The sequence below is a fragment of the Lithobates pipiens genome, unplaced genomic scaffold, assembly GCF_037356315.1.
Source record: "Lithobates pipiens isolate NorthernLeopardFrog02 unplaced genomic scaffold, aLitPip1_a1.2 Scaffold_23, whole genome shotgun sequence".
Lineage (NCBI taxonomy): Eukaryota > Metazoa > Chordata > Amphibia > Anura > Ranidae > Lithobates > Lithobates pipiens.
This window is the reverse complement of record NW_027507785.1, coordinates 76150717-76222805: the sequence shown is the minus strand read 5'-3', so window position 1 is coordinate 76222805 and position 72089 is coordinate 76150717.

Below are 72089 nucleotides of genomic sequence, written 5' to 3'. Positions count from 1 at the left end.
GTATAAGTGTAGAAGTTTTAGGTAGGATAAAAAAAAAAGCCAAATTGACACTATTGTTTTTGTGCTATACTACAGGTACAAGCAACAACTAATGTACACATATGTGGTATCTTGCGATCATGAAGAGCAGCAGAATTTATTTCGGACTGTTCTTTGGTGGTAGGTCATAGTAGTACCAAGAAATATACAGCTAAATAAAAAAAATAAAAAAAGCATTTTTTTTTACTGTTTTGGGCCAGTTTTCCTTTGATAATAAAAAAAGCAGAAGAAATCCATCATCATTTACCATCAATTGAAAGCCTGATTTTTTCCTGAAAAAAACAAAAAAAAAAACAGGTATAATCCACCTGGATACGTAAAGTAGCTGAGATGATATTTACGGTTTTACTAACACATGTCAATGTCACAAAATTGGGCTTAGGCATTTAGATTTGTTTTACCTCTAAGCGCAAAGGGGTTAATTAATAGGCACATTGCTGAAACATATACATTTTGATCCACAAGGGTTACAATCTTTTTGGACTGTCAAAAATTGAAGGCTTTACACAATTCTCTTTGGAAAAGAATTTCCCCTAATAACCCCCCATAAAACAATTTGCTTCCCCCTTAAAATGTTGTCACGCCAGGTGCACCTTTGGGCTTACTTGACATCGTAAGTCATATGTTCATCTTGATGAATTTGCGCTGGTGTTGAAATGGGCGCACAGCATGATAAAAGAAGGGAAAGTTATATTCAAGCTGCAGCTGTGGATTTTGGAAGCACAATAAATTACCTTTACAATGTGTTATCTCATCTTTCCTTGTAGGAGAGATTAAACAAGTTCATTTCATCCCTGCTATTTCTGTTCATGCCGGAGCCTCTCTGCCTCATCCAAGGTTTTGATTTTCTTCCAGCCATTTATGTCTAGTGCCTCTGAACACCTTGAGTTTCTGATAAGAGGATTGAGTATAGCAATGTGTTCATTTACTCCTTACACAGTTACAGGTCGACAATAAATAAATGTTTGTTCACGAGGAAGAGAAATATATATACAGTAGAAGCCATTATTCACATGGATAGGATTTGGCAACCTCAGTTGTAGGCACAATCCAGAAAAACAGTCACCATTGTAAAAGAAATACGATTTCTGGGTGGAGCTTTACGATTAAGGTAAAGTCCATTTGATGTGTGAATTATCGCAGTCAACATGCTCCTTGGGTCTTGATTTAAATTAGAGATGCACCAATACCATTTTTTTTCTACAAGTACGAGTACCGATGCTTTTTTTTTAGTACTCGACTATACCAATTACCGATACCTACCGCAACTGTTTTGTTTTCACTTCAGCTGTCAGCAATGGTACAAAAGCATTGAAAAGTTATTTGCAAATTAAATAAATAGTTTTTTTCTTAAATTTTGCACTTTTTCAATGTGAAAAGTGTAATTTTATGTTAATATAGATGTGTAAAATATATTCACTAAGAAAGCAAACAAGAAAAAGTTTTAGTTGTTTATTGTTTATAAAACAGACGTGAACAGAAAAGCAGGAAAATAATTAAAGTGGAAGTAAACCTATCGATTAAAACAGTTAAAAAAAAAGGCATGCCGGGAATGCTAACTGCACATTGGCTGTGCTCTCAGCCAAAATATCAAACCATCCAATGGCTGGTGTCATAATGAATCACATGTGCAGCACCATAGCAGTTGAAGATTAAACAGAGGCAAAGATGGCAGCTTCCTTGGCTGAAAACAATAGGGGAGTTTACTTCCACTTTAAATGGAGGAGAATAGGGAGTTAATTAAGGCTGATTAGAGTAAATGCAGGGTTAATAAGGGGTTAAACAGAGGAACATTTGTTCATCCCTTTGATCTGCAGATGAAGAAGCAGAAAGATACAAAATGAAACAATGTTTCTTTTTATTTTAGTGTTTCAGTGGCTGAGCTGGGCAATGTTGTTAATAAAAATTGCCGGTGCTTTTTTTTTTTGACAGCTCCAATTGCCGGACAACAGGGGAGACCCACTGACAGCTCAAAGAACCGAGCCTGAAAGTATCGGTTTCAGGTATTGGTGCATTTGCACGAGTACCGATATAAATACTTGGTATTGGCACCGATACCGATACTAGTATCGGTGCAACCCTAATTTAAATATCTATGATCTCCAAAGTTTGGTGATTTATTTATACCCTTTTCTTTAGGTGTATGGTAGATTAATGTTTATTTAAAGGTGCTTTATAGAAAACAACCCACATTTTTTTTTTTTTTCAGTTTTAATTAGAATGGGGAAAACTTAGAACCCCTTGTAGGTCTTAGCGCCATCTGGGGCTGCGTTAGAGAGATGTTTCCCTCACTTTCTGTCCAGGGAATAATTTCTTATACTACCAAGATTATATAAAAAAATAGGGATTTTCAATGTGCAGCCAAAAAATATACCGCAAAACTACCCCAAATAAAATACTGTAATTTTTATTGTACAATTGTGAAAAAAAAAAAAAATCTCATACCAAATGTTGTTGTTTTCTTAATAGATAGATTAACTACTTCATTACCACACTATAGCCAAAAGACAGTAAAGCTCTCTCATTCTGGGTCCATGGACATCCTCCCTGAATTACCCCCATCCCCGTGCGTACCCTGAGCCCCAAACTGTGCCCCTTCAGACACAGCTAGTCACAGATTGCACAGTGGCCCTTTACCATGTGATCAGCTGTGTCCCATTACAGCTGATCACAAAATCACAAATAAACAAACTTGCCAGTTATTGTATTCCTTTCCTCATGCACTGTCACAGTGTGAGGAGAGGAGAGTTGGTAACCAACTAGTGTGACAGGGGACATTTACATAGATAATCAGGTTACTGATCATCAGTGTCCTGATGATCCGTGCAGCCCCATCAGTGCTACATATTAGTGTCCATCAGTGCTGCCAACAGTACTCATCAGTGCTGCCTATCAGTGTTCATCAGTGCTGCCCTATCTGTGTCATCAGTGCTGCCTATCAGTATCCATCAGTGCTGCCTATCAGTGGCCATCAGTGCTGCCTATCAGTGTTCATCAGTGCTGCCTATCAGTGTCCATTAGTGATGCCTATCAGTGTTCATCAGTGCTGCCTATCAGTATCCATCAGTGCTGCCTATCAGTGGCCATCAGTGCTACCTATCAGTGTCCATCAGTGCTGCCTATCAGTGTTCATCAGTGCTGCCTATCAGTGTTCATCAGTGCCCATCAGTTCTGCCTATTAGTGCCATCTATCAGTGCCCATCAGTGCCACCTCATCAGTGCCCATCTGTGGCACATACCATTACAGCCTCATCAGTGCAGCTTCATCAGCACACATCAGTGAAGGAGAAAAATGAATTATTTGCAAAATTGTAATAACAAAAATTAAGAAAATGGTTTTCAGTGCCCATCAGTGCAGTCCCATCAGTGCTCATTAATGCAGCCGATCAGTGCCCATCAGTGCAGCCTCATCAGCACACATCAGTAAAGGAGAATTTTTTATTAATTTTTATAACAGGAACTAAGGACAACTTGTCATATGAGTACAGTGTTATGCAATTGTCATTCAAAATGTGACAGCGCTGAAAGCTGAAAATTGGCCTGGGCAGGAAGGGGGTGAAAGTGCCCAGTATTGAAGTGGCTAAACTAGTATGGATCAATTAAATGTGCGCCCTGTCCTGATAAAGTGGTGAATCCGGGGAAGGCATTGATGTTGCGTTTGGGTGTTAAATCCATATAGGCTGTAACTGTATAAATTGTTAATATTTTTTATGTATCCATAAACTCTGTTATGAGATTTTTATTGTAATTGTACAATAAAATGTAATAAAATATTTTTTCTGAGATAGTCCTTGGTACTTACAATACGACTTATGTTTTCCTGGCGGGACATTGAAAATCATTATCCTTATCCTAATCTAAAGCAGTTTTTTATTTGCTGCTTATAAGCAACAAATTGTGACTGTATTCCAGTGACGGCCCATCCATTAGGGGAAGGTGCCGCCCCCCCATCCATGCATCTGACCCTCTAATCTATATGCAGGGTGCCGGACGCATGGATTCCAATAGGGGGGGGTGTTTTTTTGAAGCACATGATTAGCGCCAGAGGCTCTAATAGGCTTCAAAATAGGGTAGGCTCAGAGCGCAGAGCATTGCCCCCGAAGCCCATCCAGTTGTGTGAGACTAGCGAATGAATACTCACTATTCTCACACTGATCCTCCTCCCAGCCAATCAGGAAGTGGATCCTGAGACCTGGTTGCTGATTGACAGAAAGGAGAAGCAATCCCATTGGCTGAGAAGGGAGAAGGAGAGAGGAGACGCATGGCCGAGGACCGAGAGACTGACCCACCAGCCACCAAGTCCGATCCTCTGGCCCCTTCATGCAGAGTGCTGTCAGTTCCTCCTGTGGCTGCAGAAGAGAAGAGCACATGCCGATTGCTCCTGTGACACCGCAGACACCTTATCGATCCACACTAACATTGATCCCCCCCTGCCGCCAACCTCATCTGGCATCTCTGCACACGGTCGGAATTTCCGACCAAAAGCTCTCATCGGACATTTGCTGGCAGAATTTCCGATCGTGTGTACAGGGCTTTACATGTTTCGGCAAAAGCCTTCTGCATAGCATACAGATTTACAATAAAATCAAGTTTATATAGGAAAAGGTGTCCATTCCGCCAAAAAAGGGGGGCGGTACAATCCAATTTAAAATCAATTAACAATTAAAATCATGTGAGGTTGGTAGAACCAGAGAAAAGGGGGAGGGAAAGAATGGAAACACAGACTGAAAACTCTAGGGTAATCAATTATTAACCCCCTGTGGAATCAAATTATATTATTTTAAAAACAAGTTCACATCCATTCTACTGTTCATTCCACTAGGAAATCAAGTATTCAATCTGTGTATCCACCACATCTCTCACTGAAATAGGCTATGCTGTGTATCCCCCCCATGCCGTGTACATACAACCGTTTTTTCCATCAGAATAAACTCTGACGGTTTTGCCGACGGAGTTCCGACGGAGTTTCACTGAAATTAACTTGCCTACACACGATCACACAAAAGTCAGATCGTTTAGAATGCGATGATGTACAACACGTACGACGGGACTAGAAAAAGGAAGTTCAATAACCAGTAGCCAATATCTGCCCTTGTGTAGTTTTTGGTCCGTCGGAACAGCATACAGACTAACAGTTTTCCTGATAGGAATTGATTCCGTCGGAAAGATTTAAAACATGTTCTATTTCTAGGTCCGTCAGAATTTTTGAAAATAAAGGTCCGCTGAAGCCCACACACAATCGGAATATCCAGTGAAATTATTCCGTCTGACTTTTTCTGCCGGAAACTCCGACCGTGTATACACGGCATACAAATCATATAAGGTACATGCAGTGGGGACAGGAGGGGTGGATAGGATGGGCCAATTAAGATACATGAGATAACTTGCTGCATTCTCTCTGTGAAAGACTGGTTTGTAGACAGATAGTTGGTATTGTTTTAATGCAGTCACTGCATAGAAACATACACTCACCAGCCACTTTATTAGGTACATCTGTTCAATTGCTTGAAAACACAAATTGCTAATCAGCCAATAACATGGCAGCAACTCAATGCATTTAGGCATCTGGGCATGGTCAAGATGACTTGCTGAATTTCAAACAGAGCATCAGAATAAGGAAGAAAGGGGATTTCAGTGGCTTTGAAAGTGGCATGGTTGTTGGTGCCAGATGGGCTGGTCTTCATATTTTAAAAACTGCTGATCTACTGGGATTTTCATGCACAACCATCTACTAGGGTTTACAGAGAATGGTCTGAAAAAGAGAAAATATCCAGTGAGGGACAGTTGTGTACACAAAAATGCCTTGTTGATGTCAGAGGTCAGAGGAGAATTGGCAACAGAATACCATCTCTGAGTGCACAACACTGCAAACCTTGAAGCAGCAGAAGACCACACTGGGTGCCACTCCTGTTAGCTAAGAACAGGAAACTGAGGCTACAATTTGCACAGGCTCACCAAAATTGGACAATAGAAGATTAGAAAAATGTTGCCAGGTCCAATGAGTCTCGATTTCAGTTGCAACAACATTCAGATGGTAGGGTCCGAATTTGATATAAACAATATGAAAATATGGATCTATCCTGCCTTGTATCAACGGTTCAAGTTGATGGTATAATGATGTTGGGGATATTTTCTTGGCACACTTTGGGCCCCTTAGAACCAATTGAGCATCACTTAAATGCCACGGCCTACCTGAGTATTGTTGCTGACCATGTCCATCCCTTTATGACAACAGTGAATCCATCTTCAGATGGCTCCTTCCAGCAGGATAATGCACCATGTCACAAACCTCAAATCATCTCAAACTGTTATTCTGAACATGACAATGAGGTCACTGTACTCCAACGACCTCCACAGTCACCAGATCTCAGTCCAATAGAGCAGTGGCTCTCAACCTCAGTCCTCAACCTCAGTCCTCAAATACCCCCAACGGGCCATGTTTTGGGAACTTCCCTTAGATAAAATAGCTCTTATCAATACCATGTAATTTATACTGTATTAAAGCAGCTGTGCAAAATAAAAGAAAACCTGAAAACATGGACCGTTGAGGGTACTTGAGGACTGAGACTGAGAACCACTGCAATAGAGCACCTTTGGGATGTGGTGAAATGAGACATTTGCATCATGGATGTGCAGCCAACAAATCTGCAGCATCTGCGTGATGCTATCATGTCAATATGGACCAAAATCTCCAGCAAGGTGTCCCTAATAAAGTGGCTGGTGAGTATATATACCTGAGATAAACAAACTTGTAAATATTTTCTATCCTCTTTTAATTTTGGTGATAGAATGGGATGTGATGAGCCAACACAATGAGCCTGATTTTGGCTTGGCACTCAGTGTGTGTACAGGTGTGTTTGACAGATACAAATGGCAAAGACTTAATGCCACTTAACATGCAGAACACCTGGAATTTTCTCAGTAGCTCTCCTTGCTAAATGTACTCCATGTGTAGTCACGTATTACAAATAAAGCTTTAGCCATAATGTCTTCCAAAAGCTACTTTTTATTACATATAGGACTGCAGTGATTACACATACATTTTATGTTTTAAAAAAACACTGCCTTGAAATTACAATTTCATTGCATTTCCAAGCAAAAAAATTTAAGAAAACAAGCACATAAACAAGCACAGGCAATTTTTTCCCATGACCAAAAAACCTTAATGCCGCATACACACGACCGGTTTTTCCATCGGAATAAACTCTGACGTTTTTTCCGACGGAGTTCGGCTGAAATGGTCTTGCCTACACACGATCACACCAAAGTCCAACCGTCCAGAACACGGTGCCTACAACACATACAACGGGACTAGAAAAAGGAAATATAATAGCCAGTAGCCAATAACTGCCATCTCGTACTTGCTTCAGAGCATGGGTCATTTTTGGTCCATCGGAACAGCATACAGACGAATGGTTTTCCCGATAGGAATTGATTCCATCTGCAAGAATTAAAACATGTTCTATTTCTAGGTTCGTCAGAATTAAAAAAAAAAAAAAGTCAGATGAGGCCCACACACGAATGGAATATCTGATGAAAAGATTCCATCTGACTTTTTCTGCCGGAAAGTCCAACCGTGTGTACACGGCATAAGAGTCTTCTCTCCATGGCTGTATGAAGGAACCCAGGCAGGATGTTACTATTCATAAATAAATTGTATCCATTGCCATTTTTAACTCCAACCAGTTTGTTCTAAGCTTTCAGCCGAAGAGTTATGCCCCATATACACAACAAATGCTGGATGTGAGCCTGTTGGCATAAAGTCCGACCGTGTGTATGCTCTATCAAACATTTGTTGTCAGACTTTCCGCCAACAAATGTTGGCTAGCAGGTTCTCAAATTTTCCGCCAACAAATGTTTGTTGTCGGACTTTCTGATCGTGTGTACACAAGTCCGTCGGACAAAAGTCCATGCATGCTTGGAATCAAGTACGAGCTGGAAGCGCTTGATCAAGTAAAACTAGCGTTCATAATGGAGAAATCACGTACATCTTGTACGTCACTACGTTTGTAATTGCTGGCCAACATTTGTGTGGGCGTGTGTATGCAAGTTGGAGCCAACATCCTTTGGACAAAAATCCATGGTTTTGTTGTCAGAAAGTCCGATCGTGTGCACGGGGCATTAGAATTTTGTTAATTCTTGGGAAAGTGGAAAAATAGTGCTGAACCCACAAGGTTGTCCAATTAGTGTTGCTATCCAATAATATTGTAAGGATGTTGAAGTAAAGGCCCATATGCGCTATCAGACTTTTTGACAACAACAGTCCGACGGATCTGTTTTATTAGACAATCTGACTGTGTGTATGCTCCATCAGACAACTGTTTTTGGTTTTTCAATGGACACATTTTTTCGCTGTGTATGCTCTCAAACTTGCTGGTAACAAATGTCCGATGGAGGATAATCCGATCGTGCGTACACAAGTCCATAGGACTAAAGTCCAAAGTACAAGCATACCTGCTCAGAACCAATGCTAAAGATCAGACAGCAATAGCAAAAGTTGCCCAAAGGGTGGCGGTAAATAGCTGAAAAAACATGTAATTTGGTGAAAGTTGGCTGAAAATGTTCTGCCGTGTGTATGCAGAACAAGTTCATGGCCAACACCCTTCGGACCAAAATCCATAGAAAAGTCTGATGGAAGTCCGATCGTGTGTATAAGGCTTATGTTGGAGGCTGAAAACCTCTATATTGGAGCAATCTGATGGGTAAAAGAAGTGCTCCCCCTCATTATTCATCAATTCAGACATGCAGGGAAGCAGCCGCAAGCTATTACTACTACTTGTTTTATGGCTGCTCTCCATAATTATGGTCTTTAGCGGCGTACACACGGGCGGACTGTATGGCCTACTTAGTCCGTCGAAACACATTTCAGCAAACAGTCCGCTCGTGTGTGAGCTTCAGCGGACTTTTTCAGCGTGCAGTCTGGCGTACTAAGTATTTCGGAATTTTCGAAATTCTGTCCGTCGTACTTTGGTTTCAGCGGACAATCCGCTCGTCAGTAGGCTAGTTCGACGGACTAAGAATGGCGCATGCTCAGAAAGGATTTACACGGTGAAAGGGTGCATTGCTGTGTATTGGACTTCCTATTTCTAGTCCCGTCGTACGTGCTGTACACGTCATCGCGCAAGCTTTCGACGGATTGTTTGTGCATCCGTGTGTGGTCAAGTCCCTTCATTCGAAAGTAGGACGGACTGTCCGTCGGATTGTATGACGGACTAAGTAGGCCATACAGTCCGCCCATGTGTACGCGGCTTTACTCTTGCGTCTATCAAAGGCATCTGTATGTGACATTGGAGCAAGGAGGACAATAGGGAGCAGCAACAGAACAAATAAAGTAATATCTTGCATGGGTGTTTCCACTCATCTGTTATTGTTCTAGTGGCTCCTGTTGCATTTTAAGTAATATGCGGGGGGTAAAAAATCCAACAGGAAGTGTGGAAACCCCTCATAAGGGCTTCAACAGCTAAATGGATCCCGAGCTTAGTGTTAAAAATAGTCCAACTTTGTGATTATATGCAGTGACACAAACAGTTTGTTTATGCTCTTCCTCCCCACCCACATTATATATATTTTTGGGAGATATTTATTATAACAAAAAGTAAAAAAGAATGCGTTTTTTTGTCGCTTTATTTTTGTTTATAGCGCAAAAAATAAAAACCGCAGGGGTGATCAAATACCACCAAAAGAAAGCTCTATTTGTGGGAAAAAAAGGACGTCAATTTTGTTTGGGAGCCACGTCGCACGACCGCGCAATTGTCAGTTAAAGCGATGCAGTGCCGAATCGCAAAAAGTGGTCTGGTGTTTGACCAGCAAAATGGTCCGGTCTGTAAGTGGTTAAGTAGCCATGTCTACTTCAGTGATTTACAGCTTCCATGGGCATTGGCTAGGTATGGTATGAGCATAGCTGCATTAGTCCAAGCTGGACCAATGGAATGTAATTTTGTAAAATGCACCATACTTAATTCTTCTTTAGGCTCGGAAATTATACAGTAAAAGATTTTCATTTCAGTGTTTACTCCTACATATATATATATATATATATATATATATAGTGTATATACACCCAATTAGCAGAAACAGTTCCTTTTGAGAAAGGAATTCTCTGAAATGTTTATTGGAGTGTTCTCAAGAATGCATGACATGATAGAGGGAATAGGAATGGAATAGAAGGATTTTTTTTTAACACCAAGATTCGGATTCCTGACTTCTCTTTCCAACGTCTAATAGAATCTCCTGACATGCTGGGTGCGTTTTATGAAATTAAATCACAAGAAAAATTACAGAGAAAATGATCGTCATCGATGAGGGATGAGAGGGTGTAAAATGTACTTTTGCAGTTCAGCCGTGTAGCCCTGTTGCAGTCACATCCCAATTAGATAATACTGTATTATATATATTTGATGTTTCCAAGTGCTTGGACTGAACATTCAAGCTGTCTTGAGTTGTATTTTTCTCAGAATTATATGTACCGGTATATAATTAATTTGTTGTTTAAAGGGACAAATCTTAGTGAACATTGTGGTAGGTTAACAAAAAGGTCTATTTTTGCAATTTTTCACATCTTTATATGTTTGCTATTTTCAAAAACACATTACATAATTTTTTTGCAAATCCTTCAATGCTGATTTTACTGATTGATTTAACAACCACTAGAGTTGTTAATTACATTATCGAGGACATGAACGTCCCTCCTACTTGTGAAAAACTAGGCTTAATATAAATGTTCTAAACTCTAATGGCTCCCATTTCATTGGGTATGACTGCTTTTTTATATGTGTCTCCTTAACTACTTCGGCCCAGGAAGATTTGGCTGCTCAATGACCAGGCCATTTTGTTGCGATATGGCACTTTAACTGACAATTGTGTGATCGTGTGGCACTGCACCCAAACAAAATTGACGTCCTTTTTTCCCCACAAATAGAGCTTTCTTTTGGTAGTATTTGATCGTCTCTGAAAATACAAAAAATACTCAAGCGCTAGTGCAGTGAAAACCCTAATAATAATGCGAATCCAAATAACTATATGAGAAGTAATAAAAGCTGCACCAATATCGGTGATCTCTCACCTAAATAGATAGCAATAAAATTAATATAAAAATGAAATATCACACATATCCCTGCTGTTCCTCTGGGCTAGTTTGATATATATATCCGAATAAAATAAATATAAATAAATATTAATTGACCATGTGAAATAAATAAGAATAAAAATAAATTAGTTAATTGTGAATATGTAAATTCTATGTAAACAAATTCCATGTGACAAAAGATAAGATCAATTTCACATATACAACTTATAATATCTCGGCACCTGATATACGTAATAAAAATAGTAAAATGCACCTCTCTTTGACTAGACCATGATCAAAAGACTCACAAATATTGATATCCAAAGGAATCAAAATAAATTAAATTAAATTGAATTAAGTCCGGTGTTCAACACTCTGTCCCATACACATTGTCCACAAACACCAGGCTGGGACAGCTAGCAAAGACTATCCCGCTATATAATACTTATGCTCCTTTGATCTTGATCCACAATCCTTTGGCTCTCATTCACCATAAGAGAAAAGAAAAAACAGAAAAATAGTATACTACTGCGATATTTATGCTATGTATGCACATATCTATGCACTCACAAACCCATTATGATGCAGGCATACAGTAGCATAAGGCAAAACGTCAGGTTACACTCCTCCTCACAGCCTCTCCGTGTCTCCAAACACTAGCGGCTTGACGTCACTGGCTCCGCCTCCCGATGCGTTGCGTCACGGGTCATGTGACATTCTTAAGGGAGAGTACTTTTGACACATTTTTGGGACCAATTACCATTTATATCAGTGCTATAAAAATGCACTGATTACTGTACAAAAAAAGTCACTGTCAGGGAAGGGGTTAACACTAGGGGGCGATCATGGGGTTAATGGGTGTTTCTAACTGTGGGGGGGAGGGGACTGACCTAGAGGAAATGACAGATCGTGATTCCTAGCTATTAGGAACTCACGATCTGTCTCTCCTCACAGAACAGAACACAAACGTCCCTGTTCTGCCTCTCGTGCCCGTGATCGCTTGTGGCCAGCACACCCACAGTGCAGCATGCTATGCTATGTGTGCACGCCTGCTATTTCACTTAAAGGAGCTGACGTTAAGCTATGACTGCTCGCAGGATCTTGCCAACCTGTTGCGGTATAATGACGTGGGCTGGTCGGCAAGCTGTTAAATTTGTGTCAGGTTACCTTGATAAAAGGGACTCTGTGAGGACCTAAAACTTTGGATAGTCTTGTGACTGGACCCGAGTTTATGACAAATCCTAGCTTTATGCGAGATTTTGGTGTGGCTGGTGAAAATGACTTTGTACCATTTTGGGATGACCCCAACCATCTTGTCAATGCAGCCCCTGCTATAATCATGGCTTCTGACTAAACATTCTACAGGTCTATGATTCCTAAAGAAATTAGATTTGTCAGTTATGTAGCACTGGCATTTTCTTGTTAAATAGCTTAGACCTAAGTCTATGTCTAATGTCTAATTCAAAAGGTAAGTTCACCTTTGTACACTTTTTTATTTTTCCTAATTTCCAGCTCCCCTATGTAGAGTTGCCACCTCGTCCCTTTAAACCCGAACACATATGAAGTACACAGGTTCTGAGGCTAATTAAATGCAGATAAGGCACCAAGTGAGTTCAATTACCGCCTTAATCAGCCACAGAACCTGTGTAATTAATATGTGTTCGGGTTTAAAGGGATGAGGTGGCAACCATACCCCTATGCACCAATATAGCCTTCATGTACTTTTTTCTAAATCTACAGTCACTTACTGTTCTTGTCTAAATCCATGTTTCCAGATGTTTCCATTAGTAATGTCTTCTTCCTGATCAGACTTTAGGTCATGACACAGGAAGGCGTTGACCAGCTGACCTCATTAGCGCACATCCTGCATCATCCACCCTCCCATTCCCAGGTGCATATTTTTTTTAAATGAAATGCAATCAATCAGTGATCACCCTCCCCACCAAATATACAATATACAATCAGATTGCATAGTGTATGGCCACACATTCCGGCAACCAAATCCGTTGGATTTTGTCAGACGGATTTTGTCCGAAACTGTTGCATACACACGGTCAGACAAAGTTGTCGGAAAATCCGATTGTACATAATGTGATGACATTATTTCGTTAGGATGGGACTACATTCAGGCTAGTAGCCAATAGCTTTGGTCTAGGAATTTGATCTGAGCATGCGTGGCACTTTGTCCGTCGGAGTAGGCTACACATGATCGGAGTATGTCCGATCTGAGCATTTTGTTGGAAAATTTTACCGGCAAGTTGGTCAGTCGGATGGAGACCACGCACAGTCTCATAGTTTCATAGTTAGTAAGGTTGAATAAAGACACCAGTCCATCCAGTTCAACCTGAGTGAGTGTCTACAATAGACCCCATCCCTGTACATTGTACACTCACATTGGTCCTTACCCTCAAGGCGCCCACAATCCAAGGTCCCCATTCATATACTAGGGCCAATTTTGGACAGAAGCCAATTAACCTACCTGCATGTCTTTGGATTGTGGGAGGAAACCGGAGTACCCGGAGGAAACCCACGCAGGCACAGGGAGAACATGCAAACTCCAGGCAGGTAGTGTCATGGTTGGGATTTGAACCAGCGACGCTTCTTACTGCTAGGTGAGAGTGCTAACCACTACACCACTGTGCCGCCCCCAATATCTGACAAAATGGTCCGATAGGACACATTCCGTCGGAATCTCCGACCGTGTGTACAAGGGCTAAGGTCAGTTATACATATTCTACCAGTTCTGAACAGCTGAAAAATGTCTAGTGTACAGCTTTCATATAATAAATGGCAGAATAATAAAAATGCACAGAAGGTTAAATTGTCTCGCTAAAAGTGTTCCTAAGGTACAGCTGTCAAAACACAAAAATGAAAAGTGAATTTTAGTAAAAAGGTTTCTTTGTGGCCTCCATGCTTTCGCCAAGACTGACAAATAGTTCTAAAATGTTCAGCAAGCTTTATTTGGAGGCTATCACTTTAATTTGTTGTATTTACAAATGGTTTAAACTGTATTTAAAATGTGCCAGGCAAAATTATCGGTAAATCGAATTCCACTATACAGAAACTGATGAACTGATAAGCATATTCTAAAGTGGACCTGAACTTCAAAATGGTGGCTTTGCCATGTTAAATGGAACATCTAGAAATGTTTATTGTGCCTAAGCAGTACCCTGATTTTTTTTTTTGTTTTTTTTATCCAGCTGGTCATACACTCGTTATTATTATAATACAGGATTAATCTAACCCCATCAGTTTTCTCTGTGTTTTACAATATAAAGGAAGACAGTACAGCAACAATACAATTCAATACAAGAGGGTTAGTTGTGCCCTGCTCTTGAGAGCTTATGATCTAGGCAAGTGGAACAAAAGGTAATAACTGTGAGGGAAGAACTGATGGGAGAAATAAAAGATGAGTTCCTTAGCTGAAGGCAGGATCACCAATAAGGGGACAGAGTAGGAGCTAGCCACAGAGATTGGGGGAGAGAATTTCCAGAAGAGGGGAGCAGTTCTGCAGAAGTTCTGCAGAAGAACATGAGTGGAGGAGACAAGAGAGCTAGGGAGCAGGAGGTCTTGGGAGGAGCAGAGAGGGAGGTTTGGGAGATATAATAATACAAAATTGGCGATGTAGCTTGGAGTAGAGTTATCAATGGCTTTTTATGTTGTTGATAATATATTTTTATTTTAATCATTAAGCAGTCAGATGCCAGTGAAGGGATTGGCAGAGAGGGGTGGCAGACCCTGAGCGGTTGGTATGGTGAATGAATCTGGCTACAGCCTTTATTATAGACTGAAGGGGGGGGGGGGGTAGCCTGCATAGAGGTAGGCTTAAGAGGAGGGAGTTGCAATAGCCAAGATGAGAGATAAGGAAATGAATTTGTTGCTTGGTTGAATGGTTTCATCAGTTAAAAAAGGGCGTATTTTGGAGATGCTATGGAGGTTTAGGTGACAAGATTTGGACAGCGCTGGACTGAGAGATCACCCATCGCTGAATCAGATCAGCCATCGCTGGACCCCGGAGAGATGATCATCTGTCGCTGGATAGCAAGAGTGGATTACCACCGCTGGAATAGTTTTTTTATTTTTTTTATTTTTAATAAAGGACTTTTTCAAAAGTGTGTTTGTCTTATTTAACTATTTTTTACACTTTCTTTGTGAAATGGTAGGGGTACTTTTTGTACCCCCTTACTATTTCAAACAAGCCCTCCACCCACAGACCCCCACAACCACCGGCCAGGGTTGTGGGGATGAGGCCCTTGTCCCCATCAACATGGGGATATGGTGCTTTGGGGGGGACCCCAAAGCATCCTCCCAATGTTGAGGGCATGTGGCCTGGTACGGTTCAGGAGGTGGGGCGCTCTCTCGTCCCCCCCTCTTTTCCTGCGGCCTGCCAGGTTGCGTGCTCGGATAAAGGGTCTGATATGGATATTTAGGGGGAACCCCACGTCAATTTTTTTTTAATTTGATGCGGGGTTCCCTTTATTATCCATACCAGACCTGAAGGGCCTGGTAATTGAATTTGGGGGAACCCCACGCTTTTTTTTTTTATCAATGACTTTCAATGAGTGTTCTCTGTATTACGGGGAGCCGACAATTCATTATAGCGGCAAGTGATTTTAAATGACTTTTTTTCCTGCAGAAATGACGCTTTGTGCAGGGACAGCTCTAAGCACGGGAAACGTGCGCCCCTTCACAGGCATACTATAGACACCCCCCAGGTATGAAATTTAAAGGAATATTACACTTTTATTATTTCACTTTAATCATTATTAAAATCACTGCTCCCGAAAAAACTGCAGTTTTTAAAACTTTTTTTTGCATTGATCCATGTCCCCTGGGGCAGGACCCAGGTCCCCAAACACTTTTTAGGACAGTAACTTGCATATTAGCCTTTAAAATTAGCACTTTAGATTTCTCCCATAGACTTGTACAGGGTGTTCCGCGGCTTTTCAAATTTGCCGCGAACACCCCAAATTATTCACTGTTCGCCGAACAGGAGAACAGGCAATGTTTGAGTCGAACATGAGTTTGACTCGAACTCGACGCTTATTCCTAACCGGGAATGTTTATTCAAATATTTGTATGATTGCATGTTTGAAAATATACTTATGCATAGCCAGCTTTCTTACGTCCTGAAAAATAGAAGTTCTTCCTGTGCATCTAGACACTCATGTGCCTCATGTGTCACAAACAAACAAAAGATTTCCCAGCACACTTACCATCCAGCCTGCAAAAAAACACACTGACCCTGTCTAACAATTTATGGTAAAAATGGAAAAATGGAAAATGGTAAAAATTGAAGGTTTGCAAATATATGCTTAAGCTGCAGTGTCCAAGTCAAGGCTCATCTGTATACTGCAGTCCAAACTGCATAACTTTGACCCTATATTCAACCCTATGCATTATTTTGTGTGTTTTGCAGTTTGCAGAAACGCACTACAGTCCATTTAACATGATTTCTTATGGTACTAGTTCACATCTATGCATTTTGTGGCCAGTGCATTTTTGGAAAGGGTCAGGGACTTTTTTCCCGTGATTTGCGGCTAATATATTTCAATAGAGCTGCACCAGAAATGCAAGTGGTGCGTTTGTGGTGTGATTTTTGATGTGTTTTACGCTTTGCGTTTTTCTTTACCACTGTATATAGCTGGTTGCTAAGCAGAGGGCTGGGAAGCGGGCCGCCATGTCCTTAGCAACTGATGAGTCATCAGCTGTCAGCGGGGTTCCTGCTGAAAGCTGAATTGAAAAAAATGTAATTTGCCGGCAAAAAAATTCACGAAAAAAAGTCGTAGGGTCCCCCCCCAGCTTCATACCAGGCCCTTCGGGTCTAGTATTGATTCAGGGGGTGTAGGGTCCCCTCCAAAATCCATACCACACCATTGACCAGGCATGCCACCCAGCAGGTCAGGAAAGGGAGTGGATGAGCGAGCGCTCACCCCTTCCTAAACCATACCAGGCCACATACCCTCAACATGGGGGGGTATGGGTGTTTTGGGGCAGGGAGGGCTCTGCAAGGAGGAGGTAAAAGACGATGACACCGGGAGATGACAACTCGGGGAGAAAACAGCGGCAGAAAAAGGTGAGGGCAATGGGAGAGATGGCGGCTCAGAGCTATATTACTAATAAAGGAATTGTCAAAAACTGATTTTTTTGGTGAATGGGTAGGGGTACAATGTACCCGATACCCTTTCACATAGGGCGATGGCCGGGATCTGGGGGTCTCCTTGTTAAAGGGGGCTTGCAGGTTCCGATAAGCCCCCTGCCCGCAGACACCAACAACCACTAGGCAAGGGTTGTCAGGAAGAGGCCCTTGTCTTCATCAACATGGGGGCAAGGTGCTTTGGGCTGGGGGGGGGTGCAGAGCCTTAGGGCTCTTCCCTAAGTGACGTCAATACAATGATCAGTGCTAAAAAAACTGCACTGTCACTGTACTAATGACACTGGACAGGGAGAGATTAACATCAGGGGCGAGCAAAGGGTCATATGTGCTTCTAAGGAGTGCTTGCTAACTGTGTGGGGGATGCTTTGACTGGAGGGAAGAGAGAGATCTGGGTTCCTGCATAGCAGAAACACAGATCTCCATCTTCCCCTCCAACAGAATGGCGATCTGCCTTGTTTACATAGCCAGACTGTTCTGCCTCTCTCGGGAGAGATTGTCAGGGGCTGACGAACATTGAGTCTGCTGGTTGTTTTACGCAGCCGAGCTGCCCTGCTGCAGTAAATGTGTGGTGGGCAGTCTGAAACTGCTTAGTAAACTAACTGCATCATCACTATTGCCCTGGATTTGTGGGGATCTGGGCACTATGCAACTCATATCTTCACATTTTGGAAGAGTCAATATCGCCCACTTCTACGAGACAGATGGGACACCTCAGGGACTGATCTGGCCTTTTCCCAACCCCCCCCCCCCCCCCCGTCACAACTCCGGGAGAGGACAGTGCAGTCCATTGACCACTTTCCTCTGTTTTTGAAGAGTTTTTACTCAACCTTGTGAGGTTTATGATACAAATTACCCGATGCAAATTTTGACTTTGAACTATATTCAAGTATATTTCTCCTGAGGAAGAGAGTGCTATCTTGTGAAATGCGTTGGGATTCAATTTATAGGCATCTGTTACCTGGATCACCAGTCATGTCATGATTTATTTAACTATAGATATCTTGTGTGTATATATCTGGAAAATGTGGCTTAAGATCTTTTAATTTGAAAAAAACAGACATTGTATTTGAATAAAAATTGTATATTTAAAAAAAAAAATTGTTTGTGTCTCTCAAAGTCCCATGGGCTCTCTTGGTCTCTATTTTAGTATATATATAGGGACTGAGACACATTCATGCCTTACATATACTAGCCATTATCTATGATTAATAAACTAACTGGACTGTCAAGATGTCACCGGTGTGTGCCCTATTCCATCTATATCCTCTTTAAAAATTATAGTAAAAAAAACAAATATAGATAATAATACATAATTAAAACTATAAATAACCCACTACGAAAAATTTACGAAAAATAAAAAACTGATTTGAAGGCATGAACCTTCACAATTACTTATTCTAATGCAGGTTTACATCAGTGGTATCAGGACAATGGTATCATAACAGATTCTCAGGGTTCATCTCTATCTTAGTTAATTGGTTCAGTCCATAATTTATTTTAAAAAAAAATTATAACTCAAGGAAGTTGGGTAAAAATCAAAGTTTATCACGCAGTACACAATTTTGTCCCCATAGCACGATTTGACAAGTTTGAAAATGTATAGCTTTTTTTTAACCAGACATATTCTACCATTTATTTAGGGTTGAAAACTCTTCCATAATTCATACCTAGGATCATATAACAACAGTAAAAGCCAGCAACAATATGGGAGGCACAAAAAAAGCTTGAAAACAATAAATCATGCCTACGGTCCCCGGCTCTGGATATGTAAATGGACTCCTGTCAGTGCCTATGTGCTATAAATTATACTTATTAATGCTTAAAAGTCACATGTATTCCCCATCTATGTGCACAAATATTTTATATGACGGTTTTGTATTTTATTTATGTGTCTTTGTGCTCCAAGGAAGTCGACAAATATGAAGGAAATTTGAAAAATACATAGACTTATAGCCATTTTACTTGCCAGCTGGAAGAGGTTTTATCAGTTCAACCAGAAAATTGAAAAAAAAAAAAAAAATGATGCATGTGTATAAAGAGCCCTTACCTATATGGACAAAAGACATATTTAGCATTTATGTAACTTTATTGTTCAGCCTAATGTTCCTTATTGCAAGGGACTTAAATTTAATCTTTAGTACTTTTTATACAATATTATGGGTTTTTTTTTCTTGTATAAAAAAGCATTTGTTTTAAGTCAGGCAAATACAAAAAAATGCTAATTTATTTAATATTTGTCTCTTACAGTCAGCAAGTTCAGTCTTAGAATGTGCTGACTGGGTTTTTTTTTTACAATGTTTTCATTCTGTTACGAGATTATTAAATAAGATGGTTTTGTTTAAAGCCACACATCAGGAAGATATAATGAAATGTATTATTATAGCTCTGTATTCAAAAATACATAATTAAATGCCTTTTTAATGCAAGCAGTGTAAGCAGTGGCGGCTGGTGCTCAACATTGTGTCGTGGGGGCATTCGCACTGCACCCGCCCATGCTCGCTCGATTATCGATCGGGCGAGCATGGGGGGGTGCAGTGCGGTGATCGACTTCCCCATTGACGTACAATCCATGGCCTTACCTTATGCTGCGGTGCTGCTGTACAGGTGCAGGGAGGAGACCGTGGCAAGCTGAATCCAGGATAGGGCTCCGGGAAGAGGCTGTTGCTGATGAGGCCGTTGGTTTTCCACCTGGCCGAACAGGAAGTGGGTAAAGAGACCTGATTGGCTGGGAGTCCTAAGAGTCCTTGGCCAACCAGGTCTCAAGACCCGCTTCCTGATTGGCCAGGAGGAGAAGCAGGAAGACATTAGCGAATAATAATTTGTTAATGTCACACAAGTTGGTGGGCTCAGGGTGCAGTGCTCTGAGCCCCGAGCCCATCTTTTTTTTAAGCCAATTGAAATCCATGTGTCTGGCACCCTGCATGGAAATTAGGGGCCAGGCGCATTGATTAGGGGGCCGCACCCCTGCGCTGCCAATGAGTGTAAGTACCTGAATTTGGCATGATACCGGCCTCTTGTTTATGTCTTATCAATGGCCATGCTAATAGTAGGGGAGAGCAGAGGGACAGAGAGATGAGCTCATCAGTATTTTGCTTCTCTTTTCACTGTTCAAAGGCTGGGAAGGTATAACATCTCACATGTAAGTAGTTAATTTGTGTATTTAGCTGTCAGCTTAATGTTTAGCTGTTAAGGAACTGAATGCCTGTTTTGCACGTGTTCTTTATTTATTGGGTTCGGAGACAAAATAAATATTTAAACATAGTTTTAGTCACTTATACATGAAATATTGTATATAAATATTTTGTATATCCAAGTTGGTCAATATCCAACCCATGGCTAAATTTCTTGGCCTTTTTTCACATGACATCCGTTATCTCTTCATTAGATGTTGTAAAAAGCCTATTGTTTACAGTGATCAATAGCTTAAGGGGTAATTAAGACAATGAACATGGTGCCCTAACAGTTTTTGGAAGGCTCAGGCTGATGTTCCAAAGAGAGAAATTATGTCAGAAGAGGAAAATATTTTGGCTGTGCCATCTCTTGAGCTAAATTTACCATTCTCTTTTTTTTTCCCAAAATGAGTTCAAAAATAAACATAGACATGTAAAAATGTACTCATTTTAGTCTAGCTTTAATATCTAGCTGGTCAGCTGTATGCAGAGCACAGAGACATGTTTCTGTGTGCTCTTATGTCTGTGTATTGAATTTAAATAAGAAAAAAGTAGTGCTGGGCTTTCTGGTTTTGAAAGTCCAGCAGGCTCAGAAGTATGGTGTTTGGAGGGACGGGCCACTGTGCCTGGCAATTTTTCTTGAAAATTTTTTTGTACTCAATAAAGTTTTCACAATTTAACTTAATACCGCTGGTTCTCCATATGCAATTTCTGTCCTAATCAACGGCCTCCTTGGCACCCCCATTCCCCCTTGCCCCTTTTCTCTGTTTTCATGTCTGAAGTACGGCTACCCATACATGGAGCAAATTTCTTTCCTGCAACCTCAGGTTGCAGAAAAGAAATTCACGCAATTCCCCAATCAACACAGACAGTGCTGGCAGGGGAATTCCTCCTGAATCCCTCCTGTCAAGCCAATGTCTGCTCCCAGTGGTGGGGGCAGGGGCGGGTGAGGGAAGCCGCCCCCTCCACGAGAATACAGTGATTATTGCTAGTTGCTATAGCAGCCACTAACAATAATCAGTAGTCTTTTTTCTGTTTTCTGTTTGCATTATAGATTAGAAAGATGGAAGACTGCTGAATCATTACTGGGAGTTTGGCCAAGCAAGCTGAGCTACTGAGTCACAGCTAAAAGGGGGAGCAGGGTAAGCTGAGCTGCTGAGAGGACAACTTGAAGGACTTCAGTGTTTTTACTGTGAAATCTGAGAATTCATTTCTCCACAGTGCCTGCAGCTACAGATGTTAATGGCGGGTACTTAAGAATATATGAATAGTTGATATTCAAAGCCTGTCCAAGGGTTCCCTTTAACCATTTTCAGACCGGACCATTTTGCTGGCTTAAGACCAGACCACTTTTTGCGATTCGGCACTGCGTCGCTTTAACTGACAATTGCGCAGTCATGCGACATGGCTCCCAAGCAAAATTGAAGTCCGTTTTTTTCCCACAAATAGAGCTTTCTTTTGGTGGTATTTAATCACCCCCTCGGTTTTTATTTTTTGCGCTATAAACAAAAATAGAGCTGAAATTTTGAAAAAAACGCATTATTTTTTACTTTTTGTTATAATAAATATCCCCCAAAAATATATGAAATTTTTTTTTCTCTCAGTTTAGGCCGATACATATTCTTATACATATTTTTGGTAAAAAAAAAATTGCAATAAGCGATTATTGATTGGTTTGCGCAAAAGTTATAGCATTTACAAAATAGGGGATAGTTTTATGGCATTTTTATTAATATTTTTTTTTTTTTACTAGTAATGGCGGCGATCAGCGATTTTTATTGTGACTGCGACATTATGGTTCACACATCGGACATTTTTGACACATTTTTGGGACCATTGTAATTTATACAGGAATCAGTGCTATACAAATGCATTGATTCCTGTGTAAATGACACTGGCAGTGAAGGGGTTAACCAGGGGGTGGCAGTGTAGGGGTTAAGTGTTCCTAGGGGCATGTTACTAACTGTGGGGGGCTGGGCTTTGTTCTAGTGAACACTGATCTCTGCTCCAAATTACATGGAGCAGAGATCAGCGTCACTTGTTGCTAGGCAGAATGGGGAGATGCTGTTTACAACGGCATCTCCCTGTTCAGCCTCCCCATGAGACGATCGCGGCTATCCCCGCGGCGATTGAGTCTGTGGGACCGGCGACTGGACTCATGGGGTTCCCAACCGGCACGGCAGAGATGGCAGGGCGGCATCTAAAAATGGACGTACCTGTACGCCAATATGCCTGCCCGTGCCATTCTGCCGGTCGGGAACTGGTTAAGCTTCAAAGAGATATAAAATTCCATCATATCACTTAGCTCTTTGTATTCTATCTGTAATTGAAATATCGCTTTTGGGTGGGATGGCCTAATGGCCACGTTTCCTTAATAGCTTTATCAGTTCACTTACTGATTTAATTTGTTGCCTGGAGTGGCTGTGAAAGGAATATCAGGTAACATGAATACAGTCTGTGCTAATCGTACTAAATGCGATTTGATTAATTTGCATGGTTGTTATCTTATTTTGATTGAAATATGGTATGAAACCATTTTAATTTAACTATGAATGGCTCCTTTCAAAGTTATTTACTGCGTGATGTATAATACAATCAATATCTACTTTTTTCAATTACTATTTAGTATTTAAACAATGGTAATACAGATTTTCAGCAGTCTGCAGCATGTTTGCCTGGTTCCAGTGTAATTTGTATTGACCGAGCTGGGATATTGATTGCCGATGTCTCCAGCAGCACAGGCTAAAAGTTTGCGAGATTTTACAGAACAAAATATGACCAGAAATATTAATTTACACTAAAATAACAAAATCATTTATTAAAACGATTAACGCTAAACAGTAGGTCTGCTGCTATGGCCACCTAGCAACACTAGGGTCGCCGGTTCAAATCCCAACCATGACATTATCTGCCTGGAGATTGCATGATTACCCTGGGCCTTCCTGAACTCTCAGCAATGGAGAAACTGTGCAGTTTATACATATAGATCATCCAAAAAGGTATATAGTGGCAGTATTTTAATATAAATAGGAGATTTATAAGCTGTGGGCACTGTGGGGGGGGGGGGGGGGGGTGGCGCATTGTGTTTGAACTATTTTCATATTGCTGGGTCTAGTAACACTTTAATGTAGTATACAGTAGGTAGGAAGTCACCTTGACAGATGAAACCATAATAATATCCATTTTCATATCACCAACCAACCAATCTCCAGTACAATTATAGACCATATTTTATATAACTAATCCTTTTAGATCAATTCAATTTCTTTGTGGTTCCTGTAACATTTCATGCAGTAAATAGGCCCTGAGCAGCCTTGTTTTATTATTCAGCCATTGCAAAAGACTGATCATTGTAAGTGCAAGAACCCACGGACACTCTGTAATGGAATGACATAAAATAAAACATGGCACTTGCTGACACTTTCACTTTGCAAATAGATATTATGACACGTGCGCTCCTTTGTCAGGGCAAAATCAATAAACGGGTCCCGCATGTGTAAACGTATAGATGATGTGTATCAGCGCTGATAGGAAGCTATACATATGATTGATAGACGGGTGCAGAAATGCATGAAATATCTAAAATGAAAAATAAAATAATAAAAAAAAAAAAAGACGCTGTCCTCAGATCACTGAAATCAAACACCCTCTGAACATTCCTTTGTATCGATTTCACCCACAATTGTATCCTATAATTTGTATTCTGTTAACTGTAAATCGTAATTTGCCAGTGTGGGGAAATAAGGATCTTTTTATTTTTATTTATTTATTTATTTTATTTTTTTTGACAGATGACTACAATTTTTAAATATCATTGGATTTGCTTGAAAATAGCTGTCGCTTTTCTTTTTTTTTAAGTAAGCATCCTTACTTACTGGAATTTTAGTTTTGAGAATTGAGTCCAATTAGCTGCTTCAGACAGACGTGGCTACCTACAATGTGTCCATTTTTGTTTAACTTTTAACAAACACCGATGGTGAAACACCTGCTTATAGAATTCAGCACTGAGTAGGCTGCCCATAGCAGCTCTGCTACACATTTGTAATCTGACAGCAGGTCCCGGCAGCTGCACTCATGGGTGTTTATCTGGCAGGGAAGACTCTAGGTTGTAGGAGGTACGTCCTAGATCTCTAAAGTACCAATAAAACAAAAAAACAAAAGATTGTGGTAACAGTATATCATGGATGCCTGTAAAGATGTTCAGTACATACATTTATTTTTTCTTTCTTTCTGACCTTTGATTTTTATATTTTTTTACCTTTATTTATATTTTTCCCTCACATTTACATTTATTAAACTTGTACAGCAAAAATGACAGAGGGAACAAACCACATGACACTCCTGGGGGTGCTTACAACATTCAGCTTTTATTTATGCTTTAAACATTTTATATAAAGAAAAAACAACTGTACACATGTAACACAATACACACGGTCTGATTTTCAGATGGAAAATGTGCGATCGGATCATGTTGTCGGAAAATCCGACCGTGTGTGGGCTCCATCAGACTTTTTCCATCGGATTTTCCGACGCACAAAGTTTGAAAGCAGGATCTAAAATTTTTCGACAACAAAATCCGATTGCATAAATTCCGATCGTGTGTAGACAATTCCGACGGACAAAGTGCCACGCCTGCTCAGAATAAACTAAGCCCTTGTACACATGGTTGGACATTCCGACCACAAAATCCGTCTGATTTTTTCCGACGGATTTTGTCTGAAACTGGTGTTGCATACACACGGTCGGACAAAATTGTCGGAAAAATTCAATCATTCGGAACGTGATGACGTTAATTTGTTACAACGGGACTACGTTCAGGCTAGTAGCCAATAGCTTTGGTCTCGTAATTTAATCTGAGCATGCGTGGCACTTTTTCCGAACGGAATTCTCTACAAACGATCGGACAAAGTCCGATCGGATCATGTTGTCTGAAAATTGTATATCCAGCTCTCAAACTTTGTTGGTCGGACATTCAGATGGAAAAAGTCAGATGGAGCCCACACACGGTCGGATTATCTGACAACACGGTCCGATCGGACATTTTCCGTCGGAATTTCCGACCGTGTGTATGGGGGCTAAGAGACTAAAGCTATTGGCTACTGGCCCATTTATAGTCCCGACGTACGTGTTGTACATCACCTCGTTCAGAATGATCGGATTTTCCGACAACTTTGTGCGACTGTGTGTATGCAACACCAGTTTCGGCCAAAATCTGTCGGAAAAAATCAGACGAATTTTGTGGTCAGGATGTATGACCGTGTGTATGGGGCATTACTGTTACTGCTTAAAATGTGTTAGCTGGTGTTAGGCTGTGTTTGTTATTTTACCCCAACATTTCATATTCCTGATATGTGGCTGTTGTACCATGTACTTGTATGAGAAACTATCCTGTTCTCCTTGTATTGCCTTCTTTGAGTGAAATACCTGGAGATCCTGCCAGCCCCTCTTATTTACTATTGAAACCTGACCACACTGAGCAGGAGAACACATCATAGGGGCTGTCTTTAAGGCAGGGCAAAAAGGGCAGCTTCATTGTTGTGGAGGCCAAAGCAGCTATCTCATACTTGCCAAACTTCCCAGTTTCAATTCCCTTGTCCCTTGAAGTTTTAGTCCTGTGCTGTGTCCTGATATCTCAGCGTGAAGTGCTGCTACTAATGTTGCCCAGCTCTGCCCTACTGTTGTGTACAGGTGACTCACTTGCAGGCCCTGTGTTTACATGTAAATAACTGCCATTGATATGCAAATAGTGGTGGCATTCATATGTAAATGGTCATATACATGGATAATTGATATGTAAATAGAGGTGGCATTCATATGTATATCATGCCCCCCTAAGGTCATATCCACCATCACCTATACTGAATGCTGCACACTGGGGAGATAAAGGATCATGCTTGAAAGTCCTTCCTACAACTGTGGTCATTAAGCCTAACATCAGCCTGTTATGCAAAGGCAAGCAAAATTGATGGGGGGGGGGGGGTAGCGTGGAGTCTCCAGAGGTAGACAGAGAAGGAATTACAGTTTGGGGTGCACAGGTGGGCAAGGAGGGGATATATAGAGGTAAGGGAGGTGGGTGCAAAGATGAGCAGAGGAGGCAGGTAGAGTTAAAGGGGTTGAGATGATGGGGGGGTTTGGGGTGCAAAGGTTAGCAGGGGTTTTAGGATGCAAAGGTGTACTGACAGGGTGAATAAAGATGTGTCTAGGGGAGCCCAATTATTTCAATAGGCTGCTTTATGCACTAGAAATGCAGAAGAAAGTCCTTAACACTTTTTAAAAAACACATGGTTTCACAGCGCATGTCAGCAGATGCGTGAGGGTGTCATCATTAACAATTAATGACACTGCTGTGTATCTGCTAAAATGCAGCACATTTCTGTGGTGTCAGGAAAGTGATTTTGCATGCATTCCCAACACAAACAAATGTGAATGCAGGCTAAATGTCTCAGTTACATTAGTGGTCAGTGTAAATCTTCTCATGACATTGGGGCTTGGTGTAGAATCCTTTCATTCACAATGTGAAGCTCCCCCTTACATTAGTGGTCAGTGTAAATCCCTCCTTACATTGGGGGTTACTGTGAATGCTCCAATTACATTAGTGGTCAGTGTAAATCCCCTTTACATTGGTGGTCATTGTAAATCTTCTCATTACATCAGGGCTTGGGGTACAATCCTTTTATTCACCCTAGTGGCTAGTGTGAAGGTCCCCCTCCTTACATTGGTGGTTACTGTGAATGCCTGTATTACATTAGTGGTCAGTGTAAACCCCTACTACATTGGTGGCCAGTGTTGAAACATCTCTTTATATTGGTAGTCAGTAAAAGAAAATCTGCATTGCCATTGGTCAAACCCTCCCCTCCCCCCAGCACTGCCATTGATCCCAGAAGTTCTAGGATCCCTAGGAGTTTTCTGTCTATTGACGGGTTCCCTCACCACCCCAGTCCATGGTGTGCAGACAGGTGGAGAGCGAAATTGCATGGGGGGGGGGGGGCAAAAATGTTTTGCCCAGGGTTCAATCAATATTAAAAACAACCCTGCACATCATGGTCAGTTCTCCAGCTATGCTGGGAACTCAGCATTAGTGATGGCCGAACGGTTCGCCCGGCGGTCGTTTCGCGGCGAATTTCCGACTTTCGCCGTCCGCGGGTTCGAACGCCTTTTTCCGTCGTTCGCCCCGGCGGACTTACGTGTTTAATGTATACAAGAACTTTAACCTTTCGTGACACGTTTATCATGTGTTACAGGACAACCAATTGAGACATGACAGCTCATGGACACTTGGACATTCCCCCTAACCTATAAATACACCCGATCCGGTGGCCATTTTACATTCTTTCTTCTGTCACTGTAGGGAAAGGATCCTGTGTGGAGTAGGGACAGAGAAAACGCTAGCTATTTGGTACACAAAAGTTCTTTTCAGGACTGGTATAGGTGTTAGGTCAGCAGCCTGAGTTTCTTTTGTCAGTTTAGATAAAGGGACAGAGCGCTGTATGCTGCTATTTTAGGGACAGCTCAGCCAGATTAGTCTTTCTTCATCATCATCATCATCATCATCATTAGCTGTTACTATCAGGTCCACAAAAGAGCTGTTCCAGCTAATCGTTCCAGCCTACTCTTTTTTGCCAATTTGTATAGGGACAGGCAGGAAGCAGTGTGTCAGGCAGTGAGGATAATTTTAAAGACTTGCTGTTACTATTAGTTCCACAAAGGTTCTTTTCAGGACTGGTATCAGTGGTACGGTAATAGGCTTGTACACGTATAATATTCTTTCTTCCAAATATAGAAAGAATATTATACTTGACTGCTGCCCTTCTGCTGCAGTCTGCTAATCATTCACAACTCACTTGTTCCACAAAGCTCTTTATCAGGACTGGTAACTTGGTCTGTCTAGGGTGCTACGGTACATAGGCTTGGGTGCGGTACAGTCTGCTGTTCTGTAAGGACCGCTATCGGTCCACAATACATAGGGTTGCCGTGCACTACTGCTGACCGCTGCCCTATACTGCAGCAGTCCTTCAGCGGTATAGGGACTGACGCACAGTCTGCTAAACACTAATACACAACCTGCTTGGTCCACAAAAGTTCTTATAAGGACTGGTAACTTGGTATAGGGTGCTACGGTACATAGGCCTGAGTGCAGTACAGTCTGCTGTTCTGTAAGGACCGCTATCGGTCCACAATACATAGGGTTGCCGTGCACTACTGCTGACCGCTGCCCTATACTGCAGCAGTCCTTCATTGGTATAGGGACTGACGTACAGTCTGCTAATCACTAACACACAACCTGCTTGGTCCACAAAAGTTCTTATAAGGACTGGTAACTTGGTATAGGGTGCTACGGTACATAGGCCTGAGTGCAGTACAGTCTGCTGTTCTGTAAGGACCGCTATCGGTCCACAATACATAGGGTTGCCGTGCACTACTGCTGACCGCTGCCCTATACTGCAGCAGTCCTTCATTGGTATAGGGACTGACGTACAGTCTGCTAATCACTAACACACAACCTGCTTGGTCCACAAAAGTTCTTATAAGGACTGGTAACTTGGTATAGGGTGCTACGGTACATAGGCCTGAGTGCGTTACAGTCTGCTGTTCTGTAAGGACCGCTATCGGTCCACAATACATAGGGTTGCCGTGCACTACTGCTGACCGCTGCCCTATACTGCAGCAGTCCTTCAGCGGTATAGGGACTGACGCACAGTCTGCTAAACACTAACACACAACCTGCTTGGTCCACAAAAGTTTTTATAAGGACTGGTAACTTGGTATAGGGTGCTACGGTACATAGGCCTGAGTGCAGTACAGTCTGCTGTTCTGTAAGGACCGCTATCGGTCCACAATACATAGGGTTGCCGTGCACTACTGCTGACCGCTGCCCTATACTGCAGCAGTCCTTCATTGGTATAGGGACTGACGTACAGTCTGCTAATCACTAACACACAACCTGCTTGGTCCACAAAAGTTCTTATAAGGACTGGTAACTTGGTATAGGGTGCTACGGTACATAGGCCTGAGTGCGTTACAGTCTGCTGTTCTGTAAGGACCGCTATCGGTCCACAATACATAGGGTTGCCGTGCACTACTGCTGACCGCTGCCCTATACTGCAGCAGTCCTTCATTGGTATAGGGACTGACGTACAGTCTGCTAATCACTAACACACAACCTGCTTGTTCCACAAAAGTTCTTATAAGGACTGGTAACTTGGTATAGGGTGCTACGGTACATAGGCTTGAGTGCGGTACAGTCTGCTGTTCTGTAAGGACCGCTATCGGTCCACAATAGATAGGGTTGACGTGCACCACTGCTGACCGCTGCCCTATACTGCAGCAGTCCTTCAGCGGTATAGGGACTGACGTACAGTCTGCTAAACACTAATACACAACCTGCTTGGTCCACAAAAGTTCTTATAAGGACTGGTAACTTGGTATAGGGTGCTACGGTACATAGGCTTGAGTGCGGTACAGTCTGCTGTTCTGTAAGGACCGCTATCGGTCCACAATAGATAGGGTTGACGTGCACCACTGCTGACCGCTGCCCTATACTGCAGCAGTCCTTCAGCGGTATAGGGACTGACGTACAGTCTGCTAAACACTAATACACAACCTGCTTGGTCCACAAAAGTTCTTATAAGGACTGGTAACTTGGTATAGGGTGCTACGGTACATAGGCTTGAGTGCGGTACAGTCTGCTGTTCTGTAAGGACCGCTATCGGTCCACAATAGATAGGGTTGACGTGCACCACTGCTGACCGCTGCCCTATACTGCAGCAGTCCTTCAGCGGTATAGGGACTGACGTACAGTCTGCTAAACACTAATACACAACCTGCTTGGTCCACAAAAGTTCTTATAAGGACTGGTAACTTGGTATAGGGTGCTACGGTACATAGGCTTGAGTGCGGTACAGTCTGCTGTTCTGTAAGGACCGCTATCGGTCCACAATAGATAGGGTTGACGTGCACCACTGCTGACCGCTCACCTATACTGCAGCAGTCCTTCAGCGGTATAGGGACTGACGTACAGTCTGCTAATCACTAACACACAACCTGCTTGTTCCACAAAAGTTCTTATAAGGACTGGTAACTTGGTATAGGGTGCTACGGTACATAGGCTTGAGTGCGGTACAGTCTGCTGTTCTGTAAGGACCGCTATCGGTCCACAATAGATAGGGTTGACGTGCACCACTGCTGACCGCTGCCCTATACTGCAGCAGTCCTTCAGCGGTATAGGGACTGACGTACAGTCTGCTAAACACTAATACACAACCTGCTTGGTCCACAAAAGTTCTTATAAGGACTGGTAACTTGGTATAGGGTGCTACGGTACATAGGCTTGAGTGCGGTACAGTCTGCTGTTCTGTAAGGACCGCTATCGGTCCACAATAGATAGGGTTGACGTGCACCACTGCTGACCGCTCACCTATACTGCAGCAGTCCTTCAGCGGTATAGGGACTAAGAGTTTTGTCACAGGGTCATTTAAAAAATGACATGCAGAGGAAGAGGCAGGCCCTTCCGCAGGGGTGGTAGGGGTAGGGCAGGAGCAACAGGCTTGAGCCAAAGTGGGAAGTTGCAGAAGGTGCGTTCAATTACTTTAAAGGATGCACCAGACTTGGTTGAGTGGCTCGCTCAGCCTTACTCTTCTGCACCCTCCTCATCCTCTCGATCTGCACCCTCTTCTTCACTCTCTGCTATGTGCACCCCCAAAGACACTACCACCAACAACACGACCACCACCACCACCACCACATACCTTCCGCTTGAGTCACTGGAATTATTTTCCGATCCATATCAAGAGGACATTTCTGATGCGCAGCCACTCTTGGTATTGGATCAGGAAGAGGAGGTAGCAACAAGCGCTACTCAGCAGTCTGACGCCAGTACCCAGATCAGCCCAAGGAGGAGGTTGGTCCCCGGTGTTGCTGCCTACTCTACTTATAGCGGTGGGGAAGGTGACGTTGATGATGACGTGTCTAGTGATGTCACGTGGGTGCCCACAAGAGAGGAAGAGGAGGGGAGTTCAGAGGGAGATATGGACCAGCAGATAGGGAGGAGAAGCAGCAATGACTTACATTGCACAGCAGGGACAAAGCAGACTGCAAATGTATCAGGAGCGAGTCATCGACCATGTACGGTCACATCTGGCGCTCCCAGGACACCGGCACATGGCTCCGCAGTGTGGGCTTTTTTTAACGTGTCCGCTGCTGACAATAGCGTTGCCATCTGCAATCTTTGCAGTCAACGCGTTAGTCGCGGTAAGCCCAATACTCACCTAGGGACGACCGCCTTAAGAAGGCACATGAGCAGCCATCACCGAGCCCAGTGGGAGCAACGGAACACACAAAGCCACACTGCAGGCTCTCACCGTCCAGCCTCGTCTTCTACTTCTCCTTCTCCTCTCTCCTCACAATTGTCCTCCACTCCACCTTCCATCACGCCAAGCTCACATTTTTCTGCAAAAAGGCAGGCTTCCGTGGGCCTAATGTTTGAGCGTAAAAAAATGATGACGCCGGATAACCCTCTTGCCCAACGGTTGGCGGCTGGCTTGTCAGAACTCATAGCCCGCCAACTACTGCCATATAAACTGGTGGACTCGGAGGCCTTTCGCAAATTTGTGGCCATTGGAACACCACAATGGAAGGTCCCAGGAAGGAAGTATTTCTCAGAGAAGGGCATCCCAGAGCTATATGGCCATGTTCAGCGGCAAGTGAATGTATCTCTGGCACACAGTGTCGGTGCCAAGATACATCTGACCACAGACACGTGGTCTAGCAAACACGGGCAGGGAAGGTATATCAGTTTTACTGCCCACTGGGTGAACCTTCTGACGGCCGTCAAGCATGTAACCCGTGGCACCCGTGTAGATTTGGTTTTACCGCCACGGATTGCATGCAGGCCTGACTCTTCTTCTCCTCCTCCTACTCCATCCTCCTCCCTCTCCTCCTCAGCTGCCTCCTCCTTTTCCGCTGCTAGCGTCTCTTCCACTGCACCGCCCAAGCTCCCCAGAACCTATTCCACATGCCAGGTGAGACGTTGCCATGCCGTGCTGCGTCTGTTGTGCCTGGAAGCAAAGAGCCACACTGGCCCGGCACTCCTTTCAGCTTTGCGTTCACAGGCAGATGAGTGGCTAACACCGCTCAATTTGACAGTTGGTAAAGTGGTGTGTGACAACGGTGCCAATCTGCTTAGCGCATTGAAACAGGGCAAAATCACGCACGTGCCGTGCATGGCACACGTCTTAAACTTGGTCGTGCAGCGATTCCTTGTCAAATACCCTGGGGTCCAGGACATCTTGCGGCAGGCAAGGAAAATCTCGGCCCATTTCAGAAGATCTTACACGGCCATGGCTCGCCTTGCTGACATTCAGCGGCGACACCATCTGCCGGTCAGACGTCTTATTTGCGATTGCCCGACGCGATGGAACTCAACCTTCTATATGCTTGATAGGCTGCTCCAGCAGAAACGTGCAGTTAACGTCTACCTGTATGAACTCTGCGAAAGAAACGGTTCTGGGGAGCTGGGTTTTTTTTCACCGCGCCAGTGGCTGCTCATGCGCGACACATGCAGACTTCTGCGGCCATTTGAGGAGATCACCAAACTGGTCAGTCGCAGCCATGGCGCCATCAGTGACATGGTACCTTATGCCTTCTTTCTGGAGCGTGCATTGCGTCGTGTCATTGATCAGGCTGTGGAGGAGCAGGAGCGGGAAGATGAGGAAGTCGCAATGCTGGATGAATTCCCAGGGGGGGCTACTCTATCTGAGACAAGTCAACAACAGGAGTCTGATGAGGAGTCAGAGGAGGATGGTGCCGGGGCGGATGAGCAGGAGCAAGAAGAGCATGCTTTAAACCTTTCTGGGATCCCTGTTGTGCGAGGATGGGGAGAGGAGAATGAAGAGGACGACATTATCCTGGATGATGAGCAGGAGCCAGGCCACCACACCGCTTCCACTTTAGTGCAAATGGGGGCCTTCATGCTCCAGTGTTTTAATAGGGACCCCCGTATAAAAAGCATGAGGGTCAAGGACCAGTACTGGGTGGCAACGTACTTAGACCCCCGGTACAAACACAAAATGGCGGAAATGTTACCGCCGTCGCAGAGGGCTGTCAGAATGCAGCACTTCCAGGCCTTGCTTCGAGAAATGCTGCATTCTGCTTTTGCGTGCGCTGGCAGAGGAGCAATTCCCACTCCCAGAGAAGGATTTGCGGGTACCAATCCAACAGCGCCTGCAAGAAGAGGCCGGTTTGAAGATGTGTTGGTGACTTCGGATATGAGGTCATTCTTTCAGCCGACCCATCGACAGGTGTCATCCGGATCCAGCATCAGGGAACGCCTAGACCGTCAGGTGTCCGACTACATTGGGTTAACGGCCGATGTGGACGCTCTGAGGAGTGATGAACCCCTAGACTACTGGGTGGGCAGGCTTGACCTCTGGCCAGAGCTTGCCCAATTTGCAATCGAACTGTTGGCTTGCCCCTCATCCAGTGTCCTGTCCGAAAGGACGTTCAGCGCAGCAGGGGGGATTGTGACCGATAAGCGTACTCGCCTAGCTCACCACAGTGTTAACTACCTCACATTTCTAAAAATGAATGAGGCATGGATCTCGGAGGAATTCAACACATGTGATCAGTAGACCATGTATATGTCTATAAACAATTTTTGGAATCAAGCACACAGACCTTCTTAATTCATTTGGCTCACTTCCCTGACCCAAAAAAGCACACCGTACTATATGCCCCTACCCTCCTCTTTGAAGAGGTTGAGCGGTGTCATATTTCTACTGGGGCTGCTTATTATGAGGGGTTCCCACCATCCCTGTGCTGTGCTGACTTCCTCCTGGGTGTTCTTATTATGAGGGGCTCCCACCATCCCTGTGCTGTGCTGACTTCCTCCTGGGGGTTCTTATTATGAGGGGATCACACCATCCCTGTGCTGTGCTGACTTCCTCCTGGGGCTGCTTACGGTGCTGCTGTCAGCGCTGTATGTCACGGAGCTGCTGTCAGCGCTGTATGTCACGGAGCTGCTGTCAGCGCTGTATGTCACGGAGCTGCTGTCAGCGCTGTATGTCACGGAGCTGCTGTCAGCGCTGTATGTCACGGAGCTGCTGTCAGCGCTGTATGTCACGGAGCTGCTGTCAGCGCTGTATGTCACGGAGCTGCTGTCAGCGCTGTATGTCACGGAGCTGCTGTCAGCGCTGTATGTCACGGAGCTGCTGTCAGCGCTGTATGTCACGGAGCTGCTGTCAGCGCTGTATGTCACGGTGCTGCTGTCAGCGCTGTATGTCACGGAGCTGCTGTCAGCGCTGTATGTCACGGAGCTGCTGTCAGTGCTGTATGTCACGGAGCTGCTGTCAGCGCTGTATGTCACGGAGCTGCTGTCAGCGCTGTATGTCACGGAGCTGCTGTCAGCGCTGTATGTCACGGTGCTGCTGTCAGCGCTGTATGTCACGGAGCTGCTGTCAGCGCTGTATGTCACGGAGCTGCTGTCAGCGCTGTATGTCACGGAGCTGCTGTCAGCGCTGTATGTCACGGAGCTGCTGTCAGCGCTGTATGTCACGGAGCTGCTGTCAGCGCTGTATGTCACGGTGCTGATGTCAGTGCTCTGTATTACGGTGCTGCTGTCAGTGCTCTGTATCTCCTGCACCCTCTTGTTTGCCTACCCTGGTCCCTGACCTTCCCTCTCCTCCATTGCCTTCATTAGCTCCATAGTCCTGAATTGTCAGAACAATTTCCCAAATAAAAAAAAAATGCTTGTAGTTATCGATCCCAAATTCACCTCATACATGTATTATGCTATTGTCCAGGTGGTGGGACTACGTGCTACCCCCTAATAATTACCCCGTGGCCGCAAATTCGACCTAAAGGTTTGCGAAATTCGCCTCCCATTGAAGTCAATGGAGCCCGCGGCGAACGGTCGTTTTCGCGAACGTTTGTGTCCGTTCGCGTTTCGCGTTCGCGAAACGTCCCGTCGGAAGTTCGTCCATCACTACTCAGCATGCTCTCCTCCAATGATCAGACTTGTCCTGACATGCACTGGGAAGCTCAGTGTACTGCTGCTTCTCATCCCCCCTATTCTAATGCAGCTGAGAACAGAGGAAGTGTGAGCAATTATAAAAAAAGGGGGAAAGGGTATTTATTATGTTTTTTTCATTTATATATTTAAACTTAATGGATTGTTTTACAAGGAGATCATTTACAATCACTTTAATTTGTTTGTCTCTTTTTTAACCACCTGCTGACTGCTCACATTAAATGTACTGTGAGCTGGCGGCAGGTACAGGCACAGTCATGAACATGTGTTGTATGTGACGGGCTTTCTTCCAGGTTTGCGATTGATGATTGGACACAGTATGAGCTTGGCAGCAGATTTCAGCCAGTGATTTTGGCAGAAATCAGCTGTATCTAATCACACAGAGAGTTCTGTGTTTACAAACACACAGAATTCTGTGTACAGGAAAAAGCAATCTGGCTGTTTCTTCCCCCTGAAAAGCAGGGATAAGAAAAAAAGCCAGATCAGCAAGTAAAAGCAGCACACATTACAGGTTGTTAGGCACACAGGTAATCCGTTGATTGCCCCTAGATGTTAACTCCTTCCCAGCCAGTGTAATTTGTACCCTCAGTGTACAGTATTATCACTGATCGCTGTATTAGTGTCAGTTAATGACATCAGTGTCGGTTAGTGACCCTCCCAGCCAGTGTCTGTTAGCGCTAGATTACCCACAGTCCCAGTATATGTTGCTGATCACTGCAATTACAGTATAGCATCTATAGCTGCAACTATAATTTTCACACAAACCAATTAAGATACACTTATTGCGATTTTTGCTTTTTACCAAAGACATGTAGCAGAATACATTTTGGCCTAAATTTATGAAGAAATTAAATTTTTACATTTTTTTATAGGATATATTTCAAAAGGTTCATTTTTTTTTGTTTAAATAATAAAAAAATAAAAACCCCCGTAATAATTAAATACCACCATAAGAAATCACTTTTATTGGACATGTTTTATAACAGAAAGTAGAAAATATTGAGGATTTTTCTTCTTTATTTTTATTTTTTTATTTTATATTGCAAAAAATAAAAAAGCTCCAGGGTGATCAAATACCACCAAATGAATACGCTCTATTTGTGTAAAAAAAAAATCTATAAATTTCATGTGTGTACAGTGTTGCATGACTGAACAATTGCCAGTTAAAATAGCGCAATGCTGAATAGCAAAAAATGGTCTGAAGATGAAGGAGGTAAAAACTTTTGGAGCTGAGGTGGTTAAAGTCCATTTAAAACTAAATGTCCAAGAATATCCTGGCTTAACCAGCACATACAACCACACACACCTTCCCAGGCCACAGCCCAAGGAAAAGAGAGATCACCAGACCACTCTACAGATATTTATATCCTCTCCCATCATGCACCATTGGCAATAAACCTCGTGTTTCGCTGAGGGGGGGGGGGGGTATAAATATTCATAACTCAGCATTGCTACATCTCCCCTGTCAAAGGTGCCAGTGAATCTACGGGCAGCAGCCAGGAACAGTTGCAACACTGAGTTTAGGGACAAGCCACAAGACAAATGCTTCAAACTACCCTGGGCAGATTACCCCCTGGCAGAACTAAATTTAACTAGTCACCTCTACTTATGGCAGGGTGTCTACACAAGGCATGGTTATTAGTGGCAGAACTTCTTGGTTCTGGAATAATTCTACACTGTTCTTTCTCCATAAGATATATAGCAAGGAGGCTGTTCCAACAGCACCAGCAAGTGTTTTCCAGGAACACCAGTTTACATACTGTCCTGGTTACAGTTGTCACAAGGACCAATAGTGACAATGAATCTACCCAGCAGGGACATTGACCGCACTAAAAACTTAGCAGGGGGTTTAACCCTACCTGTATTCCAAAGTAAAAAAAAACACAAAAGATTTAATGTTTAGCTTCACTAGACTGCATCATTAATCTGATATTGTCCAGGACTAAATTCCTTTATAGAATAAAACCAAAAAAGCTCAAATTGGTACCATTGGTAAATGTTAAATCGTTTGCAAACTTTACAGATATTCCCATATTGTTAAAATTGTTATTCTCCTGTGTCCGATCTTTGCCCTTGGTCACAATGTATGAAGACATAGGAAATAATTTGATTGTACACAGCAAAACACTTATGTAGTAGTATATAATTATTTTGAACCGAAACATCAAAAGTCTTATCAAGGTCAAGAGATATATTCCAATTAACACCGACACACGTTTAAATGAAAAAGCTGGCACCTCCTCTCATAAGTTAAATGTGTCTATAATGAGATTATAAGATGGTTGTACTGATACTAACATTGACATAAACATAAACATGAATAAAATATATATATATAGCTTTAACAAGCTAATGCAAAGTGGTTTTAGTTTTTCATATGGACGTTTTTTTTATCTGTTGCTAAAAAATAAAAATGCTTGTTACTTGGAAAGATGGTCAGAGGATGGAAGAAAATATATTGATTTTTTTTTTTTTAATCTATGATGCTTTTATATATTTGTATATTATATGCTCACAAAAGTAAATGGTTTTCTAAATGTTAGCAGAACATTTGCATCTATGTATAGCTGGCATACAGATAATAAACGCTGTCAGGTGCACTTACATTTTCCATCATCCTATTATGTATCTTTAAAATTCTTTGCCATCTGAACATCCCACCCAATCCCATGTCCAAATATATATATATATATATATATATATACACACACGAGGATGAGCTGAACACCCTCCTCCCTCCTGTTCGGTTTCGCAGCAGAACATGCGAACGGGCAAAAAATTTGTCAGAACACACGAACACCATAAACCACTTCCCTACCCACCCATGGTCATATGACGCCCGCAGATGGGATCTCCCATCCTGGGCGGGCGTCATATGACGTCCTCCCATTCCCGGCCGCCTAGGGGGCACGCACGGGATCTGATGCGCGTGCCCAGCGGCCGCGTGCCCGGGAACACAGCGGGACAGTGGATCTGTGTATGTAAACACACAGATCCACGTCCTGTCAGAGGAGAGGAGACCAATCGGTGTTCCTCTTTACTGGTAACACACCATCGGTCTCGGATATTTTTTCACATTGAGGTGGTGGTGTCACAGCCTGGGTTCCACAATGGGTATGGATGTTCAACATGCACATGGAATGCCTTGATTACATATGAAGAAAACATATTCTCTCTCACTACAATCACACTTGGACTTTATTTGGAGCAAATAATATGGACTGTCAGTAGAGTGATAGCCCTGAGTCTTTTGGGGCTACTGACATCACATTCAATATGGTGGCACCAAAAAGCAATCTCTGAGCTTTTGGATGTCTACACAAGGGAGGCTTCTGTAGGTAAATAAAATACATGAATAAAATAAATTAAATGCACATACTGTATAAACATATGAGAAGATTTCAGTTAAACTTATTTGTCTGGCAAACAGGCGTCTTTTAAAATTTGGAAAAATCTTATTCATGGTTCAATGTCATAATTGATTTTGACTGTAGTATCTCTTTTGCATTAGTCAAGAGCAGGTTAATTCAGACTGAAGAAAGACTGTAATTCTTTTGAGTGATAGTCATGTATTCTAAAGCTTGTGTCCAGGATCTCACCCAGCAGACAGGCAGCATGTGTCTCCATATCTACAGAGATCAGCTATAAGTGACACAGTGACAGCGGTCAAGCACTGCTGTGATATAGCCTTGTCAGGGAACGTGGTTAGTGTCAGTAAACGGCCTGTCAACCACATCCATTCTAGGATGTTTCTTTCCCTTCTATTACTTACAAGTCTTCAATGTCAGAATGAGAAAGCGAACATTAGAGAAGTATTGTACACAGCTCCACTTCAAATGTGATTACTGTTACTCTTCATCTATCGAGCTAAGGAATTCTGGAGGGATCAGAAAAAATAGAAAATAGGCAGTGTATATGTAACCAATTCTCTGAATTATCATAAAAACATGACAAGGTTCAGAACACTTTATATATGAATATAGGATAAACAGAGTTATTTCCTTAGCCTTAAATATTTATATGTTACAAGTTTACCATTTCATATTTGTTATCTACTTTTGATATGTACATTAATGAAGAATTTTACCTTAGATATGTTTTTGTTTTTTGTTGCAGCTGTTTAACCACTTGCCATCTACCCTATAGCAGTGTAGCACCCTCTGGTGCAAGAAGTGTAGATGGTTTCTTTTTTTTTGTGATGGTGTAGGTACATTTTTGCAGGCTTGGCTGACAGCCAAGCCTTTCTGTGTTTTTATCCTGGGTTTCGTAGAGATCCAGGGAGAGCTGGGTGACTCCCAGGCAGCATCACTGAGACCTCCCCCTACTGAATGTTCTGGGACCTTCTATAAAGAATGGGAGGGGAGGTAAGGTGGAGTTGCCTTGAGTATTCTGAGGGCCTTGGCCAATCCCCAACTTGGATTGGCAGGGGTCAGGCCCCCTGGAATACTCATGGTCAGCCCAGCTGGGGATTTGTTGTTCAGAAGGAAGCCAGAGATGGAGTGTTAGGCTGTCATGGCCTTTGAGGGAGCTTCCCTGTCTGGGGGTAGGTGACCTTGGGCTCGGGTGTGGACAGAGCCCTCTCAAGACAGCCGGAGGTGTCCTAGACAGGAGGCACTGGCAGCAAGGAGAGGATAGTAGGAGAACACTGCTGGGCAAGTCTCCAAGAGCAACAGGAAAAGCCAGGAGGGCTGGTGAGTGTCACATACTCAGAAGGACTAGGAGGCACGCCTGAGAGGACTGGGATGAAGCAGAGCCAGTCAGGTGGACTGTGGTGGCATGGGCAGTGAAAGAGGCAGCTGCAGTCAGAGCCTAAAGAAGTGGTACTGGGAGCAGTAGCCACATATGGGACAGCTAGCCAGCTCTAAGGACTACCTATTTTGCTACACCATAGGGGGCAGCGGTCCCTGCCTGCAAAGAGCATTTGCTTTGGGTCCAGCTGAGCCAGTGTCAGACTCTTTATAACAGTGCTAGCTGGTCCTGGGGGTGGTAGTTTGTAAGCCAATGTATGTGCTGGAGGAGAAGAAGAAGAGGTTGTATATACCAGAGTGTATATAGTTCAGTCCCTGTATATTTCTTCAATCAAGTGGGCATCCCATATGCACCCTATCCCTGTCCAAGTTCTATTCCCCCAATAAAACAAAAAAAAAGCAAAGTACTGTTTCTCGACTTGGTGTGTCTGGAAGTTTGTGTGCCTGGCTGTGCAGGGTGGGAGATGGACCACAATCACCACCAGCCCCAGGGTAGCAGCTCTGTGCCAAATCACGTACAGTATATATATATATATATATATATATATATATATATATATCATATCATATATAGGATTCTGCACTTGCGGGTAAGGTGCATGCATGCGCGTCACCGGCAACCTGCTCCCATTGTGATTACACACAGCAGAAGCCAATTGGCAGGCACTGGGTACTCAATGTCTGCCAGCACACGCCAATTATCAGGCAGATACACAAAACTGAGATTTGCCTATATAAACAAAGAAGATCTCAGTTCTGACAGGAGGAGGGAATAGATTTTGTGTCCCTGGAAAGCAGGGAATACATTCGTTTTCTTCCTCTAGTAAAAGTACCACGCACATAAATTCTGGCTTTGATCACCCCTGATTTTTAACCCCTTCCCAGACAGTGTCATTAGTACAGTGACAGTGCATCCTTTATCAGCAGTCATTGGCGTGGGGAAATAAAGCTGAGCTGCCCTGAGCCTGTCCTTGTGCCATTCTCACACACAGCATTGCCAAAGTTGAGTTCACAAATTGAGCTGTTTATGGGCAGGTGGAATCCCCATTGAATTCTAGCAAACTGAACACTGGCTGTGTATGACAAAATGGCTACAGACTCTTCTGGCTTGCCTTAGAAGATCTTGCAACCCTGGGTACCTGTTTAAGAAATGCTTCACCACCAAACTGACAAGCATGGTACATGTGTCAACTTTCCCTGGCAAAGGCTGGACAAAAGATTAGTGCCATTATCGAACACCACCATTCCTGGCTCAAGCTGCCATGCCATGGACCACCTCTGGGCCTTCCCTTGCAATGCTAAAAGAATCTCTGCTCCAGTGTGGCTTTGTACCCTAGACTGACCACCTGAAGCATTGCATGCCATCTTTTAGCGTGACTCATTAAATAAACCCTTTGAACACTAAGGGGGTACTGATTGTTCACAGGAGAATTCAGTAGATGAGAGCATGGAGGAGTAGGAGGAGGAGGGAGGGGTGGAGCTGACACATCTGGCTTAATCACCACCAGCTGTATGGAGACATGGTGGCAATACAAGCTCTAGGAGTGAGCCCTGTCTTGCATCCTTCCTAGCTGCAAGTGGAGTTACCCAGTGTGCTGTGAACTAAATATATCATCCCTGACCATGTTGCTGGACCATGTGTCAGCAGTAATGTGGACCTTGCTGCTGACTGCCTTGCCCAACGATGTCTTACGTGCAAAGTAATAGCGACTGGGAACCTGCCATTGTGGTACAGCACATTCTTCAAATTCACAGAAGGGGGCAGAATCCACCAGATGGAAAATCAGAAGTTGTAAAGTCAGCATTTAGACAAGCTGGAATTTAGATGCTGGGCATGTAGATGGCAGGGGGTGTAATTTTTTTTCTGAGGCAGCATACTTATATCATTGGAACCCACTTGGCAATATGCTGCGGCTGGGGGAACATGACTGCATTTTGTTTATCAATGTTCTCCCCTCTCTGTAGCTTCAACCTCAGAATCAAGTAATGTCTGTGCTTCCTCAAGAAGCAAGAGGCTGTGCTGAAATCACTCACCTGACTCCTCAATGCATGGTGCTGTGGCAGGAGTATCTGTGGACAAGGAGGCAGAATAAGCCGCTCTGGCAGCTGCGGTGGACTGTGCACTAGTGTCAGCTTGGGTCATAGAGGATGCGGATGGTTTATTATGCACCTCCTCTGCATTCTGTGGCTGGATAGCAGGGGCAACATCACTAAACAGAGGAAATGGTGCCCTGCCTGAGGACAGACCACATCCACCATTGCCTGTGGATACAGACTCTGCTAGCCCCCTCATAGTGGCATGGGAATGGGCTTATTACACAAATGTAATAGAAACTAGGAAATGTTTGATTGGACGCACTTTATTCAATTAAAAGTGGTCTTTGGTGCACTTTAAACTGAGGATTGAAGCTGACAGGAATGTAAAAACTGTAAAAAAAAATAAGAAAAAAAGAAAACATCAGTGTCGCAGTCAGAAAAATTGCAGCTGACATTTAAAAAAAAGGGAGAAGGCAGGGGACAAAAAACAAAAACATGCAGCAACCAAAAAAAAAGAAAGAAAAGGGTATATATAACTATATGTTATGTAATGCTGTGTTAAACACTGCACTACACTAACACTGTCAGGACCTGGACTTGAACCCGGGACCGGTGTCTGGTAAAGAATCTTCTCTCTGAGCTATCTGAGATGCTGGACAGAGCCTTGTCAGATCCTTTAGACAACCCTGCCTTGTACCTTGATTTCAGCTGAACCTTGAACTCTTTGCTCCTCCCATGAACTTCCTGATATAAGCCACATCTCTGCACTTCCTCCTTGCCAGAATAATGTGCTATCTACAGCCTGTATCTCGCTCCTGTCTTCCCTGCTACCGCTTATATTTGCTACTGCTCGTTATCGACCTTTTGGCTTGTTCCACAACTACGCTTCTGCCTGATCTTAACCTGCAACTACTTGTTACCGACCTTTTGGCTTGCTTACTGACCACGCTTCTGTTTGATCCTTACCTGTTCATCCACTACTGAACCCCGGCTTGCTCACTTCCTGGTGGGGCGATCCTGAGGACCGCGACCTGGTACTAACACGCAGCAAAATCCACCTCCACCATCTGGAGCTCTGGTGAAAACCGGTTAGTACTTAGACTCCGCACCTCAGGTAAGCCTGTGTCATCTGCCAGGGTGACTGCCTGTGTTCCTATCCTGCTGGTTAGTGGTAGTCCTGCAACTGCTATAGCAATTGGTCTTCAAGTCTGACCCCTGATCGTGACAGAATATTCTGGCCCAAAACATGGAGACCGATATAGCAAATGCTGTGACTCCGTTCAGGCAGAAAATTGCAGAGCTGCAGGAGTTCGGTGTCACTTACCAAGAAAAATTCTCCGTACTGGAAGGTGTGGTGAAGGAGCAGCACGAAGAGATCCATGCTCTGACAAAACAATTGCTGGATCTACGTTCCTGAGATGATACTAATGCACATATGCCTCACCCACCCAAGTTTAATGGCTACTGCCACCATTACAGAGGTTTTCTTAACCAGTGTCGCATCTATTTCCAAATGTGACCCACTGCATTCATTTCTGAAAGACAGAAGGTAATGTTTGTTATCAACCTCCTGAATGGGGAAACTCTAGCCTGGGCCTCCCCCTATATCGAACAAGACAGTGCCATGCTGAATAATTTCCAGACTTTCGAGGATGCAGTGAATCGAGTTTTTGATGATCCCAACCACTGCGCTACGGCTGAAGCAAAGTTGCCTAGTTTACGGCAGGGTAAACACTCTGTTGCTGAATACACAGCTGAATTCAGACGCTGGATAGCAGATACCACTTGGAACCCAGCAGCGCAAAAAAGTCAGTTCCGCCAAGGGCTTAATGAACAGGTGAAAGATGAGCTTGCCAGAGTAGAGACTCCTAATGATCTTGAAGCCTTCATCCAACTATGTATTCGAGTTGATCAGAGGCTTACAGAAAGGAGGAAGGAGAGGCTGGGAATGTTTGGAAGTAATGGTGGCATGCGTTTCCCTGCTAGTCAATTTGTTCAGAAGGATCCAAGAGTTTCTCCAGATTCTGACACAGCTGAACCTATGCAGGTTGATGCAATTAAGAGATCCATTTCTTTTCAGGAGAAAGAAAGAAGACATTCGGAGAATCTCTGTCTATATTGTGGAGACTCTGGGCATTATGCAGTTAACTGTCCTAACAAGGTTAGAAGAACCATTGCGGCGACTGATGTGATCCTGCCTGAACAAATCAACTCTATTACCCAGTCTATCTCCCCATTGATTCTTGAAGGAAATAAAGTAAATTCTCCACTGTCTCATTTTGTCATCCCTATTAAGCTTATTTCTGAGGGCCGTGAAATCCCCTGCTCTGCTATGCTGGACTCTGGGGCTGGAGGAAACTTTATGGACATTGAGTTTGCCCACAGCACTAACATTCAAGCCAGAAATACATCTGCCCCTATTAAGATGGAGACGGTTGATGGTTCACCCTTATCCTCAGGACCTGTTACCCATAAAACAGTTCCTCTGGTAACCCAGTTTGAGGCTGACCATCGTGAGACCATCAGCTTTCAGTTGATTACATCACCCAAATTTCCCGTCATTTTGGGCATTCCTTGGTTCTCCACTCACAATCCCTCTATCAACTGGGGAACACGGACCATAGATTTCACATCTCCCCACTGCAAGGAACACTGTAGGGAATCTTACCAAACAAGTTCTCCGCTGGTCAAGGAATTGCAAGTTGGTTTGGTAACTACCCAGTCATATCACAACTTGCCTCCACAATACCATGGGTTCCGGGATGTCTGTGATAAGAAAAAGGCAGATAAATTACCTCCTCACTGCCCATACGATTGCCCCGTTGAACTGCTCCCAGGGGCTGAGATACCTTTCGGCCGCCTTTTTAATCTGTCAGAACCTGAATTAAAAGTGCTCAGGGAGTGGCTTGATGAAAATTTAGAGAAGGGTTTTATTAGACACTCAACATCTCCTGCAGGAGCAGCCCTATTCTTTGTTGAAAAGAAAGACTCCACCTTGCATCCATGCATTGATTACGGGCACATAAATAAGGTCACTATTAAAAACCGTTATCCACTCCCCTTGATCTCGGAAATGTTGGAAAGACTTCGTTCTGCCAAAGTGTTTACAAAACTTGACTTACGGGGGGCATATAACCTGGTCCGTATGCGTCCAGGAGACGAATGGAAAACCGCCTTTAGAACCAGATATGGACATTTTGAGTCCTTGGTCATGCCTTTTGGTCTCTACAATGCCCCTGTGACCTTTCAACACTTCATAAATGATGTTTTTCGAGATTTGTTGGACCAATTTGTCATTGCTTATCTGGATGACATCCTTATCTTTTCCGATAACCTGGAAGAGCACCACAGGCATGTTTGCACTGTCTTTGAAAGATTAAGGCAGAATCGACTTTACATCAAACTGGAGAAGTGTGAGTTTGAACAAACCCAGATCCAGTTCTTATATTATTTCTCCAGATGGAGTGAGCATGGATCCCAAGAAGATTAAAGCAGTGGTAGATTGGCCTGCCCCTGGAAACGTTAAGGAAATCCAACGATTTGTCGGGTTTGCCAACTTTTACAGAAAATTCATGAGGAACTTCTCTAAGGTGATACCTCCAATTACCCAACTAACAAAGAAAGGGGTGCCCTTTGTGTGGTCATCTGAGGCACAGGCTGCTTTTGGAAAGTTAAAAACTCTTTTTACTTCTTCACCAGTATTGGTACATCCCAATCCTGAATTACCTTTTATAGTGAAAGTGGATGCTTCGGACTCTGCCGTGGGAGCTATCCTCTCTCAGCGACGTGGTGAAAAGATGCAGCTTCATCCTTGCGCTTACTTCTCTCGTTTAATGCCTTCAGCCGAAAGAAATTATGATATTGGGAATAAGGAGTTACTGGCAATTAAGGAAGCATTTTCTGAATGGAGGCATTTGCTGGAAGGCGCTAAGCATCATGCGACCCTTCTCACAGATCATAAGAATCTGGAATTCATTCGTTCTGCCAAGAGATTGTCTTCTAGACAAGCACGTTGGTCATTGTTCTTTTCCAGGTTTAATTTTATTATCTCATATCGACCTGGGTCAAGGAATGGTAAGGCTGATGCCTTATCACGAATGTTGTCTGGACCTCTCCAGGAAAACAACTCTGAATACACAGTCCTGCCTCAAAAGAACTTTCTAGGTACCACAAGTTCTAAAGCACTCTTGAGTGTCCTCAAGGAAGGGTATGAGAATGACCCACTCCTCAAAAATATTCCTATGGACATCATCCTTGAGTACAAAAATGGCTTCTGGACTCAAGCACATCGCCTCTATGTACCTGAAGTTGCTCGGGTTGAAGTCCTCAAGTTGGTTCATGACTCCAAACTTGCTGGACATTTTGGAGTTTCTAAGACAGAGGAACTTTTATCCCGTTCCTTTTGGTGGCCTGGGTACAAAAGGGATGTCAAAGGTTATGTAGCTGCGTGCCTGGACTGTGCTCGCAATAAGACACCCCGAGCTTCTCCTTTGGGGTTGCTCCAGCCACTCCCTGTCCCATCAAGACCATGGGGATCAATTTCTATGGACTTTGTAGTCAATTTACCCCCCTCTAAAGAAATCACCACCATCTTGGTTGTTATTAACCGCTTCACGAAGATGGCTCACTTTATATCGGTCAAGGGGGTACCCTCTGCAGAACAAACTGTGGAGTTGATGGTTCGAGAAATCTTTAGACTACATGGAATTCCAGAAGATGTATTTTCTGACAGAGGAGTACAATTCACTTAAAAATTTTGGAAAAGCTTTTTGCTCAGCTCTAGGAGTAACAATTAATCTATCTTCTGCTTTTCATCCTCAGTCTAATGATCAGACCGAGCGGACCAATCAAACGTTAGAGCAGTACCTTCGATGTTTTGTTAATTATCTTCAGGATGACTGGGTGGACTATCTTCCTACAGCGGAGTTTGCTTATAACAATTCTAAACATAGCTCCACCTCTCAGACCCCTTTTTTCCTAAATACCGGTCATCATCCAGCTTTTATCCCTGATCTCCCTATCTCAACTCTGATTCCTGCTGTTACCAACAGATTAACTGCTTTACAGGAGATCCAGGATAAATTGATCGAGACTTTGAGGGAAGCTCAGGAAAGTTACAAAAAAGCTGCAGATAGACATCACAGAGCACTTCCTACCTTTCATGTGAGTGATCAAGTTTGGTTATCTACTAAAAATCTGAAGGTTCATGTTCCATCTGCAAAGTTGGGACAAAAGTTTGTGGGACCTTTGCAGATCTCGGCCCGGATCAACCCAGACTCCTTTCGCCTAAAACTTCCAGCCAGTATGAAGATTCACCCTGTGTTTCACATATCGCTACTCAAACCTTTTCACGAAAATACTTTTTTCGGGAAGAATTCTTCCACCCCCTCCACTTGTTAAGGTACAGGGGGAAGAAGAATATAAGGTGGAGAAAATTATTGATTTCAGGATCTATAGGAAGGAACAAATTACAATATCTGGTTCAATGGGAAGGATATGGGCCAGAAGAAAATTCTTGGGAGCCTGAGCAGAATGTTCATGCTCCTAGATTAACAAGAGAATTCCACCAGAGGTTCCCTCACAAGCCGGGCCCTAAGACATCCAGTGGACATACTGGGAGGAGGGGACTACTGTCAGGACCTGGACTTGAACCCGGGACCTCAGCTGTGTCTGGTAATGAAAGGATCTTGTCAGATCCTTTAGACAACCCTCCCTTGTACTTTGATTTCAGCTGAACCTTGAACTCTTTGCTCCTCCCATGAACTTCCTGATATAAGCCATGTCTCTGCACTTCCTCCTTGCCAGAATATTGCGAATATCTCCAGACTGCATCTCGCTCCTGTCTTCCCCGCTACCGCTTATATTTGCTACTGCTTGTTATCGACCTTTTGGCTTGTTCAACGACTACGCTTCTGCCTGATCTCAACCTGCAACTACTCGTTACCGACCTTTTGGCTTGCTTACTGACCACGCTTCTGTTTGATCCTTACCTGCTCATCCGCTACTGAACCCCGGCTTGCTCACCTCCTGGTGGGGCGATCCTGAGGACCGTGACCTGGTATTAACACGCAGCTAAATCCACCTCCACCATCTGGAGCTCTGGTGAAAACCGGTTAGTACTTAGACTCCGCACCTCAGGTGAGCCTGTGTCATCTGCCAGGGTGACTGCCTGTGTTCCTATCCTGCTGGTTAGTGGTAGTCCTGCAACTGCTATAGCAATTGCTCTTCGAGCCTGACCCCTGATCGTGACAAACACACTACACTATACTCACACTATGCTGACACTGTCACGTACCTAGTAGATGAGCCTGATATGCAGAGGAAGTCCACTTTTATGCCCGGACTCGTGGCCCCTGGTAGAGAAAACAGGGGGCATGCAAAATAGCACGCGTGCCTGGCAGGATAAACTGCTGGGAATTAGGTCTGGAATTCTGGATAATGCTGTGGCTGGGAATCAGCCGATTGGAGACAGCAGACTTGGCTGAAGACTGGAGCAGGCTTGTGTCAGGAAACCACACACAGGATGCAGAGAGGAGGTTCCAGGAGCTGGAACACAGGAAGGTCAGGCAAGCTGGGCCATACACAGACAAACAGTACTGAAACAGATGCAGGAGACAGGAGCAGAGTCACTGGACAAGCCGGGTTGGTAACCGGCTGGCACAGATGAATCAGAGGATAAGGCAGGTGCAAGGTAGTGGACAGGCCGGAGTCACATGCAGGCGGATAACAGGCAAGCTGGGTAATCACAGGAACAGATCAGATAAGCAAGAAACTCACAGGGAACACTGTAGATCAGACTGCAAAGTTTCAGTGTAACAGCTGAGTTTAAATAGCCCACCTGATGATGGGGATCCTGTGTGCACCCGCAACCATGTACCAGCTTGTGTGGAACTGATGTTCACAGCAAGCCCTTTCCGACAGACACAACTATACTGCCATTATACTGACACACTATACTCCCACTATACTAACACTACACTAACAATAAGTGAACACACTAACTCACTAGTAGCAAACTGTACTCTGCTCTGTATATCTCTATTTCAACAACACCTTCCTGTGGGAAGGAACCTTTTATAGTATGTGGTGGGACTAAGAGCACTGAGTCGTGATTTTCCAAAATGAACATCACTGTCCAATCGGGGTTCTGACAGTGCTCTGTGCCTTAATTGGCAAAGTCTTGCACCTGATCAGCGGTCAGGTGCAAGACTTCAATTAACTTGGGCCCTAGAATGTGAATTTTGGGGCACTCAGTGGGCACATGTTCGCCGAAAGGGTGAACAGGCAATGTTAGGGCTGAACTGCTCAACTGCAGCTGCCCCTTTCACCAGCCCTCATGGCTACTTCCCACAATCCTCCCATTGCCACACTCACCAGTCACCTGGCTGTCTTCTCTCTGGAGATCTCTTGGATGTGCTCACTGGCTCCTGCTCGCTCACTTTCGTTCCTCTGGATCTAACTCCTCTGTGTGCTTTGAGAGGATCTCTCCAGCACCTGAGCCCCAGGCCTGAGGTTAACCCCCCCCCGACCAAGGTGCCACCGTCAAGGGCCTCCAACAGCCTCTTCAGCACTCCAGCTTCCACCCAAACCCAAACACACTGCCCCTGCTGGCCTAACTCTGAATATTTAAGAGATGCCCTCTCTCTTCCAGCACATTGGCTGGGGGTTGGCTGGGACCCTCTACAATACTCCAGGCAGCTTCGCCTAACCTCCCTCCCATTCTTCTGGAAACTTTTCCAAGGTTCCGGCAAGTAGGAGGAGGTACCAAAGATGCCGCCTGATGAGTCACCCAGCCTCCCTGAGTCACTCACCCTGCCAGCCAAGCCTAAATGTACCTACAATAACAAAACAATGCACAGCCTATTTTAGCACACAAGAGGGTGCTACACAACATACAGTATGTTTTATATGAGTTAGGCTTTTTTCATTTGGACCTAGCTGCTGAGTAGATTGTGTTGTCAGCAGTGACTGGCTTGTGATTAGCAGACATTTCAGAGGGGTTACGCCACCTCTTCTATGCCTGTTAAAGAGGATTTTCGCACTAAAATGTCTCTATACCATGCCACAACTGCATTCATTGAACACCACTACATTGCATTGCAACTTGATCCCATTCACCTCTGGGGTGAGGTGGCCGGTGGTATCATCCACAGAATACGGCATGCCCCCTTTCTTTCTTTTTTTTGCAGTGCTATGATGCTTCACGGCCACAGCAATGAGCATTTTGAACTGTCTGGCGGCCATTGCCTGGTTTTGAGAGGCGGCTGAGATTAATTAAAAACATGCTTCTACCTCCTGGTTTTGCTGCCTGACAGTGCCAATGTGAATGTAGCCTTAGACAGTACAGCCTTTCATTTAAAATAAGTTATTTTGTAACAAATACAAAGAAAGATACAAATTGGCCCTTTAAGTTTATCCAACTGCATCTGTATCATAATTACTGTCATTCATCTGCTAACAGGAAATGAACCATAGTAACATTTTAATCCTGAGAGTCTAGAGCGGTGCCACTTTTTTTTTTCTGGCGCGCCATTGATATTATTATTCCGATTAAACATGCCTATAAAGAATAGGGTCACATGATGTGATCTTGCATGTTTTCTTTTTTATTCCATAATTAAAACCTAATTTTTGCAGGCATGCTCATTTTCAGCTTTCAGTTTAATGAGGATTCATTTAAACTTATGCCAGAATATTTTAGTTGTTGTTGCTATTGCTAAATAGCACTTTGGGGAATTAATCCAGATTGTATTATCAACATAATATATCATTAAAATAATGACAGTAAATGATAGTGTGCTCAGCTAAAAACACATTGAAGTGGAAAAATAATTAGTGTTTCTATCAAACGCTTCTCTACAAGTTCATACACCACAAACAGGAACGTACTACAGAGACAACAAGATCTATCAATGTTTCACAGCGCGTGATGCAGCGCAAGGCGAGAGCTAATACTATGTGCGGGTTTGCTGAGTACCTGACAATAACATTATAAAAAAAAGAAAAGAAAAAAGTACATAATGTAATGTTAATAATCAAAAAGCATAATTAATATTTTTGGTGATTTATACTATACATGTGCATTACGAAAAAAAATTGTTTTTGTTTTGTTTAGATTCATTAATCTAGTTATTTATTCCCGATAAATTCTTCATTCAATTTGTATCCAGGATTCGTAATCAGAAATTCATATTCGGAATTGGATATGTCTTTTTTCGAATTTTCCAAGAATTTACTGGGTTTTTTTTCATTTCCAAATGTTCAAATCGATACATTTCTAAACAGTCTTTAATTTCAGAAATATCTTTACAGTTTGATTGCAAATGGAATGTGAAGGATTTCGTCTTATGTTCTCATGTTGGATTTCACCGCAAGAGTCGTGGTAGAATTTACACACAAAGGACTTTGTTTTATTTATGTAATGCATAGTGGTGGAATAGTTAGCCGAATAGCCGATATTTGTTTGTTATTTTATGGTTTTATTTTTTGTGCAGCTATTTGTTTATATCAAACGGAAAAGCTCTGTCAGGTGGAAGCAATCTGGTGGCTGTGCATCGCGGGTGTTGCTGAGTAGACAAACTTATGTTCATTCATCACTTCTTGTTAGAACGAACACAGAAGCATTGTGGGTTACGTCACTTTCCCAGCCTCTGTGCAAAGATCCCAACTGTCCCTGATTTTGAGGGACTGTCCCTTATTTGGAACAAAGTCTCTCTGTCCCTCTTTCCTCCTCATTCGTCCCTCATTTTGGTTTGATCAATATAGTAAATAAAATTTACTTTTTGCCTTTAAAAGAGTCTTTCCCAGTGCTAAACCTTTCATACAATTTATGGCTTTCTGCATCTGTAAATTTCAAAAGCTGGTATAAGGGAATAGTAGTCATAAAATAAAAAAAACTTGTGGGTTTAACTTATAATTTTTTTGTAATGCTCCTTTAACCAGTTCCCACCTGGTCTATAGCAGATTAAAGGCCAAGCAGGGGTTTCATTATTCTGAATGGACGACATATGACCTCCTTCAGAACGGCCGCTTGTGTGCGCCCCTGGGGGGCGTGCAGCACAGCGATCCATGTTACCGTGTGTCGTTGGTATGGATTTTGGGAGGGACCCCTATGCCATTTTCTTTAAAATTTGGCATAGGGTTCCCCTTAATTTCTACATCAGACCTGAAGGGCCTGGTATGGATTTAGGGGGGACCCCCACACATTTTTTTTTACATTTTTGGTTCGGGGTTCCCCTTAATATTCATGCCAGACCCAAAGGGCCTTGTAATGGACTGGGGGGGGGGGGGACCATGCCGTTTTTTTCAATGAGTTTTATCTATATTGCCAAGACCCGACAATTCATTACAGCCACGTTCAGTTTTAAATGACAATTTTTCCTTTAGAAATGTAATTTTGCAGTGATACTGGTCTAAATACGGGAACATTGAGCCACTTTACAGGGATACTATAGGCATGATATTTAAAGGAATATTTTCATTGATACATGTCCTCTGGGGTAGGACCTAGGTCCCTAGGCACTTTTTATGACAATAACTTGCATATAAGCCTTTAAAATTAGCACTTTTGATTTTTCATGTTAGTGTCTCATAGACTTTAATGGTGTTCTGGCAGCTTTTGAATTTGCCCCGAACACCGCATATTGGTCCGTGTTCGGCGAACATCCGAACAACAACCGTTCGCCCATCCCTACTTCTGGACAGCTAAATTGTACAAATTATTTTTAATTTAAAATAGACAACACAAAAATGCATTGGTAAGAAATATAGTCTTGAAACCAGTGATGCAGGACTCTACTTGCAGTTTAATGGCTGTTTCAAGGAAAATGGTCAAAAGAGAGATACGTAGGGGATACCTAAAAGCTAAATGGTCTTAAAGGTTATGTGGTTAATACGAAGTCCTATGCAATGTTGTATTCAAAGCATGAAGTGCAATCTGCCTGTAATTAAACACTGATTGCATGTCTTTATTACGGCAGTAATGATTTAAAGTGAATGTGTTCACTTTGTCCAAGATTGCTTGGACATTCAACGATTGACTAATTAGATATTGTGTGGCCACCACAGTAAACCTGTTAGTCTATCAATGTTCAGACTAGTTTTTCAGTGCAATATATGTGTATATATATATATATATATATATATATATATATATATATATATATATATATATATATATATATATATATATATATACAGTATATACAGTATATTACAGAGACAAAACGGAAATGATAACATCCAACCTTATTAAAGCCAAACATCATCATTGTGCAACTTTCTGCTTTCCTGCTGGTGTTTTTTTAAATATGATTTATTGAAAATTTTCAGTAAGAAAAGATATAAAATAAACAGATATTATAATAACATCACCTATAGCTGCGATTATGATAACGTTTAGCCAGATACAATAATACTAATCTTATAAAGGCATGGATGAATACCAAAGTAGACTCTATAAAAAAAAAAATCATAGTGACCAAATGTGGAGATGCCTAAGTGAACAAACTAGTTTGAACTTTTCTTGAAAAGGAAATCAAGCTATTTAGATGATATAAAGGGAAAAAAAAAAAAAAACAAGCAGGAAGAGATAAAACCAAAGGGTAAAAGAAAAAGGGGAGGGGTAGGGGGAGGGGCAAGAGGGCAATGGTTAGAGGAGAGGGGGGGGTGGGCTAATCCTCTAGGCACAATGTGAGAAAGTGCCCTCTAATCTCAACTGAAGAAGACTTCAGTCGTCGGGGGATAAGGTAACTAGTAGTTATGGAGTGGATACTTTATTTGAAGATGGGTATTAGCCTTATTGATGTGGTAGTAGTCCAGGTGCTGAAGTAGGGAGGACATGGAATTTATTTCAGGCAGTGTTAAAGCACCATTAATAAACAGCCACCATTTGTATAGAATCTTTTGACATTTGTGCGCCGAGATCTATGTAACAATAATGTCAACTCTTTTTTAATGTCTGCCACCGTAGGAGGTGTCAATGAGAGCCATTTTTGCAGAATCACTTTCCTTGTCACCAGGAAGCAAGTAGTTATACATGACGAATTGTAATAAGAAGTCCTGCAAGACCCCTGGGTAGCCAGTGGAAATGGTGTGGGGGCACCAAAGAGCTATGTAAGGGAGTAATTGCTGCTGCAAAGTTCAAAACGTGAAGATAATTGGACAGGTCCAGAAACGGTGCGCAGTGGCATAAAAGACACTGATGTTGAGAGTTTGCAGACAAGCGGGTTAAATATGTCCGATTTATGGGCTTGAATTAGGCTTCACATCAAGTTTCATTCTTGACATGTGAACATATGGAATTGTAGCCATCCAGGATTTGGTCTACTAAGTTAGGTAACTGAAGATCTTTACTCCAAGAGCTGATGAAGAATTAAGAGTTTTAAAAAAGTGGGAGTTCAAAGGCCGGTACATAGCCAATATTGTGTACTGTTGAAGATGGAGAAAGGAATCAATCAGGGATGTTTGGAACCTCTGAGTTTTGAGTGGGTAGACACTTGAAACATAGTTGATGAACCGTTGCACATGCAAGAAATGGTATGGAGGCAAGTGGAACCTTTCAACTAACTTGGAGAATGGTTGGACGACCCTCCTGATGGTGGTTGAAGCTGTAAAGGTATCCTTACGGTCCAGTTTGTTTTTAATATTTGACAGATTTTCTTCTGTACACATTTGAAATTGTAAGTGTGCCATGCTTGATGTGGTATGTTACATATTGAAATATTATTTACTGCATTTAAATTTAATTGAATTGTAGATACCGGTAGGTATATATGTCACATCCTTTTACTCCTGAGGAAGAATATTCAAAAGGGTGACGGGTTAGTTCCAGTCTGGGGGCTGGTGCAGACAAGTCAAGCACTATGTGAATGTTTTAGCAATTCCCCAATTAGGCACTTATGGGTAGTGTCATAGATATATTGTGCTTTTTTGATATGTGCATGACGGGCCAGCTGCCGTATACTTTTATGTCTTTTAAATGTTGTAAATAAAGATTGATGATTTTAGAAATATGGTTTTCATAAATATTGTGAGATGAGGATTTACCCTTATCGGGACAAACAGGAAGCAATAAAAGCCTGTAAAGACTATCCAAAACTAAAATAAAATATTAGAGATACACCTTATCCTCTTCTCGATCATGTAACACACATGAGGTACATACAGTACAGTGCCTTTACACGCACATGAACTATAATTTCATCCCAGTCTTAGTCCGTAGGGTTCAATATTGAGCTGGCGTACCCTTTGCAGCTATAACAGCTTCAACTCTTCTGGGAAGGCTGTGCACAAGGTTTAGGAGTGTGCCCATGGGAGTGTTTGATCATTCTTCCAAAAGCGCATTTGCGAGGTCAGGCACTAATGTGGATGAGAAGACATGGCTTGCAGTCTCCACTCTAATTCATCCCAAAGGTGTTCTATTGTGTTTGGGTCAGGACTCTGTGCAGGCCAGTCAAGTTCCTCCACCCCAAACTCTGCCCCATGTCTTTATGGGCCTTGCCTTGTGCACTGGTCCAAATCATTTGATGGAGGAGGGATTATGGTGTGGGGTTGTTTTTCAGGGGTTGGGCTTGGCCCCTTAGTTCCAGTGAGAGGAACTCTTAAGGAACCAGACATTTTGGACAATTTCATGCGCCCAACTTTGTGGGAACAACATGACTGTTCCAACATGACTGCATACCTTGGGACTGCATTGGGATAGCCTTCTGATCATATGACCACTGTGACAGCCAATCACAATGGCCATGTGATTGGGACGTTTGCCCCACACCCCCTGCCTTAAAGTTTAACTAAAAGCAAAACTTTATTTTTAGTTTTGGATAGAGTGGAGAGGGATTAAAACACTGTCAATTTTTACTGCTGTATTTTTCCTGTTAGGGAGATTCACCCTCTTTATATGTCAGTTAACACTGAAAGTGAAAGTAAAATCCCAATTTTGGGTTGACATCAGTACAGCAAATCTTCCAATGGGGACATTAGTTCTGGTGGCACACCAGGATTCCCTCACTTAGGGGGGATGTCTTCTCACTTCTTGTTTGGGTATGGGACAGTAATTGAAGAGAAATCTCCCCAAGTGGACACAGATGGCAGAAAAAAAACTAAAGAAGGCTAAAACCCTTCTCTACGCTATCCAAAATGGAAAAGAAAAAAGTTTTTCTTTAGTTAAATGTTAAAACCCAGTTAAAGGGCTGTGGTGGGCAAGCAGGAGGGAAGAGGGTAACATGCCTCAAATCACAGCTTGCAAGAAACTTTTTGGCTTTTGTTTCAGTAGTTTTTATTGCAGTTTTTCACAATTTCCATAGTTTACAAAAGTATAACATGTTAAAACATTTTTGCAATCATATGCATAACATCATATTTGAGCGCTAATACAAACTTTCCAAGATATGGAGCCTTATTGACATCTATCTATATGTTATTGACATTGTTGCTATCACATTCATGATTCTCTAGTGGGGTCGGCTTCTATACCACCATGTCAAATTTATATTCCTATAAATTGACCCCTTTTAGCCTGTCAGCTCCATTTCAGCTTTTAATGAGTATAATTGTACCCATTAGGATACAGTAGAAAGGATAGAAAAGATCTAAAAGATCTGAAAGAAGAAAGAAGGAGACCCTCGTACCCTGACCTCTGCCCGTGAACCCTCCGCTAGATACTGAATCCATCGATTCCATATTTTTTCAAACTGTTGCATTTTGTCATTTAAGGATGCTGTCATTCGTTCATTGGTCATGATCCATGAGAGCTTGTATTTGAGCTGTTCGAATGGCACCACTGCCTGTTTCCATGCCTTTGCTATGATAATTTTGGCTGCTATGAATATAAACCTTATAAGACACTTTTGCGATTTTGATGCTATTTCTATGTCTGAACTTTTTGGCTTTTAACTGCTTCAGATCCAGATCTGCTTTGCCGGGAGGCTGTCAATAGATGTCCTCCCCTTTGCAGGCTCACCGGGCCCCCCTGAAGGGCGCGCACGGCGCACGCTGTGATCATCCGAGTCAATGAGACAATGACCAGCCCCTTACCACGTAATCAGCTGTCAGCCAATGACAGCTGATCATGTGATGTATACAGAAGATCGGTAATCATTTTATTTTCTTCTCGCGCTGACAGCGGGAGGAGAAAAAAAGCTGATCACAGGCTTCTGTTTGAAGGGACATTGTTCCCGAAGAGGAAGAGGCGAAGCTGCCTCATATGTGCCCACCAGTACCACCTGCCAGTGCCACAAATCAGTGCCCACACTGCCATGAATCAGTGCCCACATCACGTAAGTGCCAGCAATCAGTGCCACCTATCAGTGCCCACCAGTAACGATCAGTGCCCATCACTGCCCCCATCAGTGCCCATCAGTGCCACTGATCAGTGTCAACTATAAGTGCCCTTCAGTGCCACCTATCAATGCCCTTCAGTGCCGCCCATCAGTGCCACCCATGAGTGCTCACCAATGCCACCTATCAGTGCCCACCAGTGCCACCTCATCAGTGCCCACCAGTGCTGCCCATTAGAGCTCATCAGTGCAGCCTTATCAGTGCCCATCAATGCAGCCTATCAGTGCCCATCAGTGCAGCCTATCAGTGCCTATCAGTGTAGCTTCATCAGTGTACATCAATGAAGGAGAAAAATTACCTGTTTGCAAAATTTATTGACAAAATATAAAACTTTTTTTTTTCTTTTTTTAATTGGTCTTTTTTAATTTCTTTAACAAAAAATTTAAAACCCAGAAGTGATCAAATACCACCCAAAGAAAGGTCTATTTGTGGGAAAAAAATGATAAAAATGTAATTTGTGTACAGTGTTGTATGATTGCATACATCGCAATTGTCATTCAAAGAGTCACAGCTCTAAAAGCTGAAAATTGGTCTGGGCAGGAGGGGGGATTTAGGTGCCCAGTAAGCAAGTGGTTAAAAATAAGGTTACAAAATCCCTAATTACTCAAAAATTGCTGCACAAATGTTAGAAGTGAACATGATCCCAGCAGTGTCTCACTCTGCTCTACAACACTATGTTACATCACATGTGACAAATTTCCTTTAATTAAAGAAAAAAAGCGAATATCTCCCTCTCCGTGCAATGCACAGCAATCACAAAACTCTACTGAATTAGTGTCAAGATGTCTGAAGATGCCAAGCCTCTCTCTGGTTCCCATCCAGCAGCATTCAAAAAACATTGCTAATTCTCCATAATGAGCTGCAAATCTTAATTAAGCAAATATTGGAAAAGCAAGATAAGCTTCTGAGAGGTCTGGCAGCTGAAATATCTAGAACAAGAATGATCATGTGGAACAATATTGGTAAAGGTCATTAGCCATAGTAAAGGCTGAATGATGAATGCGCAGGTTCAACTTTGTAACATGCTTAACTTATATTGGCTCTGTGTTGTTTCCATTTCTTTTACAGTTTTCGTTGTTGTGTCCTTCTGGTCCAATTCACTTTGGAAAGCAAAGCAGATATAAAAGAATCAAATTAAGGCAGTTCTGTATTTATTAATACAGCATTTTTTTTTTTTTTAAACAATATAGCTGCATTGGAGTAAGTATCAGTTTTTTTTTAAATACAAATATTAATTTGCACTGACAAGGGGCAGGATTGCTTTCTAATTACCGTATTTATAACACGCACATTCATTTTAAGAGGGAAGTTTCAGGAAAAAAAACTTGTAAATAAGGAACTTTGAAGCAAAATAAAGGTCAGTGCCCATCTGCAACCTAACAAGTGCCATCAATGCAGCCAGATCAATGCCCATCTGCAGCCTCACAAGTGCCATCAATGCAGCCTCACCATTGCCATCAGTGCAGTCTGATCGATGTCCATGTGCTGCCTAGAGGGGACAGTTAGGGGGGCGAGATGAGCGCCGACAGATTGCATACAATGAGAATCTCCTGTGATAGACAGAACACTGATCCAATGGCGGCCCAGTAGATGGGTCTTCCTATTACAGAGGCCGCCAAGTAAACAGGAGATTCTCACTGTATGTAATCTGACGGCGCTCGTCCCGCCGCCCCTCCCTGTCCCCTCCGAGGCAGCTACAATTGAAGTATTGGCGTATAACACACACACGCTATTTGCACCCAATTTTCGTGGTGAAAAAGTTAGTGTTATACGCCATTAAATACAGTACTGATAGATTTTAGCTGGTGTCTTGGCTGTTCATTCCTATTTGATGCGCCCTTTCTTTTATGCGTTTGATACTTTTTCCCTATGTCATTCCATTTTATTACACACAACTTAATGTCTGAACATATTTGTCTTGGTTTCTTTGTATGTATGGATTGCATGGCTTGTTACCGACATGTGGTGAAAATTTCATGTCAATAGCACCTTTAGAAATGTATGTACCTTGAAAAATGGTGATATATATATATATATATATACACACACAGATTATAAATATTTTTTTTTTAAGTCATTACATAATTTCTCTTCTCTGTTTCATAAGGGGCTTGGAGAGGTGTGGGTGGAGAATCAGCTGTGCACTGATCTTTCCAATGAATAGCTGTGCAGGGGGCTGTGTCAGCACAAGTCCGACCATTGGAGGGCAGGCAGAAAACTGACCATACTGAGGTGGATGTGCTTCTATGCTTCCCATTCAGTTTGAAATAAGAAAGCAGAGGGACTGTCAGGATCACCAGGTTTTTCATGCAAAGGAAGCAATATGAAGAGAACAGGATACTTTTGAATACAAGTACATTGTACAACCAACACATATCAGGAATATGAAATGTTGGGGTAACATATTCAACTGCAAGAAGAAGCAGGTCTCCTTATACAAGAAAGTTAACACCCTTTTCTCTGCCCCAATGACAATATTCTGGTCTTATGATTAGCGCCTTAGATCCAAGCACCACATCCTGGAAGGGGAGAAGGTCACAGGCACTCCCTTGCCCAGGCCTACTGGGTATATCCAATAACTTTTAGAACAATGGGGTGGTGGAGAAGAACACGAAAGGTGAGTATCAATGGATGGGGTGAAGGGAGTTCTTATGAAGAGAACCTGTCAGCCAAGCAAAGGAACACGTTCTTTTTAAAGTGCTGACAATAAATGTGTTTAATAAACTTGACAGCAAAAATGTGGTAAAGCTGTGGTCTCCAAACTGTGGCCCTGGGGCCAGGTGCAGCCCTTTGCTTGCCTTTATGTTGCCCATGAAGCATTTTTCCTGCCACTGTTGGGCAATATTCCTGCCACTAACACCAACAACGGGGCATAATTCCTTCCACTGACACCAATAAGGGGGCGTTATGCCTCCCACTGATACCAACGATGGGGTATAATTGCTTCCACTAACAGCAAAAATGGGGCACTATTCATCCCAATGACACTAATGCCGTGTATACACAAGCGGAATTTCCGACAGAAAAAGTCCAACGGAATCTTTTCATTGTATATTCTGATCATGTGTATGCCTCATCTGATTTTTTTTACGAAAATTCTGACAGACCTAGAAATAGAACATGTTTTAAATCTTTCTGACCGAACCAATTCCTATCGGGAAAACCGTTCGTCTGCATGCTGTTCCGGCGGACCAAAAACGATGCATGCTCTGAAGCAAGTACGAGACAGAGGCTATTGGCTACTGGGTATTGACCTTCCTTTTTCTAGTCCTGTCATACGTGTTGTACATCACCGCGTTCCTAATGATCGAACTTTGGTGTGATCGTGTGTATGCACGATAGTTTCAGCGGAACTCTGTTGGAGCTCCGTCGCAAAACCCTTCGGAGTTTATTCCGACAGGAAAACCAGTCGTGCGTACGTGGCATGACAATTTTTTCCCCTAACACCAGACATAGACTGGGCTATATTTACTCCTGTTGGGCACAATCCAGGCACCCTAATGTCTGAAGGACAGTAAACTGGCCCTTTCTTTAGAAAATATGGAGACCCTTGTGGTAGAACAGCAAATCAATCAAATCCCAATGATTATGCAATGTATTGTGTGTTATATTGGCTAGTGAGCCCTCTGGCCAAAAATATGCACATATAATGTATTGAACACACACAACACATCACACATATCAAAAACCACTTTGGTATCTCTGTTACTGTTAATAATTCAAAATGAGTGCCATGAAAACGCACAGTGATTTCTCTATGAGATTTTTATTTTCCTATTAAGGATAGCATGGCATTCATGTTTGCATTATGAGTATGAAAACATATTTGAACTTTCATCCATTTTAAGGTAATCTGAAGTATTCTACTTAACCGTCCCTCCAAGTACTCAATGCACACTGCAGAATCTATAAATTTTATAATAAAAGATATGATATCATTCATTTTAAACTCCACGTATCTAGATGTTAATACAGCACTACTATTGTAACAGTCTATTAATAATTAGAGAGCTCCTCATTCTTGTTTTGCTATTATTATGCTGAAATCCTATTATCTTGTCACATTTTCAGCTGCCGTACCAATATTCTCTCCATGATGGAAAACAGAAAAACTACATTCAGCAGTCTGGTCTTAAAAGGATGTGTATTCGTTTCTGATAAATCAGTTAATTCAGAACAGACATAGCTCAATGTACTGCATGCCTTTGACATATGAAAAATATCATTATTACGATGCATTAGTTTGAATCAGGTAGCCTTGAATTATTCATTAAGTCAGTAATACAAATGTCGAATTAGTTTTCTCAGAGGACATTTTAATAATGTAAAGTATTGTAATTTGGAGGAAAAAAAATGTGAAGGTAATCAAAAGGGGAGTATGGCGTGGATTTAGAGAAAAAATATTGGAAGGTCGTTTGGCAAACAGCATTTTTTATTCTGAAAATTTAATGGAATGTCTTCTGATATAGTTTCTATGTCATGAGTTATGCTGTGTACACACGACCGGACTTGCCGGCAGACTAGGTCCGACGGTTTTCCCGACTGACTTTTGGTGGACTTGCAATGGATTTTCCGAACGAACGGACTTTGCCACACACAATCACACCAAAGTCCGATGGATTCAAACGTGATGATGTACGACCAGACTACAATAAGGAAGTTTATAGCCAGTAGCCAATGGCTGCCCTAGTGTCGGTTTTCGTCTGTCGGACTAGCAAAAAGACAGACAGATTTTTCGACCGGACTCAAGTCCGTCAGAAAGATCTGAAACATATTCTAAATCTAAAGTCTGTCTGACTTTTCGACAGCAAAGGTCCGATGAAGCCCACACACGATCGAGTTGTCCGACGGATTAGTTTCCGTCAGACCTTTGCTGTTGAAAAGTCCAGCTGTGTGTACACGGCATTACAGGAAAAAAACTAAAACTTTCAGAATAATCTATTTGCAGTGAGGTTGAATAAAAATACATGTCACCTTGCCCATGTGGGGCAAAGGGACAGTAGCTTTTCAATGAGCCCCAACCCCCCTATACTCAACTTATCAGCACTCTTCCTGCACTGCTTCTTTCTTTTCCATGACCATCCATAATGCTCCCTCTCATCTGACATTGCCTGGGTCTTACAGCCAATCACTAGTATGGAGCATGGGGCAGGCAAAAAAGTTAATAACTCAGTGTAAACTCTGAAAAGTCAGTTTGCCGCTTATATGGGTGTAGCATCCTCTAGTGTGTGCTAGAAATGAGTGTAGTCAAACCATACTCTGACTCACATTTAAGCCGGTAAGTCTTAATTAGGTCAGGGTTTAATAGAAGTCAGGGCTGGTTGACTTATCCTGGCAGCTCTCTGGTGCCTCCCCCTGGTCTAGAAGGTTGGAGAATCTTCTAGAACGAGAGGGTGGGAATTAGAAGGAGATGTCTTGAATATTCATGAAGCTTTGGCCAATTCTCAGCTGAGATAACTCCATAAGTAGACATGGGTCATGCCAGCAGGGGCAGTCAGATGGAAGATGGAGATACAGTGTTGAGGAGACTGTCGGTGGCCTTAAGGGGTTCCCCCTAGTCTGGGGGGGGGGTGACCTGCCTCTGGTGCTGGAAGGATCCTGCCAAAAACACAAGGGGAGGAGGTTTTCCTGGAGGCACAGGAGCAAGAGAGGACAGAGTGAGTAGTGCAACACTGTTGGAAACTAACAAAGGGGGGGGGGGGACTGCCGCATGTAGCCAGTCTCCCTTTAAGACTGGGGTGTGCTTAATTCTTCAGTCCTTTCCTTGAGAGATCTCCTGAGAGTAAGCCAGGTGGGCCAGTGAACAGTCAGTCAGGTGGACTGGTGTGGAGAGGCAGCCAGAAGGGCTGGAGAAAGGGGCAGCTGCAGCTAGGTGGGTTGGCAATGCTTGAAGAGGTGGTGCTGGGATCAGTGGCCACAGAGGAAAAGTTAAATGCTGTTTCACTACATTTGAGCTACACTTAAAGGGGGTTATGAGTTCCTGCTTGTAATGGGCCGATGCTAAAATCTGACTAGGAGCCTGTCAGAACATCTCAAAGTTATTCAACTGGAGCAAGCAAGTATGTGTGCAGGAGGAAAGTGAAGGACAATGTATATAGATGTATATAGAAAACTGTCCCTGAAGATTGCTGAACTCAAGTGGGCATCCCATAATTTCCCATCCCTATCTAAGTTATTAACCCCCTAAAATAAATAAGAAAAACAAAGCTACAGACTGTTCTCTGACTCTGCGTGCTGGTGAAAATTTGGTGTGGCTGGCTGTGCAGGAGTGGGGGATCATTTTCATCTGTAACTCCTGTGTGCTACAGGGGATTTTGATTCTCCGGTCCTGGTGACCAGAAGGAGTGAGAAAAAGTGGGACCAGCCATTCTCAACCAGCGTTCTGTGGAATCCTAGGGTGGCTCCAGGGGTGGTTAATTGACCTCCCACCTGAAACTGCCTGCATTGTTTCAGGTCTAACGCCACTTGACATGACTGCAAGGGCATCATTTTGGCCGTCACTTTCTTTCTTTCCACTTTTCCACTTATCACCACCAACATAAGAGGCATTTTCTCAATGACTCCCATCTGACTAATTTTACCAGGGATTCCCTGAGACCTGAAAATAAATTTAAGGGTTTCAATTATTTTAAAGTTGGAGCAGACAGTGGAAAGGGTCACTTCAGTGTCACCTTCTGAAGCTACACATACTCATTTTGCCTATGTTTCCCTTCCACTCCAAAGCCATAACTTGGAGCTTACACATGGCTAAGATGGTGCGATCTGCTCACACATTGTGCTGGTCCTATCAAATATAACCATTCTAATGCCGTGTACACATGATCAGACTGTCTGGTGGACTTAGCCCGGCGGACAAACCGCCGGACTTTGAACGGAGGTCCGCCGGACTTTCTGAAGGAGCGGACCTACCCACACGCAACCGGACTTTTCTGGCGGACTAGGTCTGCCGGACTATGGCGGGAGTCCGCCGTACTTTTGAAAATGAACGGACTTACCCACACACGGAGGAAAGTCCGTTCATTTTGAACGCGGCTCCAGGTAGCCAGGACTAGCAAAGGAAGTCAATGTCCCCGCCTTCGGCAGCGAGCGAGCCCTACACCGAAAAAATGGCGTGGGGGTCCCCCCAGGGCCCATATAAGACCATAGGGCATAGGAAGGCGGCAACATTGACCTCCTGCGCTAGTCCCGGCTACCTAGAGCCGCGTTCAAAATGAACTGACTTTTCTCCGTGTGCGGGAAAGTCCGTTCATTTCAAAAGTCCGGCGGACTAGCACACACATGGCCAGATTGTCCGCCACCCTCGCAGTCCTGCGGACAATTTTTGAGTCAAAACTACTTTCTAAGTCCGCTGGACTTTTGGGGAAAAAAAGTTCGCCAGAGCTCACACACGGGCAGATTGTGCGGTGGACTCTGGTCCGCCAGATAGTTTGATCGTGTGTATGCGGCATAATAGTTATTAATATTTTCCATACACACAGGGACTGGACATAGAATTCATTTTTTCTCTCTTTTTTTTTTTTAATAACATTTGCTTGATAGGCAAGTTTTTGCATGATCTGCTGATCTTTTTCCCTTTGTCATATAAATAAATTACGTTCTTTTTAATACAACAAAGGAATTTTCTCACCCTGTCTGTTAAAAAAAATGTGTGCATGTGATTCGTATATTATGTGAAGACAGGCTAATGATATACCTATTATCATTTTACCTACCCGTTGAGTACAAGGCATTTAGCTTAAATTAAACATTATTTTAAAACATTGAAAATTCTGACCAAATTTTGACAAAGCAAAAACTGTTATGCCCCGTACACACGATTGGACATTCTGACAACAAAACTGTGGAACTTTCTTCAAAGGTTGTTGGCTCCAACTTGTCTTGCGTACACACGGTCACACAAATGTTGGACAATTATGAATGTGGGAACGTAGTGACATTCAAGACGTATGACGAGCCGAGAGAAAGGAAGTTCCATAGCCAGTGCGTCACCCTTTGGGCTTATTCTGCTTGATTCCGAGCATGTGTGAACGTTTGTGCGATGGACTGGTGTACACACGATTGGAAAGTCAGAAAACAAAGTTTTATTGGCGGAAAATTTGAGAACCTGCTAGCCAACATTTGTTGGTGGAAAGTCCAACAACAAATGTTGGATGGAGTATACACACGGTCGGACTTTCAGCCAACAAGCTCAAATCCAACATTTCCCGTCAGAAAGTCTGACCGTGTGTACGCGGCATAAGTTTCGCCCATCTGAAATTTTTGCCCTAAATCACATCAGAAAAAGGACGTCAAATCCCTTAGAGAACTGAGGAAAAGCGCAGCTGGCATCTAGCGCTATTTAAGTGTAACAATGTCTAAGCTAAACAATACACATATCCTTTCTTACTGGAGTTCAGTTCATATATTTGGACATCTACCTAATGTCCTTTTCCCAGCACAATCAGCATATTGTTGTCCCTGCACGATTTTGCTATATGAAATAATCTGAATCTATAATGTAATCATAAAACCTAATTTTACAATGTGATTGCCACCTACCTCCTCGTTTTATCCTACCATTAAACACACATTTGAAATTATAATAAATATGTAAAAACTTGCCCTGAAGCCAATAAAAAAACAGCATAAAGTAAGCTAAAGGAGACTTATAGAGGTTACAATTTGTTTTCATGCATTAAAATATATGGAGGCTTCAGAAAAAATGAAAAAGTGAGATGCAGCAGAGTATAGGCAGAGCAGGAAAATGTATTCATTTTAATAAAGTGGTTTCATTTCTATACGGAGCTGCAGCCAGACTTTTGTACTGTCCCCACACCTTAATCAGATGCACTTTGAAAGGTCAAACTTTAGTTTTACATTTCAGATCAAGAGACCCTTAGCCCTTGTACACACGGTCGGACATTCCGACGGAAAATGTCCGATCAGACCGTGTGTGGGCTCCATCAGACTCTTTCCGGCGGAATGTCCGACCAACAAAGTTTGAGAGCTGGATATAAAATTTTCCGACAACATGATCTGATCGGACTTTGTCCGATCGTTTGTAGAGAATTCCGATCTGACAAAGTGCCACGCATGCTCAGATCAAATTACGAGACCAAAGCTATTGGCTACTAGCCTGAACGTAGTCCTGTCGTAATGAACTAACGTTATCACGTTCCAAACAATTGGATTTCCTTCAACTTTGTCCGACCGTGTGTATGTAACACCAGTTTCGGACATAATCCGTCAGAAAAAATCCAACGGATTTTGTGGTCGGAATGTCCGACCGTGTGTACAGGGGCTTACAGATAATGGGGTTGATTTACTAAAACCGGAAAGTGCAAAATCGGGTGCAGCTCTACATATAAACCAATCAGCATCCAGGTTGTTTTGTCAAAGATCAATTGAACAAGCTGAAGTTAGAAGCTGATTGGCTAAAATGCACCAGATTTTGCACTCTCCAGTTTTAGTAAATGAATCCTACTGTGTCTCTAATACAATTCTGCAACATCTAAACAAAAATCATTTGTTCTTGGAGACTTTAAGTACTTGGGGAGATTTGCTGAAAAGAAAACCATCTATGACCTACAAGCAGGGGCGGACTGACAACTCATGGGGCCCCCGGGCAATAGGAGATTATGGGGCTGCCAGGCATTGGGCAATCAGAGATTATGGGGCCACACAATATACACACACAGAAAACAATCACACAGTATACTATACACATACATGTAAACACAGTATGCACAGACATGTTTCTATTGGCTGAGAAGGTACTGGAGAGGTGGGGCAGCTATAATCTCAGGATTTTCAGACCAAAAGGATGTTGGTAAGAGCCATTTCAGAGTCAGATGTAAAAAAACAACACAGATTTTTACATAATGTCCCTGGTTTTACTGAGGCTGGCAACGCTGATGGGGCCCCCTAGTGGCCTGGGGCCCTCGGACAGTGACCAAGTGGCCGAATAGTCAGTCCGCCCCTGCCTACAAGCACCCCTTAGAACCAAGGAGTGTATTTATAAAAAAAAAAAACTGCAGAGCTATGCATCCTGCAAAGCTACATGTTCATTCATTCAGTAGTAGTGAGGTAAAATAGAATGTTATTCTGCTATTTTCCTTATAGGTGGAATGTTATTTATTCATAAAAAATAGAGTGAACCAGTAAAATACCACATTATGGCCACTAGATGGAGTTGATGATCATATGAAATAATCATTTAATTACTGAGACCATCAGTTCCATCTAGTGGTCACAATGTTTTATTTTCCTGATTTACTCTATTCTGTGAATAACATTCAACTGGAGAGAAAATAGACAAATAATATTTAATTGTCCCCCATTTGCACAGAACATATGTACATGCAGTTTTGTGGGACAAATGGAATTCATTTTGTAAATCCACCTCTTAAAGTCAAGTTACCCCTATCTGGAATTTAGAAAACTAAACATAGGCAGGTAATCTGCACTGCAGACAGCGATGTGACTCATCAGCAAAGATCCATCATTTTGGGGGCATCAACCAGAGAGTCTTGATATAGGACACACGCAGTGCTGTTTCGGCAGCATGGAGAAAACTTTGATAACGTCAGCACTAAAAGCTGCTGCTCACTTGTAGCCAGTTATTCCACACATCACATTGACAGTGGGGGTGGGGCTTTGCTTTTAACCAGGATATATAATTACAAATTTGCAACTGTGTATTTTTAAACCTAAAATTCAAAAATGTATTATAATGGAACGTACCAATCCCTATAACTTGAGGCTGCATTTGTTTTGTTTTTTTCCAGGCTCTATTATGTGTACCTGGTGATCCTGCCAGTAACAGACCTCCTGTCAAAGGTTGACAGCATTCATTCACTGTAGTGTACCAGAGCAACAGAAACAAGATAGGACTATAGAACCTGACCCCACCATAATTCTACATAACATAGAGGGAGCTTTAAAGATAGTTGGGAACAATGTAGTTGAGAAGAGTCCACTCATACGGGAATTCCCCAATATGTCATTGACCAAATAAGGTCATGTCCATATTTGGTCAGTGACTTCACTTCGGAGACCCTTTTCCTTTATGTACAATCTGCTACAGGCTCTTAGCCCTTGTACACACGGTCGGAGATTCCGACAACCAAATCCGTCTGAGTAATTCCGACGGATTAATTCCGGAAGAGGTCCAGAAGTGATGTTGCATACACACGGTCGGACTCAGTTATCGGAAAATCCGATTGTACATAACGTGATGTCGTTATTTCGTTACAACGGGACTATGTTCAGGCTAGTAGCCAATAGCTTTGGTCTAGGAATTTGATCTGAGCATGCGTAGCACTTTGTCCGTCGGAGTAGGCTACACATGATCGGAGTATGTCCGATCGGAGCATTTTGTTGGAAAATATTTCCGGCAAGTTGGAAAAGTTGGTCCGACGGATATTCCGACGGAAACAGTCTGATGCAGACCACACACAGTCGGAATATCCGACAAAACGCTCCGATCGGACACATTCCGACGGAATCTCCGACCGTGTGTACAAGGGCTTAGAGTTGTTGGTTCCAGCAAGGAGTGATGGGATCAGATGTCAGCATTTTTTTTTCCAGTAAGTCAGCTGACATTATACTAATCAGAAAAATACCTTCGCCAACCAAAAAAAAGTATATATACTGTATATTAGATTGATATATATGTGTTGCTGCCACTCTCCACTGTTCAGGGCCATCTTTAAGGCAGGGCAAAAAGGGGCAGCTGCCCTGGGCCCTGTCATTGTTGTGAGGCCCAAAGCAACTGCCTCATACTTGCCAACTATCCCAGTTTAAATTCCCTTGTCCTTTAAAGTTTTATTTGACCGTGTCCCAATATCTCGGTGTGAAGTGCTGGTGCTAATGCGGCCCAGCTCTGCCTTATTGTTTTACAATATAAAAGGGATACAATACAGTTACAAAACAATAAAATACAAGAATATTAAGAGGGCCCTGCTCAGAAGAGCTTACAATCTAATAGGGTGGGGCAGGTTGTACAAAAGGGTTTTAACTCTGGGGAATGAGATGGTGGAAGTGGTAAAAGATTAGTTGGAGGTGTGATAGGCTTCCCTGAAGAAATTCGTTTTCAGGGATTGCCTGAAGGCAGCAAGAGTAGGAGATAGCCAGTCAGGTTGAGGTAGAGAGTTAAAAAAGAAATAAAGAAAAGAGGGCGCACCAGACTTGTGCATTATCCTTTGATACGTTTTATTAAAATAATTAATTAAAAACTACTCACAAGCATGTGAAAGAGAGGCTCTGAGGAATAAGGTATCCCTTTCGAAATGTGTCAGCCAGCAGTGGTCCTCATGTCCTCTCCTTTATCACCTGAAGACTGTTGTCGTCAGACCGATTGCCACGAGTTAAAGGCTTTCACATATCGGTTTTCTTTTAATATGTATCAAAGGATAATGCACAAGGCTGGTGGGTCCTATTTTCTTTATTTCTTTTTTGACTGCTAGGAGGACACCCCTATCCTGGAGGGCAGCAAGGTCTGAGACATTATCCATCACAAACTATAGACCACCTGATTAACACACTTGTGCGCAAGAGAATTTGGATGCTGCTATCAAAAAAAAAAAAAAAGTAGATAGAGAGTCCCAGAGGATGAGAGAAGCTCTGGAGAAATCATGGAGATGAGCATGGGAGGAGGAGACAAGGGAGCTTCGATGCCCCCTCCAAGCCCATAAGGTCTCTGCCTCAGCTCCTGGTTGGGAGCCTCCTCCTGGATGGCTTACAGGGCACTGCCACCACATCAGTATTATATCAAATTTCAATATTACACGTGCTTGCTCCTGATGAGTGGTACTAAAAACCACGAAACACATAGAGCTACCAGTTGCTGTGTCTTTATCAATTAATCATGATACTTTAAGTGATTATGCAAATGTATCCCTTTAGGTCCAGTGAGGCTATAGGTTCAGCAGGCTATACAATTTTAATATTGGTTTCTATCTATTTTTGTGAGATGAACCTGGGAATGTTATATGTATATATCATGAGAAACTATCATTAACTTTATTGTTAATTTCCATCTAATGTATATTATTGTTATCATGATATGTGTATGATGACTGTATTCAATGGTTCAGACATGTGAACTACCATGTTTCATTTTTATCAGCAATATGTATTTTTTTAAGCCAGTTTGTTAATAAAATTCCTTGCTTCATCCTAATATTCTTTTGCTGGCCGATGTTTCATATAAAGTCCCACTACCCCCCCTTTTTAGTGTTAAATACACTTCCTTGTTTGACTCTCACAAACCCACTGCAAAGACTCAAATGTCCAATCTCTGCAACAGAAGTCATCACGGCTATTAAGGTTTTAAAATGTAATAAACGTCCTGGCCCAGATGGATTTTCTGCTTCCTACTACAAGAAATGATTTGATATATATTCTCCTATCCTAACTGGGGCCTTCAATACATTGTTGAAGGGACACTCTTTTCATTCAGAATTCTTAAAGGCCATTATTTACATGCATTATTTACATGCATCCCAAATCTAAATCTGATACAACCTCTTGGACAAATTATCGTCCTATTTCGCTTTGTAATATTGACATAAAAATTTTAGCTAAAATACTCGAAACCCGTTTGAATCTTGTTCATCGAAACCAAGTTGGGTTTATCCCCTCACGCCAAGCAAGTGATAGTATTCGTAGAGCTTCTTTAATCTCCCATGTTGCTAAATCCAGACGTCTACTGGCCGGTTTTATATCTCGGAATGTAAGAAAAACATTTGACACTGTCTCATGGCCATACTTACAATATATTCTTAAAAAATGGGGGTTCGGACAGTATTTTTTGAAGTGGATTTCATCCTTCAGCCGAATGCATTTATCAAACACTCTGGTTAAATCAGACCCTTTCCCTATTGGGAGAGGCACCAGTCAAGCCTTCTCTCCCCTCTTCTATTTGCACTCCTCATTGAACCTTTGGCCCATTTAATTAGATCTGATTCAAACATAAAAGGTATTGAATTAGCTCATCATAAAGCATGTCTTTTTACAGATTACATCTTACTCTTCATGTCATCTCCCCATATCACAGCACCTAATCACCTCTCTGTCCTAAACCGTTTTGCACACATTTCAAGCTTAACAGTTAACTATCAAAAATCAATTGCACGCAACATTTCCTTACCTCCTTCAGACCTTCAGCTTGCTAAAGATTTACTTCCCTTTCTCTTGGACACCTCATAGACTTCCATACCTAGGAATACCACACACTTCTAAAATAACTGACTTATACTCAGCTAACTTTCCTCCATTACTAAAACAGGTTACTGAATTATTATCACAATGGTCCTCTATGCCTCTGTCTTGGATAGGCAAAATTAATTAAGATGGCTATATTGCCAAAGTTTTTAAAACTTTTTAGAGTCTTGCCCATCCCAGTCCCATCTATTTTTTTTTTACGGCTTATACAGCACAGAATTATCTTCTTTCTGGAAATCAGTTTTTGACTTGACCTCCAAAATCTTTGCTACAGCTATACAGCCCAATCCTGCTACAACCCTATTAAACC